Source organism: Nannobrachium achirus (assembly GCF_963921795.1).
Source record: "Nannobrachium achirus genome assembly, chromosome: 20".
NCBI classification, from domain to species: domain Eukaryota; kingdom Metazoa; phylum Chordata; class Actinopteri; order Myctophiformes; family Myctophidae; genus Nannobrachium; species Nannobrachium achirus.
The window spans coordinates 37,051,922-37,124,010 of record NC_137827.1 but is presented as its reverse complement, the minus strand read 5'-3'; the positions used below and the strand labels follow the sequence as shown (position 1 = coordinate 37,124,010).

Sequence of the window (72,089 nt, the reverse complement as noted above, 5' to 3'; positions counted from 1 at the left end):
CGACCTGAGGTAAATAAAATCATGTAAAAAGGAGATCCTTGAGTGCTCGCAACTTCTTCCTTGTCTCATGTTATTTTGAGCCGTGCACCGAAAAGATTTCATCTAATTTGGAGTGTTGCAGGCTTTCTGCTCTGTTGCAGGCACCTTTCTCTACTAGTTTTAATGAGTGGTAATTTATTTTGGATCATTAAGGAACTAAATATTTTTTGCAGTGCATACCGTATTATTGTCTGCTTTGACTTGAGAAGAATAGATCCATTCTGATTATATGAAATGTATCAACTTTATGGATCTTTTGATTTCTCCTTGTTGAAAATAATATTATTCCGCCACCAGAACCACAGACGTGCAATCCTACACTAATCTGTACTGTTTATGTTTAGAGTTTCACTCAATATTGTAAGAAAAAATAACAGACCTACACCGCAGTGTAGGTCTTTGACAAATTGCATTGCATTTTTGTAAAACATTTTATATACTTACTGTATTACTTTATTAAGTAACACTGTCACTATCATGACTTGTTTCTTTCTTCTTCATACCTAATCTGAGTTCTCAGACATTCTTTGTTTTACTTCATACCAAAATGGATGTGTAATCCTAAATGTACCCTGTAGAGGTCAGTGCATGTTCTGAAACATTCTTTTTATTTTATTTCATAAGATCAAGCACACAATTACACTCAAGTTAGATAATGAACTTGAAAAGAGAGTGTTGCAGCATGACAGAGAAACTTGCAGTGCCCCCTATAGGTCAAGTTTTGGTCATGCAGAATACATAGTTGTTTTGACTGAGACTTTTATCAACCAAATGAAATGATGAATCATTTTTGGTAAAATGTTAAAACATTAATTAATTAACAGTGTGTTGAATTCAAATAAAACTCCCTTGCATTCCATACACAGGCTGTCAAACCTTCACCTGTCATATTATCTTTTCCTGCTGTGGCATGTCGGGGTTGTTGTTGAGCTGCGAAGGCTCTCTGAGTCATTGTGGTTTAGTCGAGGCACAGTAGTACAGCGCCATATCTTTGGCATCAAGGTCATGTATCGTCAGGGAGGAATTCAGCACCACAGGTCTTGACAGTGTGTACTTGGAGTTGTTGAAAGGCGGCACTATGCTTGACGCATCTTTTCCAAGGGAATATGCGAGCAGCTGAAGTCTCCTGTTGTCTCTTTGTCTGTACCAATACATGTAGTAGAACTGATCATCATCTTGCCCACAGTGCAGAGTGACCGATGCATCTCCCTTGAGGCTCAGAGCAAATGGTGACTGTTGAATTTCCACACAACGGGACGATTCTGTAAAGTAGGGTTAAAATACATGAACATAATATACACACATTATGAAATAATTCATTTGAGTGATGCCTTTTAAAATGTCTTACTAGCTAAGAGGAGAACTCCCACAACTGAGAAGAACCTCATATCCACACAGAGATCAGAATATTAATATATGAACAACGTGAGCCCTTTAAAACATATCAGGAGGGGCTCAACAGCTCTTAAGCACCGCCCTGATTCCCATTTTATACAGTAGTCTGCCAGTTTCCTTATACATGCATGGCCACCACAGCCCTCACATTAACATTTTGGAGACTCCTGCCCTTAAGCAGTGGTTCTCAACCTTTTCAGGCCATGCCCCCCAAAAATAATCATGTTTGAACTAGGGACCCCCCAATAGCAGATATTTATGAGCTTATAGATCTGCTATTTTCACAAATATTTGCCTCTTTCTTATATTACTCGACAATTTGGCCAATGTTTTATAGTATAGTTTGTTGATTGTGATGCAGTAATTGCCTTTTCTTCCTTAAAAGGTCTTAAAAGTCCTTAAATTATCACTTCCCTTATGGCTAGACCCCCTGCTGTGGCTAGACCAGTTCAATACAATGGTTTAAATCTCAATAAATGGTTACAAAATAATATTGCAACTTAAATATTTTCCTCGCATCAGGAAACGTAATGCAAACCACTATCAGGAGTGATGGTTTTTGTCAGGCAGCTCGTCAAACCACATCGCTGTGCACTTGCAGCACAGAAATACACAGCCGAGTCTGATGAATTTACTCTGAGGATATTCAGAGATCCTTTCAGTTCCTTTCCAGCTACGTCTTCTCTTGTGATTAGGAATTGTTTTTCAAACTCGCCCTCGTAGTTGGGGCTAGTTGTAGCATACCCATACCCGATGAGACTCATGGTGTGACTTCTCTGTTGGTACCAGAGCATAATTACAAGGTTGGTGTCACCATGGCTGCAATGTATCTTAAAATTCTCTGTCCCTTCTGTGACTATCTGAGATGAAGACTGTTTAATGTCGACATTCTCTGCCTGACCTGTGAAGAGATTCATAAAAGTTGAATATCAGTCAGTTGTATTTGTCAGTAGTCAGGTTGCAGTAAAAAAAAAAAAAAAAAAAAAAAGGAAAAAACGAATCGTTAAAATACAGTATTCAGTACAGTATTTAAAGTAAACCGGTCTATAAATATAGTACACTACAGGCCTGATTAGCAATGACTTACAGGTCACAGATTTTTCAAAATGCTTATTTTATATAATATATACAGTCAGTGTTATTTTGTGATGATAAAACCTACTTATAAGCAGGAGCAGAATTCCAAGTGTGCATGTAGCTGGAAACATGCTGATGAGACAGACGACCTCCTTCCAGGACAGTTTAGTGAAGTCTTTAATAAGTCACCATATCTTCACATCACAATGCGTGATGACGTCAGCTAGTTCTGCATCAATAGACTACCTGACTCTACTAAGATATATAGAAAGACTGAGATGATAAAGCCTGTCTGCTTTCCCATTTCTTCTAATGTAAATCATGTCCAGGCAGTGACTCCCCCCTCTTTTACCTTTCTTTGCCTATGAGGAGAGAATCATGCTGCTAAAGGAAGGTATGCTTTAGGGCACGGTCACACCACACTTTTATTCTACCCATGAGGGCAGATTCTGCCAATGCATTTCAATGGGAATGGAGCGGTTTTAGTTTTGTAGTTTTTTTGCAGAAATCCACAAATTGCAGCAAACCGCTCCATTCCCATGGAAATGCATAGGCAGAATTCACCTTCATAGGTAGAATAAAAGTGCAGTGTGACCTTTCCCTAGGAGTATGACATTTTAATGACATGTGAAGATGAGAATTTGAGTGAGTTTAGTGAGCCACAAGACAGTTGATTATAACAGGAAAGAAAGCAGACATCAAACCACATCAGTTTGTGCTGCCAACACAGAAGCTGGGTCTAACGGCTTGACAATGTCAAGCCGTGGCAGACACGGTGTCTTCTTTTTCAATCTCAAATCAACAAAACAAAAAATATATATGTTTTTAGTACTTTTTTAAATTATGACTTGCAAAAAATAAAAATAAAAATAAATAAATAAAACTGTATTGTGTTCTTACAAAACTACCGTAACTAAAACCCACTAAAATGTCAATTTATTCAATACATAATCTATCTTCCATTTGTATGCCATTTTAACTGTGAATAGGCTTCCCTTTTTTGTTGCATATGTTTTTTTTATGACAGAATATATTTTCTGACCTTTTGGCCATGCCACTGGCTGACAAAGCCATAAACAAAGCCATATATAGGCCTACAGTAGGCATGACACTATGACTCAGACCCATAAACAAGCCTGATATGCATATCCATATGTAGGCATACTGTATATTGAGATTAAGGGATCCAGAGCTACAGATCTGAGTCCGACCGATGGCTATGTGCATATATGGGACTGATCGACTTTGCTCACACTCTGCAGTGGCAGTTTGATATGCATGTGCATGCCAATATGGGCCTATAATAATGACATCAGGGATATCCATACAGATGTGCCGTTTCAAGTCTTCAGGCTTTACTGCTCGTTTCCTGAATTTCTCCTGCAAATGCATTTTTCTTTTCCTGTTTTGCCTTTCAAATTTTTATTGAGAATGGAGCGTATTTTTGCAGATACCCACAAATGGCAAGAAACCAATCCATTCCCATTGAAAAGAGGAATGCATCTTAATAGGTAGATTTCAAGTCTGATTCTGACTTGAAATCTGACTTAATCTGCTATAAAAATAGCAAAAATAGCTGATCTACTGTACAAGCTCAATGTTCCAATCCACTGGAAATCTATTGTCTGGCCAATTGCATATTTTTCTACTTTCATTCTTGTGCTGGCGCCAGAGCACGATATTGAGGTTACTGTCATCATGACTGTGTTGAGGCTAAGGTGGTTAAAATGTCACATGAGAGAAGGCTTGGCATTGACACAGCACAGAAAATAATCATAGTTACAGACGGGACTTGAGGATCATAGATTTGTCTCTCCTGTCTTTGTCTACTGGAGCATCACTGGACATATCTTAGTCGTTCAGAAATGCCTGTAGATGGCTTTTGGTTAGAATTATCAGACAATCCCTATAGTTGGAAAATACTAATTTGGCTGGAATTTACCTTAGTTTTGACCTAATTTAGACTAAATACGCAGCACATGTTTCTGCCTTGCTGCCACATGTCTGTTCTGTGGTGATGGAGAGAGGGCAGCAGGATGGTGGTGCTATTCATCAATTCATAGCTACAGTAAACCCTGTTATATGCCTCCACCTATTGGAGAAATGTACTATCTGATAAACATGATGTATTTTGGAGTATAGAGCATCTTCGGGTATATACAGGTACATGTATTTCTTTACATTTTATAAATGATAATGTGACTGTTGCACGGTTCCCTGTATAGTAACACAATATGTATTTCACACTTTGTGTTTCACCTTTAGTTATGATTTGCATTTGCTTTCTCCTTCTCATCTCTGTACTTAATTTGTTATTTGCTCTGGAAGCAGACATTGGCTAGACAGATATACAACCAACTTTGTATTTGTATTTCTAATTCTAATTTATAAACTGATGCAGTTGTTCAGCTTGTGCAGGTCTTCACTTGGGGCAGCAGTGGCTCAGGAGGTAGAGCGGCTGCTTGGGAATCGGATTGTTCCCGGTTCTATTCCTGGCTCTGCATGGGTTAGTGTTATTGTTGCCCTAAATGCTCCTGATGAGCAGGCTGGTGCCTTGCACGGTTTCGTCCTTCATCTGTGACTGAACGCCTTTGTAAATGAGTGAATGTAAAACGCTTTGGATAAAATAAATATATGCACTATTTATGATTATAACTTGGAGAGCGATTACAAACTAGAAGAATGTGTGTAATGCCTCAAGCGTGTTTCACCAATGCTTGACACCAACCACACCATTGCTGCCCTTATTGGCGAATGCAATGTACAGTACAGTATTAGTATTATTAGTACTATTGTATAAATTATCACATAGGGGCGTACTATTGATAGACTAACAAAATGGCTCGTAATTATGTCACATCCCCTTTTTATCAGAGAGTTCTGTGGTTTGATGCAGGTGTACAGTATGTAGAACACAAGCCGACAGCTTTTTGTGAGGATGAGGACGAACATGAAAACATTGTGCATACTCGCGGCACAGAAGTATTTTGCATTGTCTGCCGGAGTTACGTTGGAGATGATGAGATGGGCTTTGCCCTTGGCATGGCCCGTTATGTTGAAACGAGCTTCAAACAACTTCTCAGGAACATGTCTGTCATACTGAAGCATTCCAATGAGTTCCATGGCGCTCTGACCTTTATGATCCACTGCCTTGTGCTGGTACCAGTACATGTAGGAATAGTCATTGTTTCCATGGTAACAATCCAGTTGTGCTTGTCCGTGTTCAGGTATCCCTATGATCAGGTCTTTAGGTGTCTGTTGAATTACCAGTGACGATACTACAACCTCTATGAAATAATAATGACAAAAGAGCATGAGATACTGACCATGATACAAATGAAAGTTTATTTTGGTGTCATAGAGAAGCTATGTGTTAAACAGCACATAAACAAAACAAACAGAAGAGAACAAAAGTAAAATTAGTATATAATAATAATAATAATTAATTCTTACTAAATGAATACACTGACACTTACCTGTGAGTGAGAGAAGAGGAAGAACAGTGGAGAAAAAGATTTCTAACATCTTTATTATGAAGCACAAGTAATCTCTTCCTCTGGGAACAGTAGCAGCGCTACAAATATTAATTTGTTATCAGAAGGAGAACTTTGTCTTGTGCACAAGCACTGTGGGACAATGCTAATCTTTCTCAACCTGTTCGCTATATTAATGAAGTGGAAAAAGGCAGTGACGAAAAACAGTTTTATACCACTTTTCCCTGTTGAGATAGGTGGATCTTATTGCTCCTAACTACTGCCATCTAGTGTTCTGAGAATGTTTATTCCACCCAAAAAAAAAGATAGAGAAAAAACTTTTTGCATGAAATGGCCACTAGCTTTCATGAGACCCTGCAAACATGTAATGTATGATGCATACAAGCATCCAAGAACAGGCAGGCAGATGGTAGAGATTTGGGGTTTAAGAAGTTGTAGTTTTAGGGCATCTTTCACATCTGCCTTTTTTTTGTGCCACCGGAGGCCGACTTTTTAAAACATTTGTTTTATATAACTCCTTCAGAGGCTGCCCAAAAATCATGCATATCAGTACAGTATCTTTATAGTCATGTGACGGATCTGTCTGATATTTCATATTCCTGATTGGCAAACATTGGCTTCGAAATTTTGTAGGATTGGTCCATTTTGAACAAAATGCCTCAAATCATGAACACATAGTGTGCGATTTCTGTAAAATGTTGCACGCACATTCCCACTAGGTCTAGGAACAAGTGCCACCCTTTTCACATTGGCTTGTTATAGCACCACCAGCTGGTACATTTTTGCACAAAAAGAACAAAATTCCTGAAATCGTGAATGTACGATCAGATTGCCGTGAAAGGCCAAAGAAGACATCGCACCATTTTCACATTGGCCTATTACAGTGCCACCAGGAGGCCACAATAACCTACCTGACTTGGTAGAGAGACCTGTACTCAGAAAAGCACTGCTTCTAGTTGTACATGAAACCCAACTGAGTTGTGTGTGCCGACAATCATTGTTGTCAGATTTTTCTAAAGAAGCAACCAGGTCAATGCAAACAAGCCCAAAAGAAGTGACACTATTATGCTACATGAGCAGCACTATATACTGTAGCCTATCAGCCTATCAGCTGCAACGTGTTGCAGCATGTAGATCTGCTATTTTCAAAAAGTCTTGAAATAAGTATAAGGGGCCCTATTTTCATCCATGCTTACCCTAAACCCCTAAAAGTCTTTTTTTTTTTTTACTATTTTGAAAAACATTTTAAAATGGGCTACTTCAAATAGCCGATCTACATCAACACGTTGTGACCTTGTAGATCAGCTATTTGAACTATTTAAAAATGTTTTTCAAAATAGTGAAAAAAGGCAAAGAAGTTTAGAGTTTAGCATGGACGAAAATAGGGCCCAATATGTGTAATATATATATGTAATACATATATGTTAATTTTGGGGGTCAAGGACTCCTTGACATAAAATATTTGAGAAACACCTTTATAAAAATTGCCTTGCGGAGGGACGTTGGGTCGACATTGGGTTGACAGACACCACTAACCTAACAAGCACACATGAACATCTCCATGTCACAAACAACAAAAACCCTTGCCAAACAACACTGATGCGGCCCATTTCAGGGGTCCTGATATATTTTTGCGCAGTTAGGGATGTCACGATACGACATTTTACATGACGATTAATTGTCACTCAAATAATTGGCGATTAACGATTTAATTGTGTTTTTGTCGTTGATAATTGCATTTCTGTTTGGCTTTTAAGCTTTGGAGTTGCATATGGTAGATATGATACATAACCTAAATACATTACTGACATATTTGACAACTTACTACTTAAAAAATAGCATTCATAGTGGAAATAGCCGATCTACAAGCTCACAACGCGTCACACTATTTCTGACACTTTTCAACATTCTTTGACATTATCGCAAAATAATTGCGATAATGTCAAATAATCACGATTAGACGATTATGTAATAATTGTGACAGCCCTATGCGCGGTAACCACTTCTACGTCTGGCTTTGTGTGTATGTATGCGTGTCTGTATGAGCACGGAACACCATGTATGGAGATAACTGACGTCACAGAAAAAACGGCCAATTCAGAGTGTTTGATACCATAATGCGAAGTTAGCATTGCTCACTCACTTCGCAATGGTGCTTTAAAACTACAGTATAGGTTATTTGATTTGATTGATTATTATTAATATAGAATAGAAACAGTCACACTATTAAACCTTCAGTTGCAGTGGTGGGTCTTGTGTTTACACAATATAAAGCAAAGGGGCACACTCAGAAATAAGCAGCACATTTTTATTTTCTTGTTATATTATGTTGTTCTTTTATTGTTGTTTATTGTCGGCTATCCATCCTTCATCATGTGGTTACAAAACCACAGAACTTGTGTTCAGTTGTATCAGCCTGAGGTTTTTGTATTAGAGTGCTGCTCTCTTTATCACTGTGTCTACTAGCTGCACAGAAATACTCTCCAACATCTTCAGGTCGCCTCGCATTTAGGACATAAAGATATGCTTCCTCCCTTCCATCTCCGCTGACATTGAAATGGCTTTGATAAGGTGGCTCAACAGTTGGACCTTTAAAATAGACATAAGCAATAAGCTTGAGGGCAGTGTCTCCCACTGAGCGCTGATACCAGAGAATGGTGTCATAGCCTGCGATGCTGTGGCTACAGGACAGTTTGACAGAACTATTCTGTTTCTTCAGCAGGTCAGCTGGTGTCTGATGAACAGTTTTTCCTGTACTGGGTGTCACATCTGTCGAGAGAAAGAGAGCATCTATTATATTCAACTACTGTAAATATGAATAAATATAAATATATTTTTTATAATAAAATATAACTTGCTTGACTTGATACAAATGCAATGTGACAAAGCATATATTAACCTTAACGATAGCATAAAGAGCTTTGGACCAAATTGAAACAATCACTGTTTGGGTAAATCGAAAACATGTACCGATACAATATGATTGGCATGATGAAAGTTAAGTGCACGACTACAGGTTACAACGGAGTTGAAAAAGGTTGCTAAAAAGAATCACATTCGATGTAGTACATTTATCCCAAATCTAAACATGATGTTTAAGACGGAAACGTCCAAGAGGAATTCTTAGAATCAATTAACCTTTTATTCATTAGAGTGATGCTGAACGTGATTGAATGTGATGAATGCATTTGGAATATATCCCCTATACAGTCTCCATCTCCGCCTTGAGTCTGAGTAACTGTCCTTTTCCCCGAAAATAAAACATTTGGATTTACAGATGAATGATACCTTTTATCCAGAAAAGAGTGATGATGAATGTGATGAGATGCAGTGGATTCATGGTGTCAACAATGTTGTTGAATGTGAAGATGTCAAGTACTGTATAGTCTCTCTGCTGAGCTGCCTGGGTCTGTGTGAGGAAGTGGAAGTGATGTAGCAGATACAGGAGCATGCTTGTAAAATCACAAGGGCCATGATAAACATCAGTGTACTGTAGGAAACATTCTTTTTCCCAGGATGGGAGGGGACGATTTATGAATAATTAATGAGCCACTCGTCAATCGTGTTTGGACTTTGGAGTAGTGCCTGTCAAACAATACAAAATTTGAATCATGATTAATCACATCATTTTCAACATTTAATCACAAATGAATCATGAATCATTTTTATCTATTGCTGTCAAACGATACAACATCTAAATCACGATTAATCACATGATTTTCCATAGTTATTAAATGTATGATTAATTCGTTATTATGTACTTAAAATGTATTTTAAAGGGATATTTTCCAAGTGCATATTGTAGCCTCCCTGGGGTCATTCCTACAGTATGTCCCCTCTATGTCTGCTGCAGGTTTCTGTCATGGAACGTGTTACGTGTATCTGTGTCTCACTGTCTGTCCTATCATTTCCTCCTGCTCTTGTTGTGTTGACTGTAGTCCAGGGTTCCCCAATTAGTTTTCCCCAAGGGCCGAATTATGTCTAGGGTACCAAGCCGAGGGCCACAACATTGCAGGGGGCGACGGTGGCGTTCCCGCTACTCCAGCGACAGTTTTCGTCGTTATCGGGTGAAAATCTTGTATGTCCAAAACCGTTCTTTTTGAATTTCTCATTTTAAAAATGATTTAAACTAGTGAAAACAGCCGATCTACAAGCACACAACGCCTGTGCTTGTAGATCTGCTGTTTTCACTACTTTTGTGCGACGGCCTTGTATGATTTGCGAAAGAATGTACAAATTTGGAGATACGAGATTTCCACGTGACGACGACGATATACTAGTGTTGTTGCTGCTCTTATACCACCATTATTACTGGGGTTGGTGGGGGCCAGACAGTAGCCCCCCACGGGCCGCAAATGGCCCGCGGGCCGCCTATTGGGGAACCCTGCAGTAGACAGTTCATGTGGTTTGATACAGGTGTGAAGGATCAGATAAGGGTTTTTGTTGAGGAATTAGAGACTTTTTAATCATTGTGTAATGAATGCAGCACAGAAATATTGCCCTCTGTCTTCAGGCTGCCTCAGTTTGAGAATGTGCAGGTAGGCCTCCTTCTCACCATTCCCACTCACGCTGAAATGATCTTTATGCTGCTCTTCCATGTTTTGAAAAGATGTGTAGCTGTATCCTATCAGCTTCAGGGCAGTGTCCCCCAGCGAGCGCCGATACCAGAGAATAGTGTCGTAGCTTTGGATGTTGTGGCTGCAGGTCAGATTGACTTGATGGTTTACTTCACCCATCACATCAGCTGGAGTTTGAAGAACATTTTTTTCTCTGCTGAGCGATGCTCCTGTAGAATGTACAGAGAACAGAGAATGTAAATGTTACATACTGTAGATCATTGGTCACATAGGCTGAAGTCAGAGGGTTGTTCTTAGTTGTCAGAGAGTGTAAATAAATGAAGGCACCTTGCTCTCCTGGAAAAATAGCCGTTAAACTGTATTGAGACGAGTAACACACCTTTAGAATTCAATTAACTTGTGTACTAAAGCTAAATAAAAAACTAAACATTTTGTTAAGTAATGGCAAAAAAGACATGCAGCATTCATTTCAGTAAAGGGTTGATAAAATACTGAATGTACCCTTGATCCAAAACAGTGGTAGGATAACTTGGATGAGACTGAGGGCTATTTTCATGTTGTGCGTTGGTGCTGTTGAGTCTGAAGAATGAATTGGAGAGAGTCTCTTGACGAGCCTAAAGCAGGAAAGGAAATGATGTAGAAAGAGTACGGTAGTAATCAAGTGATGAGTTGAAGGCAGACCTCTAAATAATACATTTGAATAAAAACAGCAAGAGCATTTCTTCTAGGGTTTGAGCCTATTAGATGTGCTCATGCTGCAATGCAGCCCTCATATCTAGAGTTCGGGCCACTGGGCATATTGGTTGGATCAGTGGTTCTGGACAACTGGATAGCCATTACAGTATGCACATATATGGACATATTGGTCCGAGCTGCGTTTCTGGACAACCGCATAGGCACCGCACTCCCACAAGTCCTTGCGTCAGTGCAACCACACTTGCAATTTCCCAGAATTGCACCTTTCTAGTTTTCCTTGCTTTTGAGATGCTGGATGTGCAATAAGTTATGCCTTTAATAATATTTTCATGAGGAGGTTCCATTTTTGGTTCAAGTGACATTAGGAATACCATGGAAACAGAATAAATATAAATGTCTATGCACATTCTTTGCAACAAACCATTTCTTCAGAGCCACCCTACTTGCGCAAGCAGAGCGCACAAGTACTGCAATCGGTTGGGTGTGTGCAGCGCCGCCGCTACTAGCACCCAACTGCACCATCACCCAACAGCCAGTTGTGAGTCAGGCACCAAAATGGCTTGTGGCGGCCCTGTGTGTGTTAGGTGTGTTTGTGTTTGTTGGCTCTCTTTAAGACCATAGCCCAATTAGGGACCAGCATCTCTGGCAACATTATCATTTAACAGGCAATGAGGGACTAGTATTCCTGGTGATGCAGTGGTGATGCCATTAGCATTGGCATATATCATAATATATCAGTTTTTATTTTGGAAGCAGTGATGCCAGTGGTGAGCACACCTCATGGCGCGTTCTGCTTGCGCACAAGTAGGCCATACTTGTGTGGAAGGGGCAAGTTGGCACCTTGACACCTAGTTACTACTGTACCTAAAAAATAGAGTAACTTATTTCTCATTTCCTGTAAAGATTAAGCGTTGGTTTATAGTTTCAAATGAGATACTGTATCATACTCTGGACATGGATGGGATGATGTCTTCAAATCACATTGAGTTGTCACCATTATGGGGAATTAATCGAGTAGTATCTCATAGGGTTGAAGTGTGAAACTTTTTATTGACAGTTATTTCATTTGAAGCTAATCATATATCTCCAGTAAAATTCAGTGATAAAACATTTGTAATATAATTATTGTCAATTGCATTTTGGTTGCTTGTTTGTGAGTACATTTAATGTATTAGCCAGGCGCAAGATATTGTCTGACTGATACTTCCCAGTATCATACTGTATCATGATGAAGATGGTTATTTACACCCCTAAGTCGAGGGTCTCATCAGAAAGAGTCTGAATTTCAGTACCCTCACAGACACCTGAGGACTGAGAGAAGTAGATAATGGTTTGTATTAGGCCATGGACCACCATAACTCGTGTACACTTGCACATTCTCAGAGTTACATATCTGTAAGGGTCCATTTGGTCCCAAAATATAAATAATGTAGCTGGGGACCCCTTGGAACCCCCTCAAGGACCCCACTCTGAGGACCACTGCTGTACAGCACATCTTCCATACCACCCATAATGTCTGAGGAGGAGGCATTTCCTGTGTGGAAATAGACGAAGAAAGATAGAAGCATCAAATCCAATCGAGACCTCAAATGCAGGTGTCTTAACAGATTAAACCATGTGATAAATGGCAGTTTGTAGTTTTTGTACGGAAAAGAGAATATCTGAAGCGATGTGCTGAACCAACACTAGCTGCACAGTAATACGCTGCACTGTGCTCCAATGCTGTTAGGTTGCTAATGACAAGAGAACAGTTCTTTCTGGTATCCCCACCCAAATCGCCAATTACATTGAAATTATCTTTATACAACTCTTCTATTGTTTTAGTCTTATAGTACAGATTTCCAATGAGTTTCATGGCTGTCTCTCCGGGTGATTGCTGGTACCACAGTATCATTCTAAAGTCTCTTCTCTCATGTGTGCAGACCAGCTGTACTTTTTCTCCTGGGTCTCTGAAGAGTTCAATTGGAGTCTGGTGGACTGTTGTGCCGAGACCGAAGCCTAGATAGACATGAAGAAAGAAACCAAATCTTGAGCGGTTGAAAAATGATACATGAACACAATTGGCTGCTTAGGTTATATGAAAGACTAGACTTTTTTTTTTGTTATCAATTATTTTTATTTTCCATAACATGAAATTAGAGACATACATATGAATAGAACAAGAAAAAGTAAAACATTAATCAAAAGAAAAATGCAATTAACAGACAAACAACACAAACAATAGCAAAACAAGAAAAGGAAAAGAAAACCCACCCACCCCCTTTCCCCGGACCAACACGGAATGTACAATAGTGCATGCCTGTGCTAGGCTGTTACCACTATATAGTGATTTCTTGAATCATAGCCTTAAGCTTATCTGCAATGTCCGACCACATATTAATGTTTCCTTCTTTTGCTCCGTGTAACCTTGCTATCGACTGCTCTAAATATACTATATCTAGAAAGGTTAAGGCCCACTGGCGAAACGTTAACGTATGAGGAGGTTTCCACCGCGTAGCTACCATCTTCTTCGCCGCCGTTAATCCAGCAAAGAAGATGCGCTTGCGTATATTGTTTAGTTGCAACTGTGAGACGTCATTTAATAAAAATAAAGAAGGAGAAGATATGATATTAATACTAAAAATAGTTGAAAGTTTTGAGGCAACCATATTCCAGAATGACGACACATTTGGGCATTCCCAAACCATGTGAAGGAAGGTACCAATACTATTTGAGGCGCAGAGAGTGCAGTTGGGATTATTCAAAATCCTCATAGCACATAGTCTGCGGGGAGTTAAATAAGTCCGATGAACAAAATTTAAATGAATTTGTTGATGGTCTGGATTTCTAGAAGATAGCCTAATGTTAGACCATACTGTGTCCCAACAAAAGTCAGGGTCCAAATTTGGTACATCATTCCTCCAAACAGTATCAACAGATAGGGGCCCATAACTACAGTCTAATAAAAAACCATAGAGGGTGGAAACCAAACCTCTTGTTCTGTTACCATCACAGATAAACTCATGGAAGGGGTGCAATCTAAGGGGAGCTTGCCATGGGACCCCATAGGTCCTCATGGACGTTCTCAGTTGGAAGTAGAAAAAAAGGGTATTTCCAGGCAGATTGAAGATGTCACACAAATCTCGAAAAGGTCGTAAACCATTTCTATCAAATAAGTCCCCTAATGTACGAATCCCCTTAGCCCTCCACCTTGGAAAGCGAATGGGGCGATCCTCGATTAAAAGTCTTTGATTATTGAACACTGGGGAAAATAAGTTCCATTTACAATCAATCTTACACATCTTTTCAGCTGCTCTCCATACTGCCACTAAATGAGAAATGATAGGTCCAAAGCGAACTTTGCATTGATGTGTAGTTATGTTTGAATAGATAAGATCTCTCAATTCAACAGGCTGCACTAAACTCTCCTCAAGCTCTCTCCAAGAAACCTTACTTGCTGGGTTAAACCAATTTAAAAGGGGGCGGAGCGTGAAGGCCCAATAATAAAATTTAAAGTTGGGCAATGAAAGGCCGCCATCATCTCTAGCACGTTGTAATAGAGAAAGTTTAAGACGAGGGCGTTTCCCTTTCCACACAAACTTAGATATCGAGGAGTGAAGCTTATTCCAGTATTGCGGCGGTGGTGGCAAAGGGAGCATAGAGCTTACAAAGTTAACCCTAGGAAGAACATTCATCTTTATGATTGAAACTCGAGCTTGGAGAGAGTTGGGCAAAGATGACCATCTATCTAAATCAAGACAAATCTTATTTAGAGTGTCACCATAGTTGTTCTTAACAATAGCCTGAAGAGAGGGGAAAATATCTATGCCAAGATATTTGAATTGGCTTACTACTGGGATTATGGGCGGCAGGATAGCAGATCTCATCTGATCATTTAGAGGTAGAAGGGCTGACTTCGTCCAATTAATTTTGTAGCCGGAAATGGAACTGAACTGATCAAAGATTTGAAGGACGTGAGTAATTGACTGTGGTGCATTCTCAATGAACAGTAGAATATCGTCAGCATATAGGGAAATGCGATGCTGTGTGTTGTTAATCGAAATAGGAGTAATATCTGCAGACTGACGCACTGTCTGAGCCAAGGGTTCGAGTGAAAGTGCGAAAAGGAGAGGACTAAGGGGACAACCCTGCCTTGAAGATCTGCCAATCGTGAATAGCGGCGAACAGATCTTACCGGTTAGGACCATCGCTGACGGATTAGAATAAAGTACTTTAACAAAATGTATGAATGAAGCACCAAATCCCATTTTATCTAGTACAGCCCACAGGTAAGACCATTCCAGACGATCAAATGCTTTCATCGCATCGAGCGACAACACTGCGGCGGGGGTCCTCAGCTCCTTAGCCCTATCGATGATATGCAATAGTCGTCTAGCATTATCAGAGGCTAGTCTAGTTCCTATGAAACCTGTCTGATCACAGTGTACTAAGGTGGTCATAAAACCCTGCAAGCGACGCGCAAGCACCTTAGCAAAAACTTTTAGATCAGAATTCAAAAGTGAAAGCGGTCTATAGCTTGCGCAATCTGTGGGATCCTTGTTCTTCTTCAACAATAATGATATAATAGCTACATTCACATCCCTGGAGAAAGAGCCACTTTCAATTGCATATCGAAACATGTCTAGCATCAGCTGACCTAGATCTTCCCAAAAGATGGCATAAAGTTCAGGGGGTATCCCATCCAAACCAGGCGACTTGCCCCTACGCATTGCGAGCACAGCTTCCTGTAATTCCGCCAGATGGAGCGGTCTATCTAAGGCTTCCGCATCCGCCTCGCTAAGGGTTGGTAACTGTATGTTGGATAAAAAATTATTGCATACTGCATCATCGTGAATGACCTCGGAGGTGTAGAGCTCATCATAAAAAGCACGAAACGTGGCATTGACCTCTTTGGGTTCTGTAACCATGGCTCCCGTTGTTGATTTGACACTAACAATATCAGCAAAATGCTCATTGGATCTAAGACGTAAAGCCAGTAAGTGACTGGGTCTTGCACTATTAAAATAGTAGTTTTGCCTTGTGCGTTTCATTTGAAATTCTGAGCGGCGCTTGAGAATGGAGTTAATTTCTTTCTTAACTAGCTCCCTCTGGGTTGCTGTACTAACATCAAAGTTATTTTGGAGAGAATTATCCAAAGTAGAAAACCGAGATTCCAATTCCACCAGTTTGGCTGACCTTAATTTTCTCTGAGTGGACGCATAGAGGGTTGTATTACTCCTGATAAAGCCTTTAATTGCATCCCAAAGAATTCTGGGATCCTCAACTGAGCCTGTATTGATATTTATAAATTCACGCAAACCAGTTTGAAACTGAGCTACAAATGCCGCATCGCGCAGCAGTGTGGTGTTAAACCGCCATCTAGGAGCTCTATCTATAACCTGTTTCAGTGAAGCAACACACAGCACCGCCTTGTGATCCGAGAGTGACATTGGGAGCAACTCTACCTTGGCAATTTTATGAAACAAGCTAACAGGGGCAAAAACGTAATCGATCCTAGAGAATGAAGCATGCCTACCCGACAGAAAAGAAAAATCTCTAACCGTTGGGTTCATTAAACGCCAGATGTCGAGTAAGCCAGTTGAGTTTGCCCAAGCACGTAGTTCTGCAGACGCTAGTGCTTGTTCTCTGCTTTCTACCCCAGTGGATCTATCTAGGTTATGTTGCCATGTTGCATTGAAGTCAGCACCAACAATGATTTTGAAATCCGTCAGTTCCAATAAGGTTTTAGTTAGTAATTTGTAAAACTCTTTGTCTAAAACATTTGGAGCATACACAGAGACTAGTGCTAGCATTTTACCCTCCAAGCGGATTTTAGCAACAGCTATCCTCCCGTCACTGTCAGACCAATCACCCAAAAAATCCAACCTAAGGTTACGTCTAGCCAATATGGCTACTCCCTTGGTTTTGGAAGAAGCAGCTGAAAAGGCTAAAACACGATAATGTTTATTAGCCAATCGGTTGGAATGCTCTTTTAAAAGATGAGACTCCTGTATAAATGCAAAGTCAATTGATTTAGATCGCAAAACCCCCAAAATGCTGGTTCGCTTATGTGGTATATTCGCTCCCCTTACATTGAAACTTAGAAATTTATATTCTGTCATAATTGTGGTTCAAACCATACGCACAGCAAGCACAGTAGAACATTTTAGAATTTCCTAGTTGGTCCCTCACAACAAACCTTCCCAACAGAAAAACAAAACAACCCCAAAAGGAACAGAAAGGAAAAAGCAACATCAAACGAACATAAAAAAACACATAACATTGAAGCTTGAGGGGGAAAACCCCATTAGCATCAGAGTGCACAAAAACAGTTCCCCACCCCATCAACCTATTAGTCAACCTTCATTTCACTCTGTCAGAGAGTGCAAACAAGTAACTGCCCAAAAGTAACCATACATTGCCCTCTGGTGGTTATGTAAATATATAACAGATCACCAAAGTAAAAACAACAACAACAAAAAAGTGCCTTCTTGTGGCTGAATAGCTCTCAAACATTCCATCCGCTCAAATTATGATCAATCTCCCCACTTCATATCACTTAAATAAATGAGAATGGTATGTTAACATTTCTAGTAAAGAAGGGGGAGAGAAAAAAGAAAAGAATAAAGGGAAAAAAATGAGGGGACTATAACAACTGTAATAATAATAATCAGTCCAGCACCAGGCCCACTTAGAATGTGATAAAGCCCTATAAGCCACGTTAATGCAAATAACCAAACACTTGTGACAGATAAGTGGAAATAAGGCTGTCACCACGACAAGGCACTAATATAATATTAATAATAAAAATAAATAAAAAAGGGAAATCAGTGTATATGATATAAAAAATATATGCACTTACATATGTAGTTAGAAATAGAAATTAAAAGCACATCCGGGGGGCCATATGCAGCAAAGCACACACAGTGTTAATGCATACTGCGCCACATACAGCCCCCCCCATGCATCCATGCATACAAACCACAATTACTAATTAGAAGGGAAAAAAAAAGAAAGAAAAGAAAAGTCTGTATACATAAGTATTTACATAAAACACAGTTATGTATGATCAGGAAACCATATACAACACAGCACACATAGTGCATACTGCGCCATATACAGCTCCCTGTACATGCCCAAAAGGCCAGTGCAAACTTAGATAAATGTCAATCATATTAGTTAAGTCTGTTTCCGTCTTAAACAGTAAACTACCATACTTCAAACAGTGAACCTACCCAATCACGACTACAAAATAAATATCCCAATACAGAGCTCCCCTCTCCCCCCATCAAGAAATTAACATTTTAGAAGACAACAAGTAAAGTAGGTAAATAACTACCCCCCCCCCCCCCCCCCCAGACAACGGATCCACAAGCACGTAGAGCCAACGCGCCACGAGATCGTACATCCGCCAGCTATTGAGATTAGAAAAAAAGGAAAAAAAAAGAACGAGTCAATGAGCCAGGGAGAGAGAGAGAGAGAGGAGAAGCAGAGATAGGTAGAGAGACATAGAGAAAGGGCGGGAGAGCGAGTGGTCTCTGGAACCGCGGAGCCTTCACAATTTAGACCATATTATTTATATCTGTTTCACCTTAAACAGTAGGCTACATTACTCAATACAAAGGCCAAAGCCCAGTCTCGCCCTCCTACCCGAGAAAGTAGCGTTTTAGGAGGCATAAACGAACCATAAACTAACAACCAACATAGCCGCCATTACCTAACAGAAAGAGAGAGAGAGAGAGACACACACACACACACACACACACACACACACACACAGCGAGAGAGAGAGCCATAGAGAGAGAGAGAGAGAGAGAGAGAGAGAGAGAGAGAGAGAGAGAGAGGGAAAGCCGAGATAGATAGAGAGACATAGAGGGAAGACGAGAGAGAGAGCAGGCTCCGCACCGCGACACGGAACACGTTAGACAAAGCTTAACAGAGAGAGATAAAACCCTCTAGACCTATATAGTAAGCAGCACAACGCTCAATAAGAGCAAAGAAAAGGAATACAATAATAACAAGAACAATGTCCATTATATTCAAACAAAAAAGACAGTGAATTATGCTTATAGCTTTAGCAGCCCTAAATCCCCTCTCCTTGCGGTAACCTAAATTAAAACGAGTAACACCCATCTGCTTACAGATCTTGTTAAAAAATAAAATATATCTTATTCTTCAATACAAATAAAATAGGTATTATGAAACGAAACACTTGAAAACACAACGTCAAGTCAGATGATGAGTCCAAAACAATAAGTAGGCTTACATTAACAACTCACCCTTTGGGGAGGAGGAGGAGGAGAGAGTGAGGAAAGAAAGACGCTGCGTAAAAGTCATCTCCAAAGTCCCAGCCAGCTTACCAACAGTCCATTAAAGGCAAAAGGATATCACATCGGCAGAATGTGTTTGAAAGCACGCGATCACGAAAGCAAAAGTGTCCCTGGTAAAAGTTAGTTCTCTGTAACTGTCGTCTCATCATCCTGCGTAGCTAGAGTCTCGTCCGCAGCACCTGGAGTCTTGAACTTATCCTTGCAAAAGGCCAGAGCTTCCTTGGGTGAGTTGAAAGTAGAAGTCGCATCATCCACGGTTATCCAGAATTTGCTCGGGTGCCTTATTCCGTATTTAACTCCTTCCGCGGTGATGGAACGTAGGAATTCCTTTACTGGCCCGAAAGCTGCCCTTCTCTTTGATGTTTCAGCAGACCAGTCGGGGAAAATATACACCTTTTTGCCATTGTATGTCAGTTGGCCTGCTTTCCTGGAGAGCTGGAGTATGCGTTCCTTTACCCGGAAAAAATGGATCCTTGCCAGGAAAGCCCTTGGCTTATCAGAACGTGGATTGCCGGTCCGATGAGCACGATCCACCTCCGGGGGGGAGTCGGGAAACTCGTCGGGGAATGTTTTCTGCAAAAAAGACTGGATAAAGGCCACTGGGTCAGCCTTTTCTAGCCCAGGAGAGATCCCAATCACTCTTATGTTGTTCCTACGACTCCGGTCTTCTGCTATGACGAGCTTCTCCTCCAGATTAGCACATCTTCTCTCCAATTCAGTGATACACATCTGCAAACTGTCCATGGAGGAACCAAAGTTCTCAATGGCCTCCCCATGTTCAGCCACGGTCGTGTTCAGCGTGGCGACTGCAGGACGCAGCTCCTTTCCGAAGTCATCAATCTTCTTCAGTAATTTCTTCTCCAAGCCAAGCATCATGGGTTGAATAAAACCATCCATAAACTCTTTCAGTGATTCCTTGAGGACCTCGCGCAGCATGCTCTTTGTAACCGGAGCGTCAGCGTCGCCCTGCATTGCGCCGGCCATGTTGTCAGCGTTTGCGGTCGGAGACCTGGTACTCCTCGACCTCGTGTTAATCGTATTCGGCATGAAACACGAAACAACTGCAAAAACAGACGCTCACCAGTGTTTTGGGCGTTTAAAGTCTCAAAAGAACTATAAAGGCAGTAAAAAATGGGCTTAAAAAATGTGAAAACTATGCACCTCCACAGAGCTCAACAAACGCGTCCTACTCGGTCGCCATCTTGTCGGAACTCCATGAAAGACTAGACTTAAAAGAGAAATTGGTTATTACCTGTGAGGAAACAAAAAATCGCAAATCTGATCATTTTAGCTTCCTGTCAATTAAGAGTAACAAAACTATGAACTTCTTTTAACATAATGACTGACCCTGATTCTGTCACCGTTAAACATGAACCAGCTTGTGTGTTAACTGATTTTCCTGATGCTTGAGGAGGTTAACGGAAGTGACGTGGAAACGCTATGGCAAATGACAATGACAATGTTATCATCAAATCTAACTGAGACCTCAAATGCAGTTTGTTCAAGAGCCTTGAAGTGTGCATAATATTTTGCTGTGATGCCTTAAATCACTTCTAGGCTCATTTTCCTACTTATATTGATCCAAAATTACTGTCCATGGGGTCTATTAGGCAGAAATGCCCCTGTTGTCCAGTTTCCCCAGCAGAACCCAGCAGCTCTCATGGCATAGAGTGGAGTCTATAAGCCTATTGCTTTTACACTATTTGTTGTGGACAAAAGTGATTTTATTTTTCATGAATGTGTTACTAGTTGTCATTACAAACACATCCATGCCATCGTTGTCCCACAAAAGCCATCACACTCTGCTAAACAGATGTTATGCTTTTATGTGTTTTACAGAGTCCCGGAAAAGATGCCCTGTGATAGGCCAGTACAGTCACTTTGATTGGCAGTTGTGCCGAATGCTCACCCCAAAACATGATTTATGAGATTTTGGTGCATTGTGTGGGACAACCAAGGCATGGATGTGTTTGTAATGACAAATAGTAACACATTCATGAAAAAATAAATCACTTTTGACTGCAAAAAAATGGTGTAAAAGCGATAGGCTTATAGGCTCCACTCTATGCTATGAGAGCTGCTGGGTTCTGCTGGGGAAACTGGACAACAGGTGCATTTCTGCCTAATAGACCCCATGGACAGTAATTTTGGATCAATATAAGTAGGAAAATGAGCCTAGAAGTGATTTAGGGCGGAGTTGTCCTTTAAGGTTGAAAAGAGAGACGTTTATATACCTACAACTGTTTGTGTTTTATCCTTTGGCAGTACACAATACATATCCACTGAATTTAAATGTCAGTATCCTGAGGAGCTTTGTGGTACCACATCATTATACGCATGTACCCACTTGTATGTCTGTTATCTCACATGTACAGTGTTTTTGTCAATTTCCCAAAGAATCCGTTTAATTTCAACACCCACAGAGAAACCTGAAAAGGAGACACTTTAATACAAAGTACAGTGCACAGTATGATCACAGCATATTCACAGAACCCAATTACTGTATATACATGAGTCCACAGAAAATAAAGTATCTTCACGTTTTTTTTGTTGTTGCACATAATTCATCTTCTCCCACGACTAGAAACTTTTGCTAAGAGCAGCAATGTACATCTGCAGCGCCTCCAGAGCTGTTACCGCACGCAGAGTAACACAATTGTAAACATAGGAGTTGTTTGTATAAGGATAGGGATAATAACTCCCAGTCACCAGTAAGCAAGACAATGACTATGATTAAAGATAGCCGATAGATTTCCTCCAGCCAGGACTCTAAGTGATCTCTAACCTGTAAATCTGGGGGGAGATTTTTCCATCGAGTCAGTCAAGTTAACAACAGTTTCTCTTTTTTCTGTATGTATAAACATAGGAATTCCCTGGGCGGCCACAGCAATGCGTTTCGAAGCTCACACTATTCACAATAAAGCATCAAGGTATCAAGGTCTTAACTTAAAGCTTTTATATCAACATTTGCTGTGGATCTGGTTAACCAACTAGGAGTAGTACATTAAAGTAACAAGACTTTTATATGCCCTAGATTTTCAGGCTGCTACACAGCGCTTAGCAATGGTCATGAGTTATGGCAATTTATTTATTTTACACAATCTTTTTCTACAATTTAGTCGTTAACAATTGATTCTTCCCCACACATATTTCTGTGTTGTCACTGCTGTTGTGTTCTACTGACTCACCTACCAGTGAGGAGCCGCCACCGGGAGGACATATAGAGCCTTCGTCCTACTCCTCCCGCCCAACACTCCCTGCTGACAGGTCCCGCCACAGCCCGTATACTGTAGGATTACATGTATTGCCAATTATCACCCTCTCCGTCCGGCTTCCCTCCCCTGAACACGGGCCAATTTTGTTTGTGTAGACGCTCGACAAAGCCGGATAAACCACGTTGGTTTCGAACCAACAACCTCCACAGTGGTGGCCAGGCACTTTACCACTGCACCACCCGAGTGTGAGATATGGCCATGTGAAGTGTTAAACACTGCTTTAACACTACAGTGCCCCATGTGTGTGCAGTTTAGTTTTTTTTAGGTGTGCCTATTCTTATGCCAGACCCCTGAGCAATGTTTGTGCCAAGTTTAGTGCAGATTGGAGACGGGTGTGACCAGAATCAAGAATCAACTTTATTGTCACATCACCTGTTTACAATTTGTTGTTTTTCAGAAAGGAAAAGAAGAAAAATTAAGGGAGACAGGGAGACGGAAAACAGGGAGAAAAATCTAACATTAAAGAAGTAAAAAATAAAACAAATCAAGATATCTACATAGACATACTGTAGCACATACTGTATTTGAGCATTAAACCATATACATTTAAGTAAATGCTTGACTTTCAAATATGAAACGGCAGATATGGTAATTATGGATATGGACTATGGAACTGCCTATCTGAGAAGTATTGTTAAGTTATAATGCCCCCTACTGGAAGACTGTAATATAAGATATATATATATAAGGATTGTTCAGCCAGTACATTATATTGCTGTATTTGTTGATGACACAGAAGTAGTATACAATATACATGCATAAAGTAGTGGTTCTACAAGCAAGCACGTCAGTGCATGCAGTGCAGATAGTTTCAGAGAGTTACTTCTCTTAAAACATAGTTACAAGGTCCTATAATTTCATTGTGAAAAATTACAGTAATTCGTTGATGTGAAAAATAAGAAATGTACTCTTACTTTTACTTGTGCATTTTTTTGCAACATTTTGACAGCTAATTTTATTGTAGAGGAGTACAAGTAACGGTTGAGTACTTCGTCCATCTCTGATCATATTAAGCCCTTTAAAGAGAAGAAAACATGCAACAAACAAAATGAAACATGACTGGTGCTGGTGGGAGATTTAGCATTGTTTCAGAGAAGGAAGCTCCCTGGTGGGGTGTTTGTACAGCTATCTGAGCCACCTGTATCACTGTGCTTACTCACAGCACAGAAATACATGCCATTGTCCTCAGGCCTCAGCTTCTCCACTGTTAAAGATCCATTACGAGGATTACTTTTATTGGCTGGAAATTTGTCCTGATTGAAACCGGGTCTATGTTCAGGTTGGGTGTTTGGAGTCGTGTACACTATTTGCCTCATTCCTTCTCCCGGTAATTGTCTGTACCAGTACATCTGGTAAAAACTAACATCGCCGTTGTGACTGCAGTCCATCGTGGCAGATTTATTCACTTCTTTCCAAAGCATTGGAGTTTGGATGACCTTTGGAATCCCATAGATGTGACCTAGTTTGAATGAGATTGCAATGAGTCCATTGTTACAAAACAATAATGTTACAGTACCTTAACTGAGATGCAGTATATCCTTAAATACAATATATCCCATTCAATGTATTGTGGAATAACAGTTGTTATTTTAGCCAGCCACAAGTAGTTTAATATTGTACCATACCAAAAATGCAGAGAAGAGATATGAATTGTCTGGTGAGACCAGGTTTGATCATGTTTGAGTCCTGAGGTTTGTACTGTAGGTGGAGATGCGATGGAACGCATATGACTGCAGTGCATAATGGGAGGTTCCACAAGGCCGGCTTGTATTATACAAGCATACAGTATGTACAAAACATGGTTTATGGGAGTGTATGGGTCTGCAGTTTTGGTGTAATTCTGTGTGTAGTTACAGTATACTTCATTAGTATACTATATATATAGGCTGATATAGGCCATGTCTGATCTGGATAATGACATATGCTGGGAGACAGAGACTCTACCTTGACTGACAATAAATGTTGTGACATTAGTATGAAGACTGTGTAGACAGTGTAACTACTTCAAATCAAAGGTTAACACAACCACTTTATCTGCTAACCCTGCCAATAATATTGTTCCCCAGGGTTTTGTGAATTCAGCTATGCTATGAAAATGTATCCTATGTATCCAATCCTAGGATTGTTTCACTAGGGAGATAGGCTACACCAGATTCTAAAATATTCTGATTCCAACATCTCTGTTAAGTAACTCAAGCAACCCTGCACCAAAATGGCATGGACAAAAATGGAGTTAGAATAATAAAAAAGTGGAGTAGATTTTTGGATTCGAGTGCATGTATCATTTTATTTTAGTTGTTGTACTGTTGTTATAAAACGTGAAAACAAATCTACATCCATGTCTCTTAATTATTATTAGTGGGGCTGTAGGTCCCTCTAGTCTACAGGACATTGTATGAGAGAGCATGCCGCTCTGAGGCGTCTTACTAGTAATATAATGTACACACCATTTGTCTATTGTACACACCATTTGTCTATATCACTGTGTTCACTCACAGCAGAGTGAGATACATTAATGTAACCTCGTGCCACCAGGCTCGACAATTTGGCCAATGTTTTATAGTATAGTTTGTTGATTGTGATGCAGTAATTGCCTTTTCTTCCTTAAAAGGTCTTAAAAGTCCTTAAATTGTCACGTCACTTATGGCTAGACCCCCTGCTGTGGTGCAGACCAGTTCAATACAATGGTTTAAATCTCAATAAATGGTTACAAAATAATATTGCAACTTAAATATTTCCCTCGCATCAGGAAATGTAATGCAAACCACTATCAGGAGTGATGTTTTTTGTCAGGCAGCTCGTCAAACCACATCGCTGTGCACTTGCAGCACAGAAATACACAGCCGAGTCTGTTGAATTTACTCTGAGGATATTCAGAGATCCTTTCAGGTCCTTTCCTCCTGCGTCTTCTCTTGTGATTAGGAATTGTTTTTCAAACTCGCCCTCGTAGTTGGGGCTAGTTATAGCATACCCATACCCGATGAGACTCATGGTGTGACTTCTCTGTTGGTACCAGAGCATAATTACAGCATAATTGGTGTCACCATGGCTGCAATTTATCTTAAAATTCTCTGTCCCTTCTGTGACTATCTGAGATGAAGACTGTTTAATGGTGACATTCTCTGCCTGACCTGTGAAGAGATTCATAAAAGTTGAATATCAGTCAGTTCAGTCAGTCAATAGTCAGGTTGCAGTAAAACATGTATAAAAAAATAAAAGGAAAAAAAAAACAATAGTTAAAATACAATATTCAGTACAGTATTTAAACCGGTCTATAAATATAGTACACTGCAGGCCTGATTAGCAATGACTTTACAGGTCACAGATTGTCAAAATGCTTATTTTATATAGTGTTTACAGTCAGTGTTATTTTGTGATGATATAACCTACTTATAAGCAGGAGTAGAATTCCAAGTGTGCATGTAGCTGGAAACATGCTGATGAGACAGACGACCTCCTTCCAGGACAGTTTAGTGAAGTCTTTAATATGTCACCATATCTTCACATCACAATGCGTGATGACGTCAGCTAGTTCTGCATCAATAGACTACCTGACTATACTAAGATATACAGAAAGACTGAGATGATAAAGCCTGTCTGCTTTACCCTTTCTTCTAATGTAAATGTCCAGTATGAGGAGAGAATCATGCTGCTAAAGGAAGTTATGCTTTAGGGCACGGTCACACCACACTTTTATTCTACCTATGAGGGCAGATTCTTCCAATGCATTTCAATGGGAATGGAGCGTTTTTAGTTCGTTTTCTTTTGCAGAAATCCACAAATGGCAGCAAACTGCTCCATTCCCATTGAGTTTCCATTTGAATTTGAGTGAGTTTACTGAGCCACAAGACAGTTGATTATAACAGGAAAGAAAGCAGTCATCAAAATTTCACTTTAAAAATCACTTTATCTGCTAACCCTGCCAATGATATTGTTCCCCAGGGTTTTGTGAATTCAGCTATGCTATATGAAAATGTATCCTATGTATCCAATCCTATAGGATTGTTTCACCAGGGAGATACACCAGATTCTAAAATATTCTGATTCCAACATCTCTGATAAAGTTATACCATGTAACTTTTTTTATAAAACAAATCTTAAAATTGTACTAACTGTTAAATCGCTAAAGTTTTAGAACTCCCACTCCGTTATTTTCAGCTTCTAAAGCCTTCTCTTTATATGTTTTCTATGATCCCTACCGGGGACCGGTTTTCGCGGGAAAATTGCGTCATCACACTACCGGCCAATCACAGCGAGGGTTATACACTGCCGGCCAATCACAGTGCATCTTGAAGTGGGGTCGCTATGACGGCCATATTTGTAGTCGCCCGTGTGTCTCTATACTCGGGTGCACGGTGAAGCATGGGTGAAGGAGTGTATCTCCGGAATGGCTGAACGCACAGGAACCAGGGACCCCTCAAAAGATAGATCTCGGCGAGGTGGAGGGAGACGCGGGGGTGTGAGAACCGAAAAACGTCCGAAAGACGCGGACGCGACCGAGGTTTGCTATAGAGCTACTGACCACAAGTTGAGCAACTTACACAGTATAGCTTTAAGTAACTCAAGCAACCCTGCACCAAAATGGCATGGACAAAAATGGAGTTACAATAAAAAAAAAGTGGAGTAGATTTTTGGATTTGAGTGCATGTATCATTTTATTTTAGTTGTTGTACTGTTGTTATAAAACGTGAAAACAAATCTACATCTTTGTTTCTTTCTTGTATTTTGTGTTGACAATTGTGATACTGAAGACATTTTTCAGAATCAATCAATCAATCAAATAATAATGGGTGGGAGGTTCCCATTATTGTGTGGGTGTGGCTTGATCATGCAGGCAAATGTATTAAAATCCCTATATTATAACCAGCATGGTTTCCATTTACAGTTAAGTGCTCTGAGCCCGCCCTACTACTGTATGTAGTAACTGCTGCAGGGCAGATGACGCACCCCAAGGAAGCATGCCGTCACCTTTCCTGATTACCTTCTACACCTCCAGGTTCCACTTCACCTCGAGTGTGTCACCTACCGAAGTTCTCTGATGACTCCTCCAATGTCAGTGAGGAGAAATGATATGCAAACAAGCATAAAGCTTTCAGTGGAAATTTCATGTAATTTGATTCTAGAGGTGTGTGGATTGTATTTCTGTGCTGTATGCAGGGCAGGAATTTCATGGAGGCCATGAAGGCCATGGCCGCTGTTGCCCCTCAGTTTGGCCTTTTGCCCCTCAAACCAATGGCATGACCTGTGGCCCCAGATGACTATACCACTTTCTCCTCTGTCTCTTTCTTGTCAATATGTAGACAGCAGACACCGGTGTCTCTTTCTTGTCACGTAGAGAACTTGTCACGTTGAGATTCTGAAATCTTAACTCCCCCGAGTCCCCATCTTTAAACCGATCCAGTGACTTTGCATGGTGCAGGGCTGAGTATGGATCAGATTGTAAATACAATCATATATTTATTTCACTGCAGATTAGGCCCTTAAATTCAACAAATTCTTTCAATGGACTAAAATCTTGTGTTATTTGATGGCCTTCCTGCCCTGGCGTTTGGACAACACCAAAGGCCAAGTGGCCTTGCCCCTAAAATGACGAAATGCCAGGCCTGGCTGTAAGTGAACATAGTGGCACAGTACAGACAAACGAGTTGGTGGAACAAAGAAACCTCAGTGTGGTAGTTTACCTAAACCTAAATCCATATTAAGAAACAATTATGTCCGTGAGGCAGTTTGTTTAATACTGCAATGGCTGAAAGGGGAAAAAGCCTAATAAAGCAATGTTTTTTCCCATTTTGTTCTATATCTCCGTTCTGATAGCATTATTGTGATTATTGCTATTGTGGATTTGTCATTCGTGTCAAACCTCATCACCATGATGCTGGGACACTCCCATCTGTTGTCATAGCAAATACGCAGTAACAAGTCTTCATACTGTATCACTGATAACGCTGCTTACTGACAGTCATACTGGAAACTCTGGCTTCCTCTGGCTCCCAACATGAACATTATCATGCTCAAACCTTTGACAGTAGTGCTGTTCTGCATCACAGGTAATGTAACAAAATGACACTGTGGCATGATGTCTAGGAGAGAAGCGCAAATGTTTCAAGGAAAGCTGTTCAGGAGTTACCAATATTTTATGTATGTAATTATACTGAAGTTATTGCATGCACTACATTTCTAATTATCAACACACTTTTAAATTGCTACTGTATACTTCATTAATGGTAAATTTCACTATCATGCACACAGTTCTTATTGATGCAGCTATTGTCAACCAGCCGACCATAGTATGGAAGATCAAGGGTGAAAATGCTACAATGGACTGCAATCACACTAAAGATGGTACCTACTTCCAAATGTACTGGTACAGACAGCTCCTAGGAGAAGGAATGAAACAAGTAGTGTTCACCATGCCAAACAAGAAGCCTGAATATAATCAACCCATCTTTACTGAGGAGAAATTCTCAGCCACCAAGCCTGATGCTTCCAGTGGAACTTTCACTGTGAAGAATTTGATCCCAGAGGACAATGGATTGTATTTCTGTGCTGTGAGTGAGCACAGTGATACAGACTAACAGGCTGGCTGAACAAAAACCCCAGTGTGGATTTTCAGGGGTGTCACACCAAATTCTGGGCCCTGGGTACAAGCATTCACTGGGCCCCCCTATGCATGTTCTTCATAGGGGGGTTGTTTAAGACTGGGAATGGGAATGGGAATTTTGTGCTTTAACTATTGAAAAATAGCAGATCTACAAACTCACAGCACGGCGTGCTTGTAGATCTGCTATTTTTGAAAAAGCATCTTTTTTGACCCGATTCTATAAATGTCTTCTAATCCTTCTAAGATTTTCTTGAAAAACCTATGTTTCTATGTCAGTGGTGCTCAAACATTTTCATGTGAAGAATGATATGTATTTGACCACGGACCTCCATCTCAAAATATTTAGTTCCAGGGACCCCCACAGAAGCAAAATTTGAGTTACATATGTACAAAATAAATATATCCAAAGATTTGCACACATTTTCATGACTTTTCAAAAATAGCAGATCTAGAAGCTCGCAGCGCAGCTCCGCGCTGTGAGCTTGTATATCTGCTATTTTTCAATAGCTAAAGTATAAAATTATTAAGGCCCCTCCACCTTGGGCCCTAGTAACTCAGTCCCCCCCTTGTGACACCCCTGTGGGTTTTATTATTAAAGTCTCTCTCATAGAATGTCCTCTAGGGGGACCCGAGTCTCATTAATACTCATCTGCAGATAAGATTTAATACAGTTGACTTCAAACCACATCAACACAATGCTGGGACACTCCCACCTGTGTGTTTATCATAGAAAATACATTCGTGACAAGTCTTCATATTGCTACGATATAAGTAACACTACTGATTACTAACAGCCATACTGGAGACTGGTGGTCTCAACACATGGACATCATTATCATGATCAGACATGGCTTAGTCAGCCAAGTTGTGCGCCTGTGCCATCAGCTACTGTAACTATACTGTAGCATAGCATCGCCAGGAATCAGTTATTGAGTTTTTGATCAATGACTGTACTTGTGGGCTTGTGAACTTGTGAAGCGTCTTCAATTGCAGCCCAAGTACTGTTGCACTTCAAAGGTTTGCGAAACCGAGATGGTAGCTCAACCATGTGCAAAGTCAAACCACATAAATTTGCAATGACTTGGGTTTGATCACCACCTCAGGACTTGATCGTCTATGCCCCGGCCCCTCCATTTCCTGTCTTGTCTCCACTGTCTTGGTAAAGCAAAAATACTTAAAATAGTGGAGCATTATTCAGCACAATTACACCTGTAAACTTGATTTTGCAGTATTACAGCGGTTAATGTGTTTTTTTACAGCCTATATCCATCCCAACATGGACTGTACTCTCACCATCGTGACTGTTTCTGTGTTTCTAGTTGAGGAGGATTGTTGTGCTCAAATGTTGATAATGTACTACTTCTCTATTGTAGAAGTGTAAAGAAGCACAACATTAATCCTTCCCAGTAGTGGAGATTACATATACAGTAAAACTGTATTTTTTTATGACATCAACCTTCATTATTAGTCTCTTAATATGTGGTTGCAGGTGTAGCTGAGAAAAGGGGTGTCTCCCAGACCCCAGTGATACTGCTGACAAAGAGGGGTCATCCAGTTCGAATGGACTGCATCCATGATCATGGTAGCCAGTACTACGATATGTACTTATATCACAGTTTCCTGGGGAAAGCATGAGACGTATAGCCCGCATGAGACATATAGCCCACACAGACCCTTTCATCAAGCCTGACTTTGGAATCTACAATGAGAAAAACTTTTCAGACAGTGCTGAATAGTGGCACAGTGAAGGACATGGCACCAGGTGACAGCAGGGTGTATTTTTGTGTTAGTGCTCACACAGCACGGCACAGACAATTCTACAGTTACACAAAAAACACAGAACCCTACTGTACATTATATGATCCTGACTAGCATACACAAGCTTATTCTATCATCAACACAAGTCATAAGTCATACATTCTCTTCAAGCTCATTTCATTCATGTTCTGCACTGCAGCTTAGTGCAGCGCAGAACAGTTGTAGAAATAAAGCATTGTATCCTACAGTATGTGATACGTACAGTAACAACCACTACTGTCTGTTGCATATGCTCTTGTAAACATAATAAATGTATAGTATTGTGTTCATGTCATTGTCTGCATTTTAATATGCAATTCCGGTGAAATCATTGAGCTTTACGTTTATTCTATGAAATGATCTTACAGATCTGAAATAGGAAACATTGAGATTAGCATCAAAATGTATTTCAATGGGGCGTAATTTGGAATTGCACATGAGTTCTGGGCGGAGGCGTTTGATTATTGTCCACGACATTGCAAGCGGCGCGAAGGCCAGCGGACCTTGGTCCTGCTCTTCGCCCCCGAGCGCCGCAGGCGCGAGTGGCCGCGAAGAGCGGGCCAGGGCCGCGCGAGTTACGAAGCCGTGGTGAATGCAATCGTTATATTTATGCCCAGGCCGTAAGGCCTGGGCAAGCCCACGATAAACGCACCGCCGTGCGGTCCAAGCGACCAAAAAGGAGCGCTCCCTAGCGCCGGTTCAGCCAATCAAAAGCTTCCATGGGCGGGGTTTGCCCAGAACGCGTGTGCAATTCCAAATCACGCTTCAATGGGGGTGCCCGCTGGCCTACTGGTCCAGGCGCATACCACATAGGCTCTGATACCTGACAGCGTGTTGCTGGTTCAATTCCCGATCCGGATGACCTTTGCTGCATGTCACTCCCCATCTCTATCCCCATTTCCTGTCCGTCTATCAATAAAGACATAAAAGCCTCAAAACAAACTAAAAAAGGTATTTCAACACAGGTAGTTTATTATTATATAGTATATTGTAGAGGTCTGACTGCTGTTTAAAATTGCAATGCCCACTCTACTCCCTCTCCTCTCAGTCCTCCTTACTGTGCTTTAGTTTTCATCCATTCAGTGAAATCAGCAGACTTTTCATACAAATGGCAGCTCTTCAACTCTGTGTGACAGCAGGTGATATATCATTTAATCCAGTATGGCAAGGATTTGCACAATAGACTAAGCAATTATTTCAAAGATAATTATTATGTGAGTGTGGATGAGAGAACTCACATTACAAAACTGAGAGGACCTGAGGATACCATGCTGTTCAGTGCTGCTATAGCGATGCTATTTAATGCTCATTTCCTGGCTTCCTGCTCGTTGCCTCTATGCTGGCGAATTTCCCTGCACCACTGATCTATAAGCTTTAAACTCACAACCAGTCACCTGCCCCAACCACAAAATGCACCACAGAACATTTGATATAATATCAGACATCTTGCCAAAGATGACTTTTAGCTCTTTGCTGCAACAATATTAAACCCCCCTAAAAATGTGTTAGGGGGCAGTGTGTCCCCACATATCTCTTCTGTGGAATCCACTTGTGATACAGGATCTCAGACTCTTCAGTGCAGCCATATCATATCAAGCTACAATGTAATCCTCTAGTAATACAGTCTTCAGCTGTTAGGATACCTTACTGTTACCATGGGAAACTCTGAACCTGGATTCATAAAGAAATTTGAACTAATGATTTGACCTCAGATGACAAGTCAAATCAAATTTAGTACAATGATATAATTATTTAGGAATAAATAGGCCAGTAGGACTTCAACTTTAAAGATAGAGTTAGCCCTTTGTAATTTGTGTTCTTTAGTATAGAAGGGACATACACAGTTGGCAAACAATTACCTACTGTAAAGTGGCAGTACACTGTATAATGTTTATTTCTCTAAAGTTGTAGTGGTGAATGTGTTCACCTGACCCCACCTCCAAGTAATGTGCTAGGAGGATTCCTACTGTAATTTTACAGTTGACATCTTGCTAACAACATGGGTACACCCATTAGACTTTAGATTACATCAATACATTGTGCCAGCAGTGAGATGATTAGACCAACACACAACATGATCGTCATATTCCTCAGCATTACCTTGAACACGGTTCTAGTTTCAGGTAAAGTTACTGTATTTAAAGTATTTTAAAGATACTTATTTCATACTACTTATGTTAAATATTTGTCTTAATTAATTTTATATTATTTTAGTACAGTGTAGCTTCCCCTATGTACTTTATGTTAAAAAGAAAGTCACTGAACTGTGTTTTGAATTGAACTGTTAATTACTATAAACCGTAAAAATATATACTGTAAATATGTTGCATTTCTCGCACAGGCGCCTCTCTGAGTGACCAGGTTTACCAGACACCATCTGACCTGCTCCTGTACAGCAACCAAGGACAGAAAGCCAATATGAACTGTTCACACAGTATTCAGAACTACAATCAAATCAACTGGTACAAGCAGTCAAAGAATGGACAAATACAGCTCTTGGGATACATGATCGCAGGCAGTGGATACCCAGAGACGGGGATGGCGGTCAAGATGGATGGAAGTGCAAATGAGAAACAAACTAGTACATTGACAATTGAGGAGATCAGTTCAGACAGCACTGCAATGTATTTCTGCGCTGCTAGTTTCCACAGTGTCACATATTGCCACTTTTCAATACAAAAACCTGCCCTCACACGTTTTATATCTTTGTATTACAACACCTGCATTAAACCAATCACTATCCTCCATCTCTCTCATTCTTTGCCAAAACACAGCTGACAGACACATTAGACCAGGGAGGTTCCTGTTGTAGAGCAATAAGTCCTCTTTTGGGATTAATGATTGCTCATGTTCATCTCTCTGTTCTCAAGGTACTTGAACTTGCCAAGACCTTCATTCTAAGCAATAGATGTGAGTGTTGTTCTTTACTACACTTAAAGGGCCATCCAAACCAAGCACTACAACTATATTGTTCATGATTGATGTTATAGTTGTGGTGTGGACTTTGCTATCCACTTGAATTAGAACTAATTTCTAAACTAGAGAGGTGCAACACTGAGCAATTGCAAGTGTGGTTGCACTGAGGAATCCGCAGGGGGAAAAGATTGTACTGTTCCTGATGAATTCCGTCTTGCCACCTATTTTACATATTGTGATGTCACGTGAAGCTTGACCAATCCTGTCTGATACTGTACATTATATTGTCCAATCAGAAATGATTCAGAAAAAGTCCATTGAACTCAATGGACCTTTGGGGTTACAGAACAGGTTACATAAAACGTCCACTGAACTCAAGGGACCTTTGGGGTTACAGAAATGTTTACAGAAAAAAGGTTTAGTGAGGTGAAATAAAAATGGACAAGAACAAGTCTGGTTGCCTACAGTGACCACACTAACTAATTAGTTATAGTGCTTGGTGTGGACAGGCCATGGCACTGTTTAGAAGTTATGTGGCCAGTGTGGAATTTCAAGAACATTTTCTGAAATGTAAATCTTGAATAAACAAACAAACTTCATTTCAAATGGCAAATAACTAATTTTTCAGAGTGAAGCTCTAAAAAGGAATACAAGTGTGTGTTGTCCCATACCAGACAAACCGATATATTACAAATCACTGTAGGCTATGTTTGAGACGTGCCAACCACATCAATGCAATGCCCTGGGTTTGATCACCACCCCAGGTCCACGGTTGCTTATCATGCTGTACCTCGTTTGTGCCCTACATGTCTTATGTACAACTTTACAATCTTGTCTCAGTAAAGCAGAAATACATCAAATAGACAACCCTATATCCACAACATGGCCTCTCCTCTCGTCATCTTGATTGTTTCTTTGCTCTGGACTGCTGTACAGGAGTAGAGTGTAATGTGTGTTTCTCATTCTAGTTGAGGTTCAGTGTGCTTTATTGTTGTACAGTACTGTAATTATTATGACATACTTATGTTATTAATTTTCTCCCGTGGGATGATAATTTGTAAAAAAATAAATAAAAAAAAAGTGTTTATTTTTGGTTTTCTTTCAGTGTATTTACCTCATTACTGCTCATGCCTTCCAATAGGGGGCATTGTGGCATTAAGAAATAGCTTTTCAAAAGGTGGAATAGGCAGCAGACAGCATTACAATATCTGCTGTTGCAAATGATTCATGAATGCAGTTTTTTCTATTCATCAGTATAGAAAGATCAATTGTGTGCCAGAGACGATATGTCAAGATTACTCTTCTATGGACTCATAAGTATTGCAATAATTTAGTTCTATATGTGTTTATACAGGTTTATACCCGTAGTTACCTTATAGGCCTACATGTTTTTCTCTGTTTATGTTTCTCTCTGAGTGTTGAAATCCAACAGACTCCTTTGGAACTCTTCATAAATACTGGAGACAATGTGCAGCTGGTCTGAACACATGAGCCAACAGATTACAGTGTAATACTGTGGTACCAGCAATCTCCTGAAGATGCTGCCATGAAACACATTGGCTATGTCTACTACAAAAGAATAGAACACCAGCAGTTGTACATAGAACATTTTAATATAATCTGGGATACTGTATGAGCTCTGATACTGCAAACGGCTCTCTTTTCATAATCAACCTTAAGGCAACACGTAGGTAGGCCCTACAGCACAAACTATTGCAGTGTATTTCTGTGCAGCTATAGCTATGCACACTGTTTCTCATCCTCTCTAAAAACTCTTGAATAATCTCCCCATCTCCATTTGTGGTCTCAATAGACCATATTCACCAGGTGGCTTTGTTTGCATTTTGCATTGAAAAACTGGGATGGCAACTGGCAACAGGGTGGCATTTAATTAACCTAATTGCAAGATGGCCACCATGTGAATATGGTTACCGTAGATTTGATGGTAACATCATCGTTAACTGAAGCCATAGCGCTTCTACGTCACTTCCTTTATCCTCCTCAAGCAAGACAGAAATAGCTAAAATTGGTTAACTGTAGCTCATTGTTCTGTTACTCTCTTTACTGACAGTTAAAAGTTAAAATGATCAGATTTTTGCTTTTCTGCTTCCTCACAGGTAATAACCAATTTTGCATTGATGCCTGTCTTTCATATAACATGTCGTCCAATGATTATTTCAGTAGTTTCTCTCTTCATATATCATGTAGGCTTCGGTCTTGGTGTCCACCAAGACCGTCCACCAGTAGTTGTCCACCAGGCTCCAGCTGTACTCTTTAGAGTCCCAGGAGACAACACAGAGCTGTTCTGCACTTCTGGTTTCGGACCAAGGATCATGTTATGGTACCAACAATCACCTGGGGAGACAGCATTGAAACTCATTGGTTATCTGTATTACAAGGATGCAACTATAGAAGAGTCGTACAAAGGGAATTTCAACATAACTGGCGATTTGACTGTGGATCATACCCCAAAAAATGGTTATCTTTTCATACGCAACCTAAAAGCATCGGAGCACAGTGCAGTGTATTACTGTGCAGCAAGTGACACAGTCGACTCGCACATCACTTCAGATCTCCTCTTCTCTGTACAAATACTGCAAACTATTTATGAGTTCAAATAAACATCCGTTAAGACACCTGCATTTAAGGTCTCAATTTGGTTTGATGCTTCTACTGTATGCTGTATCTTCATGTCTTTGTCTATTTCCTCACAGGAAATGCTTCCTGAAAGATAATGCTGAATCGAGCAGAATTACATTATTACATCAACACACATTAACAACAGTAGGCCTAACTAGTTTATCACATCTCATTTGAGAGTATAATTATGTAAACCAATCAGGGCTTTATGTTGAACTTGGAAGAGTCCAACATGTCCAACATGGAAACACAACGGAGGAATATATATTTCTCTGTTTTCTCACAGGTAATAACAGAGAGGAAGAAGGGATTTGCTACATAAAATGGACAAAATAACCATTTACTTTCATACTTTGTTAATCCAAATGCTATGTACATTTTCTTTGTCATCTCTAGGTGTTTCTCTGCGTTTTGAGATCAGCAGACTCATGTGATCTTGAGTGATTTTGGGGAACTCACATGAATATCCCATGCAGCAGCACTGCTAGTGATTAATTCATATATATTGATCGTGGAAACATATATTCCATAATGAAGCTTACAGCTTGTTTCCATTGAGGTTCTTAGTACAAGATGTGTATGAAGTCATGTAATGATGGTGAGTGTGTGAACCAGCTTCTATTTCTGCTGAGACTTTATGGAGGACTTACAAACCAATAGACTTTAGGTATACAGGTAGACCATTCCACAGCAACACAGCAGAATATTGGAATATATTTTTCCCATGCATGTTTTGTACTTTAATACAGTACGTGGTACCAAGTGAACATCACTGACCTTGGTTAAATGACAGGTAGAGATACATCTGAACTAAGTTGCTAACCACCTGCTGCACCCTACACAATTTAATCAGTAGCTCTTTCTTTCAGCCGCGTTCACTGAGGGTAAACTCAACCTGACATGTTTATTTTGTGCGGTTTGGAGTATTCTTTAGGGTCTTGGTAGTGCCAGTGTACCAGGATGTACAGGCATAGTCAAAATGACTTTGAACCAGGGCCCCAGACAATGAACAAGTAAGACTTCTGTTGTCATCATCATAATCATGAAATTAAATAGAAGGAGGAATGTCAAAGTGGCACCAGAATAAAGTACCACTCCACTGACTATGGAGATAGGGTTTTTGAGCGGTGGTCACACCGTCTGCTATACGTGGCCGTGTGTGTGGGTATGTATGTATGTATCTATGTATGTATGTATCCGTCCGTCTGTGTCTGTATGTAGCCTGCAGTACCTTTTCTGACCACATATGTTAAGGGAGGGGCGCTGTTGTTCAGACTCAAATTCACGCACGCACGCACGCACGCACACATGCAGCTTCCACCACTCAGTTCACACGAGTGTGATTTTTTATTCTTCCGTGGTGCTCCGGCTTGGCCAGGAGCTCCAACAAATTGTCTGGAAGACGCCATGAGAGGGCGTCATCTCTTCTCTGTTGCTGCCCCAGTGACTCCTACAGGTTGTCCGGATGCCTTTTCAGCAGAGAGTGGAATTGGGAGGGATGGTGTGTTCCTCCTCAGTTCATTCACTATTCTTTCACTCTACACAGTCTACAGCACCACCATCACTCAACATGGACCGATCTCTCATCATATGGATCCTCCCACTGTTTTGGATTAATGGTACGTATTTTCTCATCTCTTTACTGAAATTAATGCTGCATTGATTGGATGATGTCACTTAAACATGTTTTGTTGAATTGTTAGTATAGTTTAAAAGTGAGTACTCGTGTCCATACAGTTTAAAGGCTGTTTTACCAGTAAACAAGACGTTTATCACTCTTGAATCTGACAGTCGAAGCGCACCAGCCCTATTTGACCAGTTATTTAGGTAACATCAACACTCTCTGTTCACCTCTCTACAGGAGCATCGCTCAGCAGAGAAAAAACTGTTCTTCAGACTCCAGCTTATGTGATGGGTGAACTGAACCAATGTGTTAATCTGACCTGCAGCCACAACATCCAAAGCTATGACACCATTCTCTGGTATCAGCGCTCGCCGGGGGACACTGCCCTGAAGCTGATAGGATATACAAGGTACACATCGAGTCAGAACATTGAAGAGCAGCATAAAGATCATTTCAGCGTGAGTGGGAATGGTGAGAAGGAGGCCTACCTGCACATTCTCAAACTGAGGCACCCTGAAGACAGAGGGCAATATTTCTGTGCTGCATTCATATCACAGTGATTAAAAAGTCTCTAATTCCTCAACAAAAACCCTTATCTGATCCCTCACACCTGTATCAAACCACATGAACTGTCTGCTGACTACAGTCAACACAACAAGAGCTGCAGGAGGATATGACAGGACAGACAGTGAGACACAGGCAGTAGTAACTGAATGAAAGACATAACACAATGGATGGTATTTACTGTACATCTGACAAGACAGCCAGAGAATTGTAACGTTAAAGGGATATTACACTTTCAAAAAACTTTTGGTCATTGTATGGTCTAATCAGGCTTGTATGAACACCCTGAACAGTTTTTAATTTGCTTCATTCAGTATTTAGATATTTGATGTAAATGTTACCAGCTCCAACACGCCCAGGCCCTCTCCACATACACACTCATTGTAACTTCAAACTCCATTTTAACCATGATAGATTCATTAAAAACACACATTATTTTTTCTGGTGACTCATAATACCCTCCTAATACGTGAGCAGACCGTGTTTTTTCAATAACTTTTTTCATTTATTTTCAATGAAATATTATTGTATTTAATGTTTTCCATTTTCCCAAAGAATTATTAACAATAAAAGAAAAAGGTTATTGAAAAAACAAGGTTTGCTCACGTATTAGGAGGGTATTATGAGTCACCAGAAAAAATAATGTGTGTTTTTAATTAATCTATCATGGTTAAAATGGAGTTTGAAGTTACAATGAGTGTGTATGTGGAGAGGGCCTGGGCGTGTTGGAGCTGGTAACATTTACATCAAATATCTAAATACTGAATGAAGCAAATTAAAAACTGTTCAGGGTGTTCATACAAGCCTGATTAGACCATACAATGACCAAAAGTTTTTTGAAAGTGTAATATCCCTTTAAGTCACAGACTAAATAGTAATACTACTGTAGCCTGTCTTAAAACTGACACACAGATGAGCAGGGAGACAACCTGATCATTCAATCTGCATACAGATCAGACAGAGAGACAGAAGGGTTAAATTACTTAAAGGGGGCCTGTCACCTAAAGGGTTACTGTCACTTTAAGAATCATCTTAAAAACAAGTTAATATTTTTATGATGTCATTGTGGTGATGCGCAATTATAAGCCAATCAAATTAATTGTCTGTATAGGCTGACTGTATGACTACTTTCTGTACTGGTCAGCTGTTGTTGGGGGGCGAGGGGCAGATTACACTGTGCCATGAGCTTCAGACTGTTTCAGACCGTTTTCAGAGAAGCTCATGTCACAGTGTAATCTGCCCCTCAACCCCTTTAGGTGACAGTACCCCTTTAAGTAACAAATATTCTTTCTAGCGTCTTTACACGATTCCTGTTCCTTCTACATCACTTCCAGCAGTTGACTCTTCACATTCAACAACACTGACTGACTGACGCCATGAATCCATTGCTTCTCATCACATTCATCATCACTCTTTTCTGGGTAAAAGGTATCATGTATCTGTAAATATCCTTTTTTTATTATTATTTTAGGCAAAAGTCCTTTATTGGTTTTTCCCCCACTGGAATGCTGAGAGGGAGACATTATAAGGATTCTCCTGAAGAAAAGGTTCAATTGTAAAAACATATAATTTAAACGATTTTCTTCTAGAACATAGACATTTGAGAGAAACTTGCTATGTTGAATGTGAATTATATATAATGTATTTACTTTCATCGTGCCAATCTTATTGTTTCAGAATATGTTTTGTTTTTCTCCAAAGAGTGAATATTTCAATTTGATGCAAGTATTAAATGATTCCATTCTGAAATAGTATTTACTGGAGTTTAATCATACTTTTGGTTTTCTTCTACTCTCGACAGATGTTTCACCCAGTAAAGGAAAAACATTTCATCAGACACCAGCTGATCTGCTGGAGAAATTGAATAGTTCCATCAACATGTCCTGTAGCCACAGCATCCCAAACTACAACATGATTCTCTGGTACCAGCGCTCAAGCGGAGACACGGCCCTCAAGCTTATTGGTCATATGTATTACAAACGTCCAAGTATTGAGACACCTTTTAAAAGCCATGTAAATATCAGCGGAGATGGAGAGAAGGAAGCACATCTTCATGTCCTAAAACTGAGACCTGAAGATGTTGGAGAGTATTTCTGTGCAGCTAGCATACACAGCGATAGGGAAAGCTAAACTCTAAAACAAAAACCTCTGGCTGATACAAATGAACCCAATACGACTATATCAAACTACATGAGACCATGATATACATGTATACATGTATTATCATGGTTTTGTAATCACATGACCTACCAGTACAATATTTTGCTGTATATTAGCAGGTTTAATAGTGTGAGTGTTTTTGTAATGTAATTAATCATAACAACATTTCTCTACTTTTCAAATAGAACAATAATCATCTCTAGAGTCAGGTAAGGGAGGACAAGATAAGAGGCAGTGACAGGAGGCTTGGCCTATCTTCTGTAGTGATGTCATCAAAACCTACTGTCATGCTGTAGATCAGTCAGGTTCTGTGTGTAACTATTCATTTCTCTTTGGTGTTCACCATGATCCCCATTGCTGCCTTGGTAATGATCTGTCTGACAGGTAAAAACGCCAGAGCTAATACAATTTAATTTACAGTAGCTGTTCATAACACTATGGCTACTATAAGTATCAAGTGGCATTATTTATATAGCATTGTATAATACAAATATGATAGAATTATGTTCTATTCACAGGGTTCTGTCAAACCGGCAGGGTTGTGCAGACACCTCATAACCTGTTGGTTAGAGAGGGATCATCTGCCACATTTGACTGCTCGCCACAGCTTAATCGAAGCACTGAAGTCATAGTCTGGTACAGGGAAGATCGTTGGCTCACACAACTCAGACTGCTGGGGTTTCTGTACAATGATAAGGCAAACCCAGAGAAGCAGTATGAAGACAAGATCAAGTTGAAAGGACATTCAAAGAGGAACAGCTCACTGTCACTCTACAACCTGACAGCAGGGGACAGCGCTGTGTACTACTGTGCAGCCAGACAGCACAGTGCAGCAGATCCTATCTCTGCCTTACAAAAACTGCCACTTTCCTAAAACCCCATAATTCTGCCATCTGCCCATTACGAGGCTTGACCTATAACAGGGGTTTTCAAAGTGGGTGACGGGGCACCCTGGGGTGCTGCGACGGCAGTCCAGGGTGCCGCGAGATCATTTGATAATATTTGGAATTTATCTGGACACTTAAAAAATATATTTAGTACCATTTTAAACTTGAAATACAAAGTTGTTTTGAGTTGTTCTAACCAAAATGGCTATTATCTCAATGTTTTCCTCGCAACATAATCACTAAAAATATGCTATAAATATTCTTCTTCGAGTCCTTTGCAATCTTAGATGTCGTTCTGCCAGTGTCTGGCGTAGGACACAGCACTTTAAATAAATATAAAGTGCTGGGAGTGAAAATTATGAATAAAATGTAGGGGTGCCTCGGATTAAAAAAATATTTATAGGGGTGCCCTGAGCCAAAAATGTTTGGGAACCCCTGACCTAGAAGATGCTTGTTAAACATGGGTGTCATACTGTATGTTTCCAGGGTCTCATCAACCCAAAGCGGCCATGTCATATATTGCAAGGAGTTGCATTGGTGTGACATGGCCTTAAAACTATTTTTTTAAAGGAGTTTTGACTAGTTTTGGTACGGTTTGGCATTTAGGGTAGAACACTAGAAGGCAGTATTGAGGACTCAGTAAGTCCACCTTATATGGAGAAACTATGTTATAAATCTGTGTGTTTTGCATTGTGCTACAGTAGTTATGCCTGGGTCAAAGTGCTGAACTGTACTAATTAAGATTTAATGTCCCAGAATAATTGTTATCCCAATTATACATTTTGTTCACTTCTTGTGTTTGTTTTGGGATGTTTCAGTATGTTTCAGTATTCTTCACCAGCGAATCCTTTTCCACTATACAGAGCAGGTGACACGTTTAACCTGAACAGACTGGTGAGGAAAGCAGGCTCTGTTGTTGGGTCCTCTCTGCAGGGGGTGGAGGAAGTAACCAGAGTGCATACAGCGAGGAAGCTAGATTCCATTTTGGAGAACTCCTCTCACCCCCTCCATCTGGAGATCACCAGTTACTGGAGTAAGAGAGGAAACGACCGCTTTGCCTACCCAGGACGGAGATGTGAGAGACTAGGAAAATCTTTTGTACCGGCCGCCCTTAAGCTGTACAACGAGACACATAACGGACGAGTGAAAAGGACTTCCTTCCTAACCTAGACTGACGGAACTATTGCTGTATTGACTTTGACCCCTAAGGACCTTCCAGGGAGAGTGCTCATGTGCGTCTTGCGGTGACACGCTCCCTAGTTTTTCGTTTTTTCGCACTGATTTTTGACTTTGCACTATTAGGTTGTGTTGGTAGTTTCTGAGTATTCTGCTTTGTTTAACAATGTCAGTGAGATACTTGTTGCACTAACTAGCATTGACTGTTGTCTCTTTTTGTAAGTCACTTTATGTATATATACTTATATATTATTCGCCCCCTCTATTGATGCACCTTTTCTTTATTGGTACTGTACTGCTCTTTTTTTTTCTTTTACTCTTATCTATCTTTTGTCTTACTTCTCTGTAACTTTGTAAATACTGTATACTGCTATGCTACAACTGGACAACTGAATTTCCCCCTTGGGATAATAAAGGTATCTATCTATCTATTCTGTCAATGTGGGGAATGTGTGAGGAACAATAAATGTGCTGTTAAGTAATAGTAATAGTAATTATTTTATGTAATAATAACAATCACCTCCAGTGCTAGTAATTTTCTCATGAGTTTTTGTCACTATCTCATAGCTAATTCAACATGCACCTAATCATAGGGATACCTGAGGTCAGACAAGCAAGCGTAATTCGACATACTGTACCAGTACAAGGCAGCAGATAAAGGTCAGAGTGCCATGGAACTTGTTGGAATGCTTCAATTCGGAAGACAAAGTGCCTGAGGAATTTGAAGCTCATTTTAACTTGGACAACTCCACACTAAATAACATCTAGGCTCATTTTCTAGCTTATATTCATCCCAAATGACTGTCCATGGTGTCTATTAGGCAGAAATGCCCCTGTTGTCCAGTTTCTCCAACAGAACCCAGCAGCTCTCATAGCACAGAGTGGAGCCCATAAGCCCATCGCTTTTACACTCTTTGTTTTGCGGTCAAAAAAATTATTTTTCTCTCCATGAACGTGTTACTAGTTGTCATTACAACCACATCCATGCCTTGTCCTACACAAGCCGCCACAGTCTCATAAATCATGTTTTGAGGTGAGCATTCGGCACAACTGCCAATCAAAGTGACTGTACTGGCCAATCACATGGCATCTTTTCCGGGACATGGCAAAACACATAACAGCATAACATTAGCAGAGTGTGGCACCTTGTGTGCAGGGCCGCTGCAACCCATTTTGGTGCCCGACACACAACAGGCACATACCACATAGGCATTGATGCCTGACGGCGTCGCCGGTTCGATTCCTGATCGGGACGACCTTTGCTGTACTGTATGTCACTCAGTCTACTGTCCTATCCAATAAAGGCATAAAATCCCCCCAAAAGAATAATAAAAGAACAAAAGATACAGAGTTATTACAAGGACATAACATTGAACCATTATCAACTACACCTAACATCCACAGAAACCCATACAATTAACATACTGACATAGTGGATAGATAACTAAATGCCACAAGGTGCAGGCTGGGGAGGTGGAGGGAGTTTGATCACTGAACAGCAGCAGAAGAGGTGTAGTATGAAGAGTGAGCAGTGTTCTGGCTGCTAAAGCCTCTATCAGAGTCCAGGGTGAAGAGCTATTCACTTCACCGCGGTGTAGTTTTCTAGCTATCACCTAAAAATACATACAAAGCCTAGGTGATAGCTAGGAAACTACAACGAGGTGAAGTAAATAGCTCTTCACCCTGGACTCTGTTAGAGCCTTAAGGCTGCCTAGATTGAACCATTAGGATTGAGGGTGTATGCGTTAGTGTTGACTTGTTAGCGAATTAGATCAGAGGGTGACTGGGCGTGGGGAACAGCTTGACTGCCGTGTCTGCCTATCCAGATGCTTGATTTCAGCACTAAACGCAACTGTAACACATTGATGACACTTTAAAGACCTCTCTTAACTGTCCTTGGAGGTGTTAGTCTCATCATGTACAAACTTGGATTTCTACTCCTCTTGCTTACACGTAGGTTTTATTCAATTTCATCAGAAAAAAGTTTTTCTTCTGACAAATACTAAATAATGCATTAATCAAACCAAATCTCTTCCCAGGTCAAGCAGAGAATATAGGATATATAGACCTATTTCAACAGTCTTCATCTCAGATAGTCACAGAAGGGACGGAGAATCTTAAGATAAATTGCAGCCATGATGACAAGAGCCAATCAGTTATGCTCTGGTACCAATACAAACAGATAAGTAACACCATGAATCTCATCGGTTATGGGTATGTTTCAACTACCCCCAACTACGAGGGCCAGTTTGAAAAACTATTCCAAATCACAAGAGAAGACCCAGTGCGAGGAGCGAAAGGAGCTCTGAGTATCCGCCAAGCGAATTCATCAGACTCGGCTGTGTATTTCTGTGCTGCAAGTACACAGTGATGTGGTTTGATGAGGCTGCCTGACAAAAAAACATCACTCCTGTTTAGTGGTTTGCACAGGAAAGCTAAGCTAATAACATTTGCTGTTCGCTCCACCCTATTTTGTTGTTGCTGTGAAGTTGTACAGAAGTATAATTGTGTTATAATTGTGCTCTGATCTAAACAGTCAGCAGCATCTTTAAAGTGATTATACAAGTCAAGGTACTGAAAAAGCATCATCCTATAGCAAGCAACAAACATTTTCTGATGATGATGCAAAATGGGAAGCGCTTGAGATGCCTCACAGTCCAGGGCTCAAGGTTTGGAGAGTTTTTTCCCTGCAGCCGTCAGAGGGTGTGTTGCGTTGTTCCAACACGCGTTATAGTTTGGGAAAGTTAGCCTATTGCTAGACCAATCTGGGAACTAAATCTAAATCACTATTTTTCTTCACAAATGTATTCATAAAGGTGTTTACTATCACCTCTGAACTTTGTCAAACCCAACTCCCTTGATATACTTTGTGGGAGCCAATCAAAGTTGGGGGTATCGGGATACCCAGGGCCTTGGATTAAAGGGGGAAAAATAAAGAATTGCCAATATGAACATATGAGGTGTGTAATTAGGGTATTGCTGGGCTGCTGAATCCATTCCAACCATTAGTTATCAGTAAAAATTACTCCTTGGCCAAAAAAAAAGGCCTAATTGGCTAAGGCTTAGCCAATCATGTCATTCGAGTTCACCTGTGTCCTGTTAGTCCCTATGTTTTAAACCCTGTGTTTGAATGTTCCTTGTCAGATTGTATCATGTTATCCTGTATGTCATGATGTGCGCTTACCCACCTGATCTTGAATAGTTTTCATAAATTCAAACCCTACTCCAACCTTTTTTTTTATTGCCAATATTATACGTCTCATGGACACATAAAAGTAGGTGTGGCCTATTTTATGGCCAAGGTGTCATTTTAACTGAAAACTAATGGTTGGAATGGATTTAGCAGCCCAAAAATACCCAAATTACACACCTCATACGTTAATATTGGCCATTTTCTATTTTTCACCCTTTAATCCCAGGCCCTCGGAGTCGGGATACCCAATAACTTTGATTGGCTCCCACAAAGTATGTCAAGGGAGTTGGGTTTGACAAAGTTCAGAGGTGATAGTAGACACCTTTATGAACACATTTGTGAAGAAAGCTAGTGATTTAGATTTAGTTCCCAGATTGGTCTAGCAATAGGCTAACTTCCCTTACTACAGGGAGAGACACTGGTGTGAAGGCAGAGTGAGGCCCCGAGGACCACACCTCCTCCTAGGCCACGTCATTGATGGGAGGTAACTACAGTACCTGCGGGTCCGAGTCAATATGCAGACGACCTAAACGTAACCTTAACAATAACCTCAATAAAACTAACGCTGATGAATGCTAACCTGGTGAAATGCTAACCTGCCGGTTCTGGTGAGTATAGCTAACCTGCCGACGCTGGTGTGTAGCTAACCTGCCGACGGTCATCCTACTCGGGCCGAGGCACCCGCTGGCCTACTGGTCCAGGCGCATACCAGATAGGCATTGCCACATAGGCATTGATGCCTGACGGCGTCGCCAGTTTGATTCCCGATCCGGACGACCTTTGCCGTATGTCACTCCCCGTCTCTCCCCCCATTTCCTATCAGTCTACTGTCCTATCCAATAAAGGCATAAAAGCCCCAAAAACTAATACAAATAAATAACAACTCTTACATGCCCTGAAAAGGAAGAAGAAATGGTTATTGATAATACTCACCTGCTATGAAAAGGAAGAGGAAACATAACAGCATAACATTAGCAGAGCACCTTGTGGTCAGGGCCGCTGCAACCCATTTTGGTGCCCGACACACAACTGGCTGTCGGTGCCCCCCGTGGCGGCACTGCTTGTGTGGGACTACGATGACATGGATGTGTGTGTAATGACAACTAAGAAACAGATTGTTTCTCTACTACTGTATCTCATTATCTCCAACATGACCATATAATGCAAAGTTACTTCTGCGCTGTGGTCTACATACTGTACGCCTTCATCAAACCACCACTACAGGACTCTCTGATAGGCTAGACAGGGGATATGACTATATGAGGCATTTGTTTGTTGATGAACAGTATATGATTATTTTAGTACATTTAATACATTAAAGTCACCAGTAGGTGTCAGCAACAGTGTCAAGCATTGAAACAACACATGACTGACACAATGTTTTCTGTCCTAGGTGAAGACTACAGTACACATTCCCTTCCTATACTGTATATTGTTGTGGAGTCAAATGTGCAATATTTGTATTTGAAATATAGTGGAGTGAAAGTCATAAGTATCCCCAAATACTCAAGTAAAATACAGATACTCAAAAACTAGTTGTACAGTAAAGTAAAGTACTCAAGTACATGTACTCTGCTACTGTCCACCACTGCCTCCAACCCTGCCACCCTACCACCTAGCACCACAACATGACTCTTTCCATGTAGACAGGACAGTGTTTATAACAGATTTACATGATATGCTGTTAACCATGTGCTCTTTAATGCATTGGGTGATCATTTGTGTGTGTGTGTGTGTGTGTGTGTGTGTGTGTGTGTGTGTGTGTGTGTGTGTGTGTGTGTGTGTGTGTGTGTGTGTGTGTGCGTGTGCGTGTGTGTGTGTGTGTGTGTGTGTGTCAGATCACTCCAAGCAGTGATTTTAAATGTTCCACACCACCATACACACGTAAGTAGTACATTTGGAGCCCCCACCTCTCATACACAATAAAGTTTTTTCTGACAGGTGAACTCATGTTATCAGATAGCCAGGAAAGAGGGGAGTCAGGTTGAGAACAACTGCACTCTCTCCGATCACAAACCCCTTGGGGCGCCCGCTAGCCTACTGGTCCAGGCACATACCACATAGGCACTGATGCCTGATGGCGTTGCCGGTTCGAAAAAACAAAAGATACAGAGTTATTACATGGACATAACATTGAACCATTATCAACTACACCTAACATCCACAGAAACCCATACAATTAACATACTGACATAGTGGATAGATAACTAAATGCCACAAGGTGCAGGCTGGGGAGGTGGAGGGAGTTTGATCACTGAACAGCAGCAGAAGAGGTGTAGTATGAAGAGTGAGCAGTGTTCTGGCTGCTAACTGTGTTAAGACTGCCTAGATTGAACCATTTAGGATTGAGGGTGTATGCGTTAGTGTTGACTTGTTAGCTAATTAGATCAGAGGGTGACGGTGACTGGGCGTGGGGAACAGCTTGACTGCCGTGTCTGCCTAACCCGATGCTTGATTTCAGCACTAAACGCAACTGTAACACATTGGTGATACTTTAAAGACCTCTGTCCTTGGAGGTGTTAGTCTCATCATGTACAAACTTGGATTTCTACTCATCTTGCTTACACGTAGGTTTTATTAAATTTCATCAGAAGTTTTAACACTGTATGGAGGGGGGTGGGTGGGGGGCTGGGTGCATTTTGATTATCTGTGACCTGCAATAATTAGGGCTGCTCTATAGAAGTGAATCTATTAAAGTTTTTCTTCTGACAAATACGTATAGTCATATAATGCATTAATCAACCAAACCAAATCTCTTCCCAGGTCAAGCAGTGAATGCCATATTTCAACAGTCTTCATCTCAGATAGTCACACAAGGGACCGAGAATCTTACGATAAATTGCAGCCATGATGACAACAGCCGTTCAGTTATGCTCTGGTACCAACACAAACAGAGAAGTAACACCATGATTCTCATCGGTTATGGGTATGTTTCAACTCCCCCCAACTACGAGGGCCAGTTTGAAAAACTATTCGAAATCACAAGAGAAGACACAGTGAAAGGAGCTCTGAGTATCCGCCGAGCGAATTCATCAGACTCGGCTGTGTATTTCTGTGCTGCAAGTGCACAGTGATGTGGTTTGATGAGGCTGCCTGACAAAAAACCATGGCTCCTGTTAGTGGTTTGCACAGGAAAGCTAAGCTAATATCATTTGCTGTTCGCTCCACCCTATTTTGTTGTTGCTGTGAAGTTGTACAGAAGTATAATTGTGCTTTGATCTAAACACTCAGCAGCATCTTTAGTGATTATACAAGTCAAAGTACTGAAAAAGCACCATCCTATAGCAAGCAACAAACATTTTCTGATGATGATGCAAAATGGGAAGCGCTTGAGATGCCTCACAGTCCAGGGCTCAAGGTTTAGAGAGTTTTTTACCTGCAGCCGTCAGAGGGTGTGTTGCGTTGTTCCAACACGCATTACTCCAACATAGTTTTTGTCCGACTCTCCCCATTACTAACCCTATCTCTAACCGCTCGCGTAGCCAGAGCTCTAAATGAGGACATGCTTTTAAAACTAAAACAGAAATGAACAAGAAAAAGTGCTTCACCATAATCGGACGCTGCCTTCATGATTTGTGCCTTTTTGTTTTGTTTTCACATTAAAGCCTGTACACATTATTCAGCATGTCCCATTTCACACATTCTTTTGAAATTTGATCTGCAAGCTCAGAACTCATTCTGAGCTTGTAGATCTGCTATTTTCTAATTGTACCTGGTTACCTTCTGCCACTACTATAGGTGCTAACAGACAGGCAGACGCCACGGAAAGAAGGTATTGTCTCCAAATAACTGGTGAGTGGTGACCCCAGTGCATCCTGGAATATCTCCCTGCCATGTCTGGAGAGAGAGAGAGAGAGAGAGAGAGAGAGAGAGAGAGAGAGAGAGAGAGAGCGAGCGAGCGAGTGAGAGAGGGAGAGAGATTTCATGTAAAACTCAGCTACAGTGTGTGTGTATTTGTGTTCTGTTTACTTTGCCCTACATACTTCTATTCATACTAGTAGAGAGGCATGAAGCGTGGGCCGGGGCCCAATGGATTGTACTTCACTTATGTATGGAACCTGTAGATTGTCAATTAAAACTGTTTGTGGAGGCCATATATCAAAGGTGTGCCAGGTAAGCACATCACAAGGGAGAGACACTGGTGTGAAGGTAGAGTGAGGCCCCGAGGACCACACCTCCTCCTAGGCCACGTCATTGATGGAAGGTAACTACAGTACCTGCGGGTCCAAGTCAATATGCCGACGACCTAAACGTAACCTTAACCCTAACCTCAATAAAACTAACGCTGGTGAATGCTAACCTAGTGAAATGCTAACCTGCTGACTGGTGAGTATAGCTACCTGCCGACGCTGGTGAGTAGCTAACCTGCCGACGGTCATCCTACTCGGGCCGGGGCACCCGCTGGTCTACTGGTCCAGGCGCATACCAGATAGGCATACATAGGCATTGATGCCTGACAGCGTCGCCAGTTTGATTCCCGATCCGGACGACCTTTGCCGTATGTCACTCCCCGTCTCTCCCCCCATTTCCTATCAGTCTACTGTCCTATCCAATAAAGGCATAAAAGCCCAAAAAACGAATACAAATAAATAACCCCACTTACCTGCCCTGAAAAGGAAGAAGAAATGGTTATTGATAATACTCACCTGCCCTGAAATGGAAGAGGAAATTATTATTATTAATTGTTTGCATTTAAATACCTACCTGAGTTTATTATTTGCTTCCCCCTCCCGCACTCTGTATTTCCCCAAATAAATACACCCCTTTTCTTGCACCTGCAATTGTGCTGTGTGTTGGTTTGGTTCAGTTCCCCACAAAGGATGCAAACTGCAATAAGCTTGTAAAATTCCTTGGAAACCTATTTGTAAATTGGAGAGGTTATTAGACACACCTTTCTCTCTGTGTGTGTGTGTGTGTGTGTGTGTGTGTGTGTGTGTGTGTGTGTGTGTGTGTGTGTGTGTGTGTGTGTGTGTGTGTGTGTGTGTGTGTGTGCGTGCGCGCGCGCGCGCGTGTGTGTGTGTGCGTGCGCGCGTGTGTGTGCGTGCGCGCGTGTGTGTGGGTCTACCTACAGGTGAGGGGCATGATGATTGATCAAAGGGAGGGAGAGATTGAGGAGTCATCGATGCCTGAGAGTGGAGGAAAGAGAGACATGTCCAAATTCGAAAGAGAGAACATGTTTTACTGAAAGAGTTGTTACAAAATTGTTGACAAAGCAATTAATAGGGTATATGATGCATGGGACTGGACTGGTTGATGAATGTGTGCATTTGTTAGCATGCTAGGTGGCTAAGCTAGCTAGCTGGACAAGCATAGGTGCAGCCTCAGGAGTAAGCTGCTTCCTGTTTTTCCCCTTAACATGGGAGTGAATGGGAGTTCTGCTGCTTGCCACTGACTGCCTGCCATTACCCACTCTCTGCACATCTAAAGATCACCTCACCTGGGCAGGTAGTGGACCACCTGCATGTGAACCACACACAGAGCCCTCACACCACCACCACCACCACCACCACCACCATTCTCCTGGACTGTAAGTCTTTCCTCTCTTTTTAGCGAAGATGTTATTTTTGGACATTATTTTGATTATAGGCCTGGCTGCAAGGGGGGTTTAGAGTAGCCTGTACTTAAAAAAAATCAAACCTCGGTTCGAAGTGAAGCGGTGAATCTTAGTATAGAATTGTCTGGAGAGCCGGTATGACAGCCGGTATAATAGGTTTTATAATTATTTCAGTTTCTGTTATCTTTGTGGCCTACTAAATTTTTGAGCGGTGGTCACAACCCTCCTATACGTGGCCGTGTGTGTGGGTATGTCTGTCTCCGTCCGTCCGTCCGTCCGTGTCTGTCTGTCTGTATGTAGCCTACAGTACCTTTTATGACCACACATGTTAAGGGAGGGGCGCTGTTTTCAGGCCAGGCCAGGCCAGGCACACACACACACACACACATGCACACACACACACACACACACACACACACACACACAGGGGGGGAGGGGGGTGGGGGGGGGGGGGGGGTAAGAGGGTGCTGTTGAGACTAGCCTGGGGGGGCGGCGACAGAATTCATAGATCTAGAACACATAGAATTCATAGATATAGAACACAGAATATGTACAGTACAGTACAGTTAGGTACAGTAGAGTACAGTAAACCACCGCTCAGTTCACACGGGTGTGATTTTTCAACTTCTGCTAGATTTTCAATGTATTTACTCTTGTCTGCCTTAATGCTCCTTTTTACCATTCTGAACTGAAATGACCATATATGGACATGGGACACACATTTTGCTTTTTGAAAAAGCCTATTCATTCTGGACTGATATTTTGCACGTACGGGACAGGAAAAACCTGTTCATTCTGGCCTGGAGTGACCATATATGGACATGAGGTGACATACATTGTGTTTTTGAAAAACCCTGTTCATTCTGGACTGAGATCACCATATATGGTAATTAAACGGACATTCTGTTTTTGAAAAAGCCTGTTCATTCTGGACTAAAATGACCATATATGGGCATCATACACACAAAGCCACTCATAGGAAGCGGGTTTCACCGCTTCAAAAAATGCCTGCTTAGACATGATGTTTTTAATTCCTTTTTGTATTTATTATGTGCATGGCCATTGTGGAAAAAAGTCTTATACCAAGGGGAAAATTATTTCAGATGTACACTGACCTCTGCAGGGTACCTTTAGGATACACATCTATTGCAGTTAAACAATCAAAACAAAACAAAAATAAACAGTGTGTATTATGTCTTGAATTAAGGATGATGAATGTTTTAAAAGCAAGTTAGTTACATCATCATAATTGTTACTTAATGGAATGTTTCATCCCAAGTTTATTTTGGCATTTTCACCACCCTCTGTTCGACAGCAACTTAGCAGACAGAGTGACATACCTGTACTATGCACAGGCAGAAAGACTCATTCAAATCATTTTGCATCGGTGGCTCGATCAACTAACTAGAGAGATGCAATTGGAAATTGCAAGTGTGGTTGCCATGACGTGAGTCACACTTGCAAATTAATTCTCTTACCATTTGAATTTTCCCCATTCAAGTCAATGGGGAAAATTAATTCACTACTAAATGAATGGCCATATATGGAGATCTCTGTATCAGTCCTTGTCTCTTTTATCATACTAGAAGCGTCTAGTCGGCGACCTGGCCAACTCGGAACAATGTAAATAGGGAATGAATGCCCCGCCCTTTAATGCAAACCCCATTATACCTGTTTTCATAGGACCCGTTTTGACCATCTGTCTGCCTGTGTCCATTTATGCCCATATATGGAGATATCTGTATCTGTCTGTCTGTCTGTCGGCGTCCATTTTATGTCCATATATGGAGATCACTGCAGTTATAGTTCTGGGTCCATTTTATGCCCATATATGGAGATATCTGTCTATCTGCGTCCATTTTATGCCCATATATGGAGTATCTGTCTGTGCCTCCAACTGTGTTGCAGACACAGTGCCGGTTCCCCCTTTAATGCAAACCTCATTATACCTGTTGTCATAGGACCCGTTTTGAACATCTGTTTGCCTGTGTCCATTTATGCCCATATATGGAGATATATATGGGGGCAATATATGGAGAACGCGCGTGCCCGTGGGACGAACGGTTCTCGAGATACGCGGATTACATACATACATACACAATCACAGAGATTTTTTGTTGACTCATGTGGCGTACGTGATATCAGAGCCTTTTATGAAGTGATGTCACAATGAGTCAGAGCTTTCGCCGATTTCCTCCGGAACAGCCTGATGTCAACAATCAACCCCGCATAAGGAGATTCCGAACGTTTCGCGCCGGTTCGGGAAAACCGCGCGTCGGGTCGGGTCGAGACCCGGCACTGCACTCCGCGCCGCGGCGGGGAACGCGCGTGCCGAATCTGAAGCCGGTGGGACGAACGGTTCTCGAGATACGCGGGTTACATACACGCAGACAGACACGCAGAGATTTGTCGCATTTATAGACAGATATGGATATCCCTGATGTCATCCATTTTAGGCCCATATCCTGGAATGCCCATATATGGATACTGTGTAAGTCTCATGTGGTCTATGATGTCAGTCATCTCCATATTTGGGAAAAGTTACAATTTTAATTAAAGTCAATGGAGAAAATGTATTCACAAATACATTTATATAAATTAAACTATAATTTATAACGCATCTCTGAGCAAAATGCACCCCCATGTGTCCCGATGAAGCCGGTCGATATGACATATCCACAACTTTCCAACATCCCATCGTGCATTGCGCAGAAGTTGTACGGAGCTTCCGGCGCCGCAGCCGAGTGTGATCTACAAGCTCACAACGGTTGCATCTGCGACACGACGTGAGCTTGTATGTCTGCTGTTAACCGGAAGTGTGATGCAAAAAATTCTCCTGTAAATTCCTGCGGAAAGAGGTGGATAGTGCGTGCCACCAAAACTGTGGGAGGAGCAGTGTGGCAAAATAAACTTTATCTAGAAAGATGGAAGGATTAAAGTCGAACAAGTACTATTAGTCTGGTTGCCCTGCACGGCAACCAGACTAATAAAGGCAATATATTGCAGTATGAATTTCACTGCTTTGAGTCAAGAAAACAGAAATAGAAAAACATCTAATGTAATTTTAAAATACATTCCAATAGCACCAATCAGTTTGGGGGAAAAATAAACTTTCAACAACACATTTGATAAAGAAAGGTGGATATCTTTTACACTTCCCAAACAATTCCTCTGGCGGACAGAGCAAATATGCACTCTCTCAATATGTTTGCAGTAAACATTGGGACTTATACATCATTAGGCTGTCTCAGCTGCAGCTCAGGGTGTCATGATGTCATAAGACAAATGGAATCTGGGAGGGATGTGAAGTAACATGTGACCAACAGAGATGTCATTTCCACCTTGCACCGACAAGGAAACACAAAAACAAAAAAGCTTACCTTTCTTCCCGTCCTCACTCTCACTGCTTTTCTTAGAGCTCACAGAAATAGCAGCAGTCAGCATGGAAGCAGTTCTAACTCTTTCAGCATCCCCCCTTGCCATGCACCTGCTCTCAGGGGCAGATAGAGAGAGATGGGGGGTGAGATAGGGAGAACCAACGTGGGGGTTGGCAAGAAGAGAGAATGAGAAAGAATAAAGGTTTTTGTGTAATACTTTTTCACCGTGGGGACAGGGGGCCACGGTGATACATTCCTATAGAGCTGCCGTACAAAAACCTCCTCCCATTCACTTCTATTGTGGTGAGCACTGAACAGTACCTGGTACCCTTGTTACAGGGGATAACATCAATATTCAACACCATGAGGGACTCCAATGTATTATTGTAGATGTGAAATTGATTTTAACAAGGACAGCAGAATGGAATAAAATAGAAATTGTCCAATTCATACATGCTCCATCTGGCTGTTTGACTCACCACTGTTTCTCAAAAACACAAATGCTGAGATAATTATAGATTATCGAATGGAATTGCAAACCGCCAATGGATAACAAGGAGCGTGTTGTCCAATTAAAGATTATGGAACGTTTTGACTTTTCTGTAGAGGTTGCAATCAGTGTGACACTGGCGAGGCCTACTTTGGAAATGGAACTAAACTCACTGTTTTAGGTAAGTCAGAACTCTTACACTTTTACTGCACTGCAATAAATATGATGGTAAAAATGTGTGTTAAAAGGAGGGGTAAATGTGGGTTTATGTAAAACAAAAAACATTAAATATTGAACTGAACTGAGAACACTGACCTACTGTACACTACTAAACCTGCATACATTGGCAATGGAACAAAACTGACAGTTTTAGCCGGAGAATATATTGTTTTTGTTGCTGGAGAATATAGGCTATTGTTTTTGTTGTCATTTCATATTTCCTTAGCATCACAGTGTAGAAAGAGGTATATAAACAATACTGTATTAGTGCAATTATAAAAGTTGTAGTATTAGTTCAGTCACTCAATTCTGGTGTTGAGCTTTGTTGCTGTGCCAATTATGAAGCCTATTTCGGCCAAGGCACAAAATTGACTGTTCTTGGTAAGTAAGCTATGAGATTTTCACTTTATGATTCCAGCAATAACTGAGACAAAATAGTTGTGAGGCTGACACTTTAGTTATGGAGAGATTCAATTTTGTTTTGCACCCAACTACTGTTGTAGCAAGTTAGACTCTTCGTGGTACAGTAATATGATGCAACAAACAAGAGTGCACACCTTTTGACTGCAATCTGAAATAAAGAAGAGGGCCATATTCAACAGCTTGTGGTAAATGTAAGTGCTGATTGTGTGCACTGTGCTGGTGGATTTGATGGAGCTTACTTTGGTGGAGGAACCAAGCTAACGGTCATAGGTGAGAAAATATCATAATGTTAATTAAAATATTGTCAGGCAATACTAAGAAATATGTGTCATGATCACATTAGGACATGTTCATCTCTAGATGTTCATCTCTAGTTGGCTTAGTCACTGGAGTCAAGATAACAAAGCCCTAGGCTTTGATATCTTGACTCCAGCGACGAGACAGTCATAGATTACCTAAAAGAAATTAAACAAGATCCTAACAGAACAGTAATAATATAATAATAGTGTTTAAATGGTTGACTTATATCAGGTTTGACTTGATTCCATTGAGAGTGGAAGGCGTGCATTGGTTTGGAAGACTTCTAAATAAAGTGCTATAATTTACAAGTGTTGGGTTAGAGAGAGAGGCAGTAAAGGGGTTTTTGTTCAGCTCTTAACACTCTGTGTTCATTCTCGGATGCATACTTTGGAGATGGAACTAAACTCACTGTTTTAGGTAAGATAATGTATCCTCTATAAATAAGACTTAAATAATTAACTCTCTGGCATAAAACGTAAGATACTGTACTAGTGGTCTAACATGCTTTTTATTTATTTCATGTATCAATAGTTTTGATTCTTGATGTTCTGTTGTCATTGTGAATAGTCACACTTTTTGTTTTGTCTTGTGAAAAGTTTACAAGAAGCATAAGCTATGTTCTTCAGCAGTAGAGCTGTGGTAATATGAAATTTGGCACAATGCCCAGATGATCACTCTCATAGCATAAGTTCTTATCAGTGCAGTAAGGCTCTGTGAGCTCCCAGTCTGAGGCTTACTTTGGAAATGGAACTAAACTTACGGTCTTAGGTAAGGTAACAAATCAATAATAAATGTAATGGTTTGCAATGCTACACATTAGTTTGTAATATACAGTAGCTAAACGTATTTGATTTGATAAATAACTATAAAGAAATTGTTTTGTTAACTTCAATGCCTATTAACTAGTATAGATGAATAGATTAATACCTTAGTTCAGTCAAAAGATTATTAAACAAAATAACAAATAAAAAAGGTGATGTGTGAGTTAAAACGACAAGGTTTAAAATGATAATAATAATCATCATCTGTGGGGGAAAAAAGAGAACGTCAGGTTTTTCTGTAGCCTTGTGTCAGTGTGAACAACTACGATCCTGCTTACTTTGGCAATGGCACTAAACTAACTGTTCTTGGTAAGAAATCAACTTAAACATAAATTCTGAAAATGTACATAACATTCTTGCCTTGAGATTTCTCTAAACATTAAATATTTTGATGTTGGATAGATTATATAAATAGAAAGTAGCTTAAGTGGTGGTCCTTTTGTCCTATCCTAACAAAGTGTAACGTAGCATTTGGAAATGTGAACCCATCTGCTTAGTTAAGAGAGCAAGAAAACACTATAGTATTGCTTTGTTAAAGTTAGCAAGTAAATGTCAGGTACTTTAGTTATACAGTATGCTTCTTCCTTTGATCCAATTAATAACAATTAACTAAACAGATAATTATAACAACAATGAAATCCATTATAGTAGCAGACAGATGTTTTTATAATTAGATGTTATGTTTTGAAACGTAACAGTTTGAGGAGATTTATGGTTCAATGTAGAATTCAACATAAACCTTATACTTAACCATTACTTTATGTATTTGTACTGTAGTGTATAGGGTGGAGCACTGTATACTTAACACCTTCACAATGCAGCTTTAATTATGTTACTTTTTTTCTCCTGTCCAATTCCAGATCCTAGTGTCAATATCACAACACCTAATGTCACAATCCTTCCACCTTCTCCAAACGAGTGTACTGACAAGAAGAAGAAGAAGACCCTTGTATGTGTGGCCACTGGTTTCTACCCAGACCATGTCACTGTGTCCTGGGAGGTTGACGGGGTCACTGTCACTGCAGGAGTGGTGACTGATAATGCAGCCTTGCAGGATGAAGGCACCAAACTGTACACCATCACCAGCCGATTGAAGGTCCAGGCTAAGGATAAGGATAAGAAATTTGACTGCATTGTTGGCTTCTACAATGGGGTGAATACCACCAATTACAATGCCTACATTAACGGAGTACCAGGTAAGTTAAATACATAGTGGAAAATACCAAAACATTTCATTTTTGTTATGTAAAAAAGGCAAGCACCCATCTAAACTAAACTAATCTTCTCTTGTAATTTCTGTGTTTCTGTCATGTGAAGGTACAGGCACCACAAACGGTAAGAATACTATTGTCATTGTTATGGTGCATCATTCTTGCAGAGACAATATGTGTGTTAAATAAATACTCACTAAAATGCACTTCAGATAGAAAGCATAGATAGAAAGACTACCATCAATCGCATTGACACAAATGAAAGAGTACCAGATATAGTAAAATAGATTGCGGTAACACAACATTGTATTTTTAATGTAAAAAGGCAAAGCGCTCACTTAAACTAATCTTATCCTGTAATCCTTTCTGTGTTTCTGTCATGTGAAGGCAAAGTTAAAGGCACCACAAAAGGTAAGAATAATATATGTCAGAGTTACTGTATGGGGCATCATTCTTGCAGAGACGATATGCATGTTAAAATACTCATGGCACACTAAAATGTACTTCAAATAGAAACAATCCACCAAAGGCATTTTCAGTGTTTTGTTCTGATGAATAGAAGTCAAAACAGTCTGACTATTTGGACACAAATAACTCATGGATGTTTTAATTTTCTACAGAAGAGTATTTGAAGATCACACAGACTGCCAAGATGTCCTACATCTTCTTCCTCGCCAAGAGCAGCTTCTATGGACTCTTCCTTATGGCTTTACTATGGAGGATTCAGGTGCGTTCAATTTATGATCCCTGGTTATGAACCATGTTCCTTGTACAGTACATGCCAATCTTTACTGCATTTACTCACTGTTATTGTGTGACTCTGCATCAATGTCACATACAGTAGAAACTGCTCTACACTAACTTATGCTTAAAGTCATAGTAGGTAACGTTTCTCTTGTGTTACATACTGTAACAAAACAATATATAATGGTTTGTATTGTAAAAACAGGGGGAAATTACATACTATTTCTTTAAATACGTTTATTTTGATTAACAGTAATCAAAATCACTTAACAATAAGTTAAGCAGAATGAACTAAATCATGGAAATAATCGTTTTATTTTGTTGTAATAAACAGATTTTTTTTGTGACTGAACAATCTTTTCTGTCTTTCACAGAGTCAATCTAAGAAGCAGGACAACTGAATTCTGAGCCAACCCTAGCCACCACCATGGCAACCGAGTTCATGGGGTCTCATCTGCTTTGATTCAGTAAATAAAATGTAATACATATATTTTTATTTCTAGTGGCTTGACTTTGTAGATATTTCCTATGTGACAGGATGCAAGAAGTCATTTTGCACACCTACAGGTCAGGTGCATCGGAAACAGTGAACTTGACGAATAGAGAAATGGAGTCCCGCACACTGTCTTCACTTACAAATAATTGTACTTATTTGGCAACGTTCAGACCTTCATCAGGCATCAGGTCTGGACGACTGAAACGTTGCCAAATAAAATAATTTGTAAGTGAAGACAGTGTGCGGGACTCCATTCCTTTATGTGAAAGGATAAAAATAAAACTGATTGTTGTCCAATTCTGTATTTACAAGATGATTTTCTTTTTTTTTAAATTTGATTTAGGCTTTTCTGCCTTTTTATTGATAGTTTTGTAAGTGAAGATAGACAGGAAAGAGGGAGAGAGACGGGGAGAGAACACGCAGCAAAGGCCATCGGGAACGGGACTCAAACTTGCAACGCTCCGTCGGGCTACGCCAGAGCCAAGGTGCCAAGGGTGCCAAGATGCCAAGTTCCTCTTGTATGGCCCGGATCGCCAGGACAGCGGTCCAGACCATACAAGAAGAACTATTTGATACTTTTCTCATCTTTTCTCATTTTCTCATCTCTCATACTATTAAGTAAAAGCATGTGAATAGGCCTACATTATGCTAATTTTCCTTAAAATGATAATATCTTTTTGTGTGCAGTTATTAATATTATCATGGCTCAAAAGTATATTAAAGTTTTTTCAGAAAATCAAGTGATTTATTCTTTTTGATCTGAGATATGTTACCGTCTTGTCAGAGATCAGTATATGATCCTACAGTATATGCTTCTCGGTTTGTGTATTTAATTTGTGTGGTAAGCCTTGTGACGCAAGGTTATTTAATATGTGATAAATCATTCCTCAAGCTAATAATCAATAGTCAATGAGATCATCAAATTGAATTTGACCAACTAAAGGCAACAGGTTACAACAAATAAATAACCCCTTTATTCCCATGGGGTCTATGTATGTCAAATGTTATTATAAAATCCAAAACAACTCATGTCAACTAGTGCTCTCCTGTCCTTAACTCTCACGGCTCATTTGTTCTCATCAAAGGTATTAAATGTTAATTTCATATTATGAATTAAAAGTAAATTACACTTTGTCTCATGGGACCTGTACAGGTATGTGACTAGTATGGATGATGGGATATAAAGTTCACAATAGTTTATGCTAGGTCTCCATTATCATCCCTATAGCACAAAGTTAGTGTAGCAGGGTGGCATATTTTTAGCAGCCTGCCTAAAAGTCAAATGAATTGAACTATTGCTGAATTAAACTATTTCCTACCCACCCATGAGGCAAAGTTTCCAGAAGCGTTATACGATCAGAGATGGATCTATATAAGGTGACTGATCTCAGTCAGTCTGTCAAAAAGGGTTCCCTCATCTCCCCACTAGGCTATAGCTGAGGAGAGTGATGTATTTTTAGCAGCATGCCTGTTAGTGACATTTGTGAGAATTCAAGTTTCCATAAGCTTTATAAGATATGAGATCAGTTGATATTCTTAATGAGGTTTTTCTTGTCTGTATTTTTCCACTGATGAAAACTAGAAAACTACTTATAAAAAGTTTGCATTATTATTATAAGGATCTCGATTAAGTGTGCAACTACAGAATTGCACAATTATGAATCATCTTTGTAAAATAATGCACTCATGATTAAAAGAAGGAACAAGCCTTTATTTATTCACATTTCTTTTTGCCCCGATTGAAGACCGTTTCGGTCGAAACATGTCAGCAATTGAAATTTTTAAATAAATAAAGGCTTGTTCCTCCTTTTAATCCTGAGTGCCAGGATCGTCTCTATTTTTCTTATGCCTTGATCCCGTTTGATACGTAAGCACCACTCTTTTTACTACAGTAAGAATTTTTTGATCTCCTGCAAGCACCTGTTTTTTTCTATTTTTTTATTCATTCTCTTTGTTCCTTAAAGGAGTATTTCACCTTCAAAATGAAAAATGTTCTATTGATTAGTCACACCATGGAGACTTGAGTTCAATAATATGTTTTGTATTCGTTGCATTCCTAAGACAAAAAAATGGATTATAGTAAATTTACCCCCAAAAGAAATACCCAAAAATATTATTGAACTCAAGTCTCCATGGCGTGAGTAATCAATAGAAAAAAAGTATTTTTGTTGTTCTTTTTCAGTTTTTCCTCAGATGGCAGATAGCAGATGACCTAAATGACAAAATCTATTTTTCAAATGCATCTTATGTGAAGTGAAGCTATCTAGTCTAAGTATAATCTCATCTGCTTTTTTCTTTCTTTTGTTTTGTGCTATTGTTAATAACCTGAATGCTGATGATGATGTTGATTGTAATACTTAAACATGAACATAAACAAGTGTAAGGTTACAACACCCCAGTAGTAGGCTACAGGAAATCAATGTTCCGTTCATTGCAGAGACGAGGCTTGTGCATGTTTATGGCAGATATGAAACTGCATCTCTGTCTGTGGGGGAGTACAGAACAGCACTATAGGAGAGGATGTGGTCACAGCGTAGGCTGTAGATCATGTTTTAGTACCAAGAAATGGCAGATGTGAAACCTTCAACCTAACCACAACCCTATTCCTTGCAAAGAACACCTGCCTTTCTGCAACCACCGTCAATGCAGGTCTCTGTGCAAACAGAAACAGAACAGAGAATGTTCTCTCTGTTGTTTTCCATGTCAACTGTAGATGCGGTATGAGCATGTGTCTGAGGAGTTATGGTGTAATGTCACCAGCTGTTACTTATAATCTGGTGCACGAATACAATTGTGTTTTATTCTACTGGGTGTAATGTGAGAACACATCTTTATAAGCATACATTACTGAAATATGGCATAGGCCTACAATATGCTGTTTTATGGTTATGTTTTAACAATAGGACCTCAAGGACCCCTAAGGGGTCCTCCGAGTTACTACAGGGGGTCCTCCAAATCTTTGATTGATAGTAACTTTTTTCCTCCTTTTTTTATATTAACCATGAACTTTATAGTGTCCATATTCGGAGAACTTTAGCCAAAAATAGACGATCTACAAGCTCACAACGCCTCGCAGAGCTTGTAGATCGTCTATTTTTGGCAAATAGATTTGGTGTAGAGGGGGAAAAGAGCACACTAAGTACAGAGTGAAAGGTCAAGTTTATTAAAGGAGTATTCACCCCCAAAATGACTTTTTTTCTATTGATTAGTCACGCCATGGAGACTAGAGTTCAATAATATTTTTAGGTTTTTGTCGCATTCCTAAGACAAAAATGTGTTAACAATAAATTTACCCCCATTGATTCCGGATGGTGACCCATTTCGAAACGGGTCACCATCCGGAATCAATGGGGGTAAATTTACTCTAATCAAATTATTGTCTTAGGAATGTGACAAAAACCAAAACATATTATTGAACTCTAGTCTCCATGGCGTGACTAATCAATAGAAAAAAAGTCATTTTGGTGGTGAACTACTCCTTTAAGTATTGACGGTTCAAGTGGTTAAATATCTGAAAACACAAATTGACATGAATCCAAAATACACTGACGATTGTGCTGTCAAACGATGAAACTAAATGGAATCTATGAAAAGGTGGGGGTCCCTGCTTCATATCTCTCTCAACTAAGGGGTCCCTGGCCTGAAAACGTTGAAGACCTCTGCTTTAGAAGAAATTACTTCTGTTTAAAGTAGATAATGGACAGTGTTATTCCTTGTCTTTTTTATTTTGTATTTCTTTGCCTCAAGTGGCTGAGTGTTGGAGGGATTCTTGCATGCAGTATCAAAACGTGTATTCACTGGATTGGAAACAATGTGGCTCCCAATAGAATGATGTAATTACTTTTCAGTATTAGCGAAGTTCCCAGCACCAGATGAAGCTTCAAAGACGAGGTTCAAGGTTCAAAATGGTCTTTATTGAGTTGTTTGGTTGGTTGGTTCTTGAGTTACATGAGGGACACACAGCCAGACCCACTCCCCCACATGCAGAGATGTAAGTGTTGGATTGAGTTTCAGAAACATTGGGGCCTTCTACATGGTAGAATTAGTAGGCCTACCTTCAACTGATTCTTTTTCAACAGCAAAAACTTAGACTGAAACAAAAAGAGACTATAGAACAAAGTGTACCCTCATGGTTGGTTCAACACAACTGAGTGAAAGGTCCAAAGCTGCAGCTAGGCACAGTAAAAGGCACTCACTCATATTATTATACAGTAGGCAGCCTAGTACACATATGAGCTCTGATGCTGTGCCTACTGGACCAGTATTTGCACGACCTCCAGTGGCAAAAAGTGGCATGACAAGGTGTGAAGAAAATGACACTAAACCACCACAGAATTTAACCAAATATAATTATCATCAAATAATTATTAAAATGCATAAAAAATAAAGATAATCATGCTTCTTGCATATTTAGGTATTTGGGTATTTTCAGTCAACAGGCAACAACACAAAGATATGTGTACCATAGATGGCTCTCTCCGTCGGTTTAACTTTTTCTGAACAGATACAGGCATATCCTACAGTGGTTTTCAAACATTTTCAGGTCAAGGATCAGCAAATGTATGTGTGTAGGCCTATGCCTAATTGGCCACAGACCCCCACTTGAAAATGTTTTGTGCTAAATACACCTCATAAGAGAAAATAAGATTCCAATTTTGTTAAAGACTTTCTGAATTCTTCCGACATTCCAAAATAAATAGTAGATCTTCAAGCTTGCAACTTGTATCCTGAAGTGCTGTGAGCTTGTAGATAGTCTATTTTTGAATAGACAAACTATAAAATAGGGGAGAAAAAAGTGATTATTCCTCATTTTTCTGGTGACCCACTCAAGGACCCTGGAGGGTCCCCAAGGCCCTGACAGAAGAAAGTACAGTTGAGTCCACGGGCCAGGCAGGCATGGGGAAGCAAAACTGGAACAGGAAGTTTGGAGAAATACTTTGGAGGCAATGGGCCCAATTCATCAAGCACTTTACGGCCAAATTACACCCATATTTTGATCTTACCGGTATTTAGGACAATTCCCAAGTTAGGGGTCAGATTCAGCAATGTTTTTTTGTCAGGGATTTTGAAGGTAAGACAGAAATACAAGCCAAATTTAGTCACTTTATTTACACAATATTTACGACCAGATTGATGAATTGGGCCCAATGAGAGCCAGCTGTTGAACAAACACTGTTTCTGAACTATTGGATCCTTTGTCAGTTAATCGATTCAGGAACATAAAAGAAGATTATTTTCTTTTTAAAAAGGTGAACGTTATGCATAATTGCATCTAAACAGGGGCATGTATCCGATACATGCTGCTGTTTAGATGCAATTATACATATTATCGTTCACTTTTTTATCGTTTCCGGGCTGGTATCAGAAGTGGGATGTAATTGAAAAAAGATGCACAAAGGGCCAGTGCACCCCAAAGGTGAGGCAAAAGCAGAATACTGGCTTTTTGCAATGTATTAACACTGCAGAAGCCCAAGTTCTAAGTCTCTAAGTGCTGGAGAAGTGTATTCCTAAGCCCTGGTGGTTACTGGCCTTCCACACACCTCATCGACAATGTGCTTTTGGGTCCCTGACAGCCACCACTCCCTAATGCTGGGTCCCACCAGTAGTGCACATAGACTCCTAGAGGTTCCAATTAAGTTACCTTATTACAATGAAAGGTTGCTTCCACAAAAGACTCCCGTAGAACATTGACACTGTGACACTCAACTACTGTAATGGGGTCTGTACAGGTCTCCCTAAAAAAAACCTCACAGCTAGCAGATTCAAAAATACTTATTCATACAGCTCCAGTATATTTAATTAATTTAAATATATATGGCCCCCCTTTATTGCTAGTCAAAGGCCTCTGGGCAATTTATACAATATAAAAGAGATGCATGCATATACAAATCTGTAGTCCAGGTGCTAGACAAACGACAGAATAACATTAAAATAAATCAAATCTGCACATTGGTTCTCAGCTCAACTTTTTTATTGCTGAGAACCTGCGGGTGCAAATTTTATTTGTTTACTGTTCTCCTGGGCACTGGCCTTATTGGCCCGGTCCATAATAATAAGCGTTCTAGAGCAAGGGTTCCCAAACTAAAACTGAGACACCCGCAAAAACAATCATAATTGAACTGGGCACCCTGAAAATTGAGGCACATTTAAGGGAGCTTAAAGTATCATGGCTGTCCAGCAGATGTCACTCTTGTCTCACGATCACCATCCTCAGTGGTTCTCAACCTGTGGGTCGGGACCCCCAGGTGGGTCTCCAAATAATTTTGGGGGGGGGGGGGGTCCCCAGATGATTAGCTTAATGTGAAAATTGTTTTCTCACTCAACGGTAAACAAACCAACATACAGTATAAGTGTACAGTAAGATGAAACACTTTTTCTTAGGTTGCCCTGGAAGAAAAAGTGAGATGGCAGTAAAATCAAAACATCTAGACATATTTCAGGATGTCTTCTATCATGTGAAATGATGAGTTAGCATCTATCACAAAGGGCCATCAAAATATGACTTATTAAAAAAAGTGGCCATGTGGCTCAACATGCTCAAGGGGTAAGTTGACCCACATGATATTCTTAAAGGACAACTTTGTTTTTTTACAACAAGGGTTCATATTAGAGAAAAGAAAAAGTGAGTGTTAAAATGTTTTCATTTGCTTCGTTCGATTGTTTGATCACGTTTACCGTGCTAAATGTGGGGCATGCGTACGCATGGAGGCATGCGTACAAGTGGCTACATAGGTCTATGTATTTTTAGACACAATAAGCCAGCAGTTTCTTTATTGCTATTTACAGTAACTCTTCTACCCCCATAAGTCATATCCAACCATGAAAGGCTGTGTTGTATCTGGGGAATGGGCTTATTCTGTGTAAAATGACATATTTAGCCACTTGTACGCATGCCCCCAACCACTGAAATAGGAATCTCTAAAACAATAGAAAGAAGTAAATTAAATAATTTTAACACTCATCTTTTATTTTCTTTAATTTCTATTCTAAAATATGAACCCTTGTTGTAAAAAACTAAAGTTGTCCTTTAATTTAACAGTTTAAACTTGAACAAATAATGTATTTACTTATCAAATATTTTAATAACACATTTCCCTTCTTTTTTTAGTCTTATTCTTTTCTCAGGGTTATTTAAACCGTTTAAGAAGAACTATTAAAACCAATTAAATAAAGTTTGTTATTCAGAAACCTTTGAATATTTGCAATTATTAATATAATATTGAAAAATGTTCTTAAATGAGTGTATTCATCAAAATGAAACATCATTCAGCATTATTTGAGTAGCAAAGACCTAATAAAAATATGAACGGTGATTCATATTGGGATAATTGTTTCAATTTACCCCAAGGCATTTGGTTAAACTTCCCCACAGCCACTTGACAAAACCTGGCTAGCTTAATGCTTCAGGCTGATCTTTATCTAAATGATTAATTTTATACATTGGAATATCACCAACATGCATGATATCGAAGTTTAGACCTGGTACATTTTCTTTAACATAAAAATCATTATACCATTAAAGTAAAATATTTGCTTCGCCCAGCAAAAACACTTTTTTTTTGTGTAGAAATGCTTTCCACTGTGCCCATGTGTCTGTCAACTCCACAGCCAGTTGGAAATTATGATTGTGCTCTTATTTTAAGGTCAAATGACAACTCATGTGTATAGTTTTAAAGGTAAAGGGGTGGTTCATCTTACCCACATCAGCTTCATCTTACGCCGTGCTCCCCCTATAGAGGGTATCTGCACATTTCTAAAGTGACAATTTAAGTCATTTTAAGACCATTTTAATACCTCTAAAATAAAATAAATAACATTCTCCATATTGTTGCTCGTCAGGGTGGGGGGGTTCAAATATATATATTTTTTTAGGGTTTGCGGCCTGAAAAAGTTGAGAACCACTGATCTACAGTATGTCAAGTGTTATACCTGTGTTAATCTCTCAAAAACAGATCTTTGACGATGGGTTCCCAGATTGTACCTGTTTTGACTGTATCCATTGACATATGGTTCATCGATTCTGATTGATGCTGATTCTGATTGATGCTGATTCTGATTCTGTAAGCAAGCCCAAGATTTATTGTTGGCACGTTTGGAGCAATATATGGCCAGGGTATAAATAGGGAAGGGAGTGACAGTCCTGACTGAAGACTCCCCTTATCTTGTCAGCAAAAGTGAGACAAGAGACCTAACAGTAAAATAGTAGTTGTTTTTATCTCCCATGTCCCAGTCTGATGAGAAAATTTGTCTTGATGGGGCATTTCACCCATGGAAGAATTACTCAACTCAATGTAAATAGTATTTTGTTGTTGTTGGGTGGAAACCTTATATGTCCAAAACCGTTTAAAAAAATAATTTAACTAGTGAAAATTGCCGATCTACAAGAACACAACGCCTTCATCACGAGCCGCTGTGTGCTTGTAGATCTACTATTTTCAAAGGTTTTGTGCGACAGTCTTGTATGAAGCAGGTCTTTACTTTATGAAGAAAAAAAACATACAAATTTGAAACTTGGAGATACAGGGTTTCTCCCCGACAGTGATGATTTGTAGTATAGGAAATTGTGAAATTTGCACCATATATGGCCAGAAAAAGAATGAAGTTTCACTTTTTTACCATTAGAGGTCGTACAATACCTACTGGCAGTGGTCCAGAAGGATCAAAGCGCATGTGTACTGTATGAGTGACAGCTTTTCTTAGCATTACTGCACCTGCAGATTTGAATCTTTCACTCAGTTGTCTTGAACCAACCATGAGGGTACACTTTCTTCTAGGTCTCTTTTTGCTTCAGTGTAAGTTTTAGAAATTTAAAAAAATACAATATGCAACATCAATGATAATAATTTCTACGCAAAGTCCATCAGCGAGGATTAAATGCTATGATATTTCTTCCATCTAGGCGCAGAGGGAAACATTACTGTCCAGCAAACACCTCGAGACCTTGTCGTTCATCCTGGCACGTCCCTAAAAGTTAACTGCTCTTATTCAGGAACCACCAGCCATCCTTATATGTACTGGTATCGCTGGACCACCTCTGGTGGCGTTAGTCTGGTATTCACGTCCATTGGCAAAGGGACTGTCCATCGGCAAAGGTCCAGTGTGGAGGGCTTCAAGTCCAGTGTGGAGGGCTTCAACGCCAGAAGGCCAGATGCATTGAACTTCATCCTGGAGTCGGCTCAGGTGTCTCTAGCAGAGCCTGCAGTGTGGTACTGTGCAGCAAGCTCCACAGTGTAACATGTCAGCGCTGATCCTATACAAAAACCACATGCCAGTAATTCACCACACTGACAGCGAATAGAGAGTTTATCACACGTTCCATATTAGATAAAGAGCTTACCCGGAAAACACACAACAGCTGTTGTTGGGTATGTTGTACAGTATCTATCACAATTTATTAATTAGGGATGGGCTTTTTGGGGGGTGACCCAAAGGGTTATGAAAATCACAGAACACCTACATTATGCAAACTTTCCTGAACTTTCAGGAAAATCTGTATCATGATTTGAGTGTTTAAGGTCTGATGGAGCCTTTATTTTACTGAAATGATATATGGTGTATAATGGTTTATTATTATTATGAACCACTAATACAGTCACGTTATGTAGCAATAGAGTCACAGTCCTGGAGGGCATTTTGAATAACCAACACACAGCCTGTGTAATATTTCAATAGATTTGCTTGTCTTGCATTCGACCCAGTAGACTAAAACACATTTATGCACCGGATTATATGTAACAGCTGGTGATGTGACACAATAAATACGCACAGTTGACATAGAAAAGTGTACATGCATGCTCTCTGTTGTTTATGTTTGCACAGAGACCTGCAGAGACGGTGGTTGCAGAAAGGCAGGTGTTCTTTGCAAGGCATAGGTTGGTGGTTAGGTTGAAGGTTTCACATCTGTCATTTCTTGGTACTAAAACATGATCTACCGCCTACGCTGTGACCACATCCTCTGCTCTTGTGCAGTTCTTTACTCCTCTGCAGACAGAGATGCAGTTTCATATCTGCCATAAACATGCACAAGCCTCGCCTCTGCAATGAACAGAACATTGATTTCCTGTACTACTACTGGGGTGTTGTAACCCTGTTTATGTAGAAGTATGTAGAGTAGAAAATAGAAAGTCAAAAATAGAGATCACGTGAGATGGTGGAAAACTGATCTCAGATCTTATAAAGTTTATGGAAACTTTGCTTCATATGTGGGGAGGAAATTGTTGAATTCTCATACATTTGACTGATAGGCAGGGTGCTAAAAATACCCCACCCTGCTACCCTAACTTCAACCAAAATCAGTTGACTTTCCGAATTATTGATCTCATCTTACGCTTGTGGAAACTTTGTTTCATGTGGAGAATTCTTTGTAATGTTAATAAAAACTATACTATAAAAAAATAACAATTATTATACTAACTTTGAACTGATATGGAAGACAATGGTGGCACCTATGGTGGAAATCCTATCTTTACATTTGAGGTAAAACTAGTAGTTGACATAAGCCTGAGAAGCATAATGATGTCACTTAACTCGGATCAAAAGAAAGAAATCACTTGGTTTTCTGAAAAAGTTTATTTGAGTATTAATACATGTCAACAATGGCAGATAAAGATACATTATCCTAAAAAGAAAATTAGTACATTAATGTATTTGCAAAGCATTTAATGAAAAAGTGTCAATGGTTCCTCTTGTGTACAGAATTGGTTGACAGTTTATTCCTTTCACATAGAAAATGTCTACAAAGCCAAGCCACTGCAAGTTAACATATTATTTTATGCTCCCCTAAACTTGTTTGCCATTGTGATGGTTCAGAAATCAGATGTTCTGCGTCTTTTATATTGACTCTGTATAATAGAAAGAAAAGGACAATTTAGTGAAGAAATCTCTTTAATTGAATATACTTTTCAGTCCTGATACAACTGTTAACAAAGAAAAATCATAATAAAAAAGTTTTTTTTGTTATATACAGTATTTGTCAAAATTGTTTTGTTTTTATACAGAATTGGTCAACTATTTGATCTGTTTCCTTCCACATAGAAAACATTTACAAAACCACTGCAAAATATAGATATATAGAAAATATATGTAGTATGCTTTGAATGTATTAAATTAAAAGTAAAATAGAATGAGTTCCCTTGAATTTGGTTGCCATGGTGACGGGACGGCATTCAGTTGTTCTGCTTTTTCGTTTGGGTCTAGAGAGAAGAGATGAGTTACTTACTTTTCAATTAATTAATTTTCAATATACTTTATTATGATCCAGACATCAGTCATATCAAAACTAGACTACTGCAACTCCCTCCCGGCATGTGCACTTAAGCATTTCCAACTGCTGATCCTAAATGCCGGGGCACGACTGGTCTTCAACCAGCCAATATTCTCACATTTCTCCTCCCTTCTCCGCTCCCTCCACTGGCTCCTGATTGCTACCCGCACAGAACACGGATGCTGGACTTAAAAGCAGCCAATGGCACCTCCATACCTCCAAAGGCTGATCGAACACTACAACCCCACCCGTTTACTCAGATCAGCTAACACAGGGATGCTGACAGAACCCTCGCAAAAAACCCTTTGCCTAATTATGATATCACAATCCAAATCACTTTATTTTAAGTGTAGAGCATTTTATCTTGGTGACATTGGAGTGGGGACATAAGAGTATTGACAAATCACCCAATAACATTAAATACTCAACGTACATGTGTTAAAGTAACATGGTTCATTTTGAAGGAACATATTTTCAACCCACCTGAATCCTCCACAGTAAAGCCATAAGGAAGAGTCCATAGAAGCTGCTCTTGGCGAGGAAGAAGATGTAGGACATCTTTGCAGTTTGTATTATCCTCATATAATCTCCTGTAGAAATGTAAAACACCCATCTGAGCTATTTTCCTCCAAAGAGTCACAGTTAGGTCATTTGGTACATTTCATCTGATGCAGTGTACCATGGGTACATTTTAGCATGCATTGCCTCTAAAGAAATGATGCTCCATAAGCCTGACAGCATCAGCGACAGTCAGTGTTCTATACTGGACAA

The 72,089-nt window shown here is 40.1% G+C and overlaps 1 protein-coding gene and 1 gene segment (V, D, J or C); both read left to right on the top strand.

Moving 5' to 3' along the window:
* Positions 1-29,101: 29,101 nt before the first annotated feature.
* On the top strand, positions 29,102-29,437 carry LOC308306125 (T cell receptor beta variable 29-1-like). The segment is given in 1 exon: positions 29,102-29,437.
* A 15,984-nt stretch (positions 29,438-45,421) lies between these two features.
* LOC308306124 (T cell receptor beta constant 2) lies at positions 45,422-60,137 on the top strand (the record flags this gene model as incomplete). Its single annotated transcript, XM_080751023.1, has 9 exons — positions 45,422-45,587; positions 45,764-45,798; positions 51,866-51,947; positions 56,406-56,445; positions 58,472-58,800; positions 58,922-58,939; positions 59,203-59,226; positions 59,436-59,542; positions 59,934-60,137. The coding sequence occupies 9 exons, from the start codon at positions 45,422-45,424 to the stop codon at positions 59,958-59,960; spliced, it is 828 nt and encodes a 275-aa protein (XP_080607149.1). The 3' UTR covers positions 59,961-60,137.
* Positions 60,138-72,089: the final 11,952 nt, after the last annotated feature.